The following is a 72089-nucleotide window of genomic DNA, read 5'->3' on the forward strand; positions in this document are numbered from 1 at the left end:
TTGTCCTAACACTTTTGTTTAACAAAAGCATATTTTCACATGAATTATGGAGTTATAGAATTTGTGATCCTGTATTCTTCATGACATGTGTGTTGTTGTTTTTTCTCAAAAGACTTGGAGCAACTTTGAGATTCTATGAAAAGCCACTGAGCATTATGTAATAACTTAAAGACATGTTGTTCTTCTGTGTCCATTAGGTCATTTAACATATCCACAGATGCTCATTAAATAACTGTTGGTGGGATGAACTGTTGTTTTATATCTCATTCATAAGAGAAATCTTGTTAAATGACATTCTGGAAGTTATTGCTAAAAAAAATTGAGAAGAAGAAGAAGATCTGTCTTATCAAGCAAATGCTTATTTGATGTCTAAATATTTTTCTATGTAATCTATGAAATAGAAAAAATTTTAAATATACATACAATATAAAAGATCTAACATTGTCTGCAGAGTATTTTCTAAAACTTTAATAACTCAAAAGTTGGAATGTGCTTTGCTAAATATTTTAACTTTTTACTAGATAAATTTTGCATGAAGAGAAGATAAAAAGTGAATTTTCACTATTTTCAAAAGATAGAACCTGAAAGTAATTTAATGATTACCCCGTCTTATGCCATGACACCACTGACTGCTTCATTTTGATCCTTATATTAAAAACTAAACATGTCTATGTATTTTTATTAGAATATTTTCAATTAATTAGACATTAGATTAAACTTAGATTGAAAATTAGTTTAATGTCAGTTTAATAATAAAGGTAAGGATACATTTGTTTCTTCTGATCTTTCTCAATGAATTACTACATGAAGTAGGTTACTACTTGAGATTGCTTATGTTTCACCTTTGTTATGCTCCTAATTCACCCCTTATGAATATTCTTACTTCATGTAATAAATTTTACATTTTGGTGAGGTCATTGATAATTTTTTCTAAGCTACTGTAACTTAAATTTTGTTAGACATAGTATTCATGCATGAACAAGTAAATATGCAAAATTTGTCCATAGATGTTACATATCTTCTTTGATAAGTATATCAATTTACTAGAGAGCATATATATAGATGGGGCAGAGTGAAGCCTGCCATAAGCCTGTTTATGCAGTTAAAACACAGATATATGAAACCGATGCAGCAAGAAACCCCCTTATATGGTAGCAAGAATGCATATCACGTATGAGGGGAGATATGCTTCCCCTCTCGCCTGGAACTTTGAAAGACAGCAAATCCTCTGCTACACTCTTCTAAATGCTAAGTGGGTGCTTCTCTTTGCAATGTTTCTTTAGCCACAGAGATTAGAGCAGTTCTTCTGAAGGAACTGGAAAGGAATCAGGGAACTGTCTGCCCTTGGTCCCTTGCATCTAGCTCACGCCTGCCCCGCGCTGCTGCAGACTTACCGTTTCATTAGCACACCAGAGTGAAAGCAACTGAGCCAAGGGCAGCTGTCATGCTTGCCCATCCAGGACCACTGAGCATGTGCTGACCTGACTCAATTTAAGATTCCAAACCATATGTTATACTCAAGTCTTGTAACCTCCCACTGCTGGATGTAATGAATACATGTTTAATTCAACATAGATCACAGAGTCCTCAGAAGGATGCAAAGTAGTGTAACTCCCAAGTCTGTATATTTTCCTTCTACAGTTTCCAAAGGCTGTTTGCATATTCCTAGGAATTCACTAGTTTCATTAGATTCCATTGCCACTTGGTGAATTGGTTGACGAAGCAGTGGTTAAATTGTTATTGTTTCTAGTAGATTTTGAAACTTGTCTACCTTATCAAAGGATTCATTTGTTAAACCAAATACTGGCTAGGATACCTCTTCTAAGAATTTTCATTTTATTCCTAAAACTTTTATTAAGTAAAATTTTTAAAAATTTTATCACAGCAGATGTTCAATAGATCTATGAGAACCATTGTAGCCAAATTTTAAATTTTGCCCATCAGTTATCTATCAATCTTAAACTTAAACCCAGATTATGTTATCTGCTTTATAACAAACTAGTGCCCCAGTGCATGGATTTGTGCACATTGAAAGGAAATTAATTAGAAGAAATATTTTCATATCACTATTCGTGTCTTGTTAATGAAAATAGGATTCTACTGAGTCTCCTATCTACCTACTCCAGGACTTCTGTGATGATCAAATGAGATGAGGCACCTGAAAACACTTCACAAACATTTGGTTAACTGTAAAATTTTTGCACCTGGCTATAAAGCAAGTCGGGTTTCTGGGCTGAAGAAACTCCAAGGAGGCTAGTTGCTAGGGAGAGGAAGCTGGGCATTGCTAGTGACGTCATTACCCGGCGCCCACATCCACCATTTTCAGGCTGGGCTGGGCTGTGGGCCGCATTTTTCGCTTTGGGGTCTTGGCAGCAGTTGGCTGTGATTTGGTGGGGTGTCGCTCCAGGGTGGTGGTGGGGCCTGTGTCCCTCCACCAGGTCCATGGTGCCATTTATTTTTAAATGGCAGTGTGCATCATGGCAGCTCCTGTGTTGAGCGTCTGCCCCCTGATGGTCAGTGTGCATCATAGCTACTGGTCAGACAGAGGGACACTTAGCCTTTTATATATATAGACTAGAGGCCCGGTGCACAAAAATTTGTGCACTGGAGGGGGGGGGGCCCTCAGCACAGCTTGCCCCCTATCACATACTGGGAGCCCTCAGGGGATGTCCTACTCCCTGCCCCCTGCTCTCCTTGGGGAGCGGGCCTAAGCCACAGTCTGGCCTCACTTTTAGGGAGGCGACCGGGCTGGTCAGGGGAAGGCACCAGCCCCATCACCCCGCTGCTGCAGCCACTGCCAGTCACTGCAGCCACCAAGGTGTTTTCATCAACACGGACTCCAGTCCCTTTACCGTGAAAAAATGACAACTTTCTTTAGGCAATTTCAAGATGTGTCTTTCATAGGATATGACATTTCTTTATTATATTTTTTATCCTCACCTGAGGATATGTGGAAGAGAAAGTGAAAGACAGAGAGTAACATCAAAGTGAGAGGAACACTTTGATTGGTTGCCTCCTGCATGAACCCTGACCTGGGCCCAGGCCAGGGAGGAGCCTGCAACCTAGGTACATGCCCTTAGTCAGAATTGAACCCAGACCCAGCAGTGGGCAGGTTGAGGCATTATCCACTGAGCAAAACCAGCTAGGACAGGATATGACATTTCTTAACCCTCCAGCAGCAGACCTTCCTTTTTTTCTCTAGGAGTGTGGTAAAAAACCCTAGATCACCTATTTGGATTCTTATTACCCAAGTTACTAAGAATATTACCAGTGGCATACAGGGAGCTAAGCCAATGAGCAATCAGAAAAGGTGTTTCCTCTGTAGTTCACACCAATTGCCGCCTTGGCCCCTGCCCAGACCTACCGCCTCTGGCCGAGTCATTAGACCTGGGCAGGGGACCTCCAGCTCCCTCAATCGTTGGCTCAGCCCCTGCTCCCCATGATCACTGGCTCTGCCCCTCTCCCCGCCATCGCCAGCTCCCTCCCTGCTCCCCACAATTGCTGGCTCTGCCCCTGCACAGGCCTAATGCCTCTGGCCAAGGCCTTAGGCCTGGGCAGGGGACCCCCAGCTCCCACCATCGCTGGCGCTGCCCCTGCTACTCGTGATTGCTGGCACCGCCCCTGCCCAGACCTAACACTTCTGGCCAAGGAGTTAGGCCTGGGCAGAGGACCCCCAGCTCCCTATGATCACCGACTCCGCCTCTGCTCATGATTGCTGGCTCCGCCCATGCCCAGGCCTAATGCCTCTGGCCAAGGCATTAGGCCTGGGCAGTGGACCCCCCAGCCCCCCATGATCTCCCGCTCGGCCCCTGCCTAGGCCTAATGCCTCTAACCAAGGCATTAGGCATGGACAGGGGACCCCCAGCTCCCCCTGATCACTGACTCCGCCCCTGCTCCCAGCGATGGCTGGTTCCACCCCTGCCCCAACCTAATGCCTCTGGCCAAGGTGTTAGGCCTGGGAAGGGGACCCCCAGCTTCCCATGATCGCTGACTCCGGCCCTGCTCCCCGCGATTGCCGGCTCCACACCTGCCCAGGCCTAATGCCTCTGACCAAGACATTAGGCCTGGGCAGAGGACCCCCAGCTCTCACCATCGCCTCTGCCCCTACCCAGACCTGACACCTCTGGCCAAGATGTTAGGCCTGGGCAGGGGACCCCCAGCTCCCTATGATCACCGACTCCGCCCCTGCTCGTGATGGCTGGCTCTGCCCCTGCCCCGGCCTAATGCCTCTGGCCAAGGCATTAGGCCTAGGAAGGGGACCCCCAGCCCCCTGCAATCTCCCGCTCTGCCCCTGCCTAGGCCTAATGCCTCTGACTTAGGCGTTAGTCCTGGGCAGGGGACCCCCAGCTCCCATTGCTGGCTCCACCCCTGCTTCCCATGATCACTGGATGGGGGCGGGCAAAGGAACCCGGTTCTCCGATCACAGGGTCGCCTTTGCCCTGGGGGCTGCCTTTTCCCTGCCCCCTGGCTCTTGGCTGCCTCCTCAGTTTCCAATCACTGGCAGCGGCAGGCGGCTTCTTCCATCCTTCCCCTTTCGCCTCCCAGCATTGCACCTACATATGCAAATTAATCGCCATCTTTGTTGGCGGTTAACCGCCATCTTAGTTGGCAGTTAATTTGCATATCTCCCTGATTAGCCAATGGGAAGGGTAGCAAAGTTACAGTTAATTACCATGTTTGTCTATTATTAGATAGGATTATCACTACCTGACAGTTTAATTAAAATGTTGACATTTTATTCATGATAAAGATGATCACTAAGTTAGATTTTTAAAAGTTACATTAAAATATTGTTTCCCTCGACTACTGAGTTTTGGTGTGCCCCCTACTCGCCTCGCCCTATTCCTAGCTCTTTAGTAAACAGCTCTTTCCAGTGTAGAAACAATCGATTTCTATTTAAATGGAAGCCTGATTGCTGTGAGGAAAGTGCTTGATTTAGGTTGCAGGTGGTGAAATCAGTATTTGATGAAATCTGTGTTTAAATGGGAATGAGCAGAGTAATTGGCACTTAATTAACATCAGTGATAAGATGAAGTAGGAAGCTTATCTCTGAGTGTATAGAATCTATGGATTTTTTTATGAATTTCACTACGGTGTGTTTGTTTCCAATCCAAGTACCCTTGAATAGAGCTTTATTATATATTTAATTTCCATTGACATATTGGATTATGAGTCATATTCAAATACTGGATTTATTCAAATTGATAATACATATTACTCAGATACATTTGATAAAAGCAGTGATTTATCTTTCATATTACAGCATTACTTATCTTGATTAGGTGCACTGTCTAAATTTCCAGAATAATATTGATAGTGGAAATAATGCCTTTATCATTTATTGTTAAGTATTATATAGCAGTTTTCTTAAAAACAGTTTATAATTACTGTTATTTTTAATTATGTAACAAAGTGTGCCAACATATTTGGTATTCACCATTCTTTTCTTTTTTTTTTAATCCTCACTCGAGGATATTTTTTCATTGACTTTTTAGGGAGAGTGGAAGAGAAAGGGAAAGACAAAGAGAAATATGGATATGAGAGAAACACATCAATTGTTTGCCTCCTGCGTGAGCCCTGACTGGGGCCCAGATACATGCCCTTGACCAGAATCAAACCCGGGACCTTTCGGTCCCGCAGGCTGACGTTCTATCCACTAAGCCAGTGGTCGGCAAACCGCGGCTCGCGAGCCACATGCAGCTCTTTGGCCCCTTGAGTGTGGCTCTTCCACAAAATACCACGTGCGGGCACGCACGTACAGTGCGAAGTTGACTTAAAACTTTAAGTAAATCCCTGAACGGTTTGGCTCAGTGGACAGAGCATTGGTCTGCAGACTCAAGGGTCCCAGGTTTGATTCCGGTCAAGGGCACATCCCCAGTGATTGTGGGCACATCCCCAGTGGGGAGTGTGCAGGAGGCAGCTGATCGATGTTTCTTTCTCATCGATGTGTCTAACTCTCTATTCCTCTCCCTTTCTCTCTATAAAAAATCAATAAAATATGTTTTAAAAAAAGCTTTAAGTTAAGTTTATTAAGTTAATTTTAGGGGATGTTGTGGAGTAAAAGAAGATGCAGTGTTGAGGATTGAGAAAGGTATGTTGAGATGGTTTGGACATATAGAGGATGAATGAAAGGAGATAGACAAAACAAGTATTCAAGACGAGTGTGGATGGGAGCGTTGGAAGGGGTCGACCTCAGCGAACGTACCTCAATCAGATTGAGGACGTTTTAGCGAAGGCCAGTTTAGGAGTACCCTAATTAAGTTAATAACAATGTACCTACTTATATAGTTTAAGTTTAAAAAATTTGGTTCTCAAAAGAAATTTCAATCGTTGTACTGTTGATATTTGGCTCTATTGACTAATGAGTTTGCTGAGCACTGCACTAAGCCAAACTGGCTAGGGTGGTGTTCACCATTCTTCCTTTATTTCATCAAGTTCAGTTCCTGTCTATTCTCTCCCTCCCTCTCACATGGTATTTATCTTAAGTTCCAAGGTATTGCTCTCCTAGGGTTTCAGGAATGTATGTTGTTCCTTCTCCTTTGCTACTAATTTGCTATTTTTATAGCAAACTCCATCTCCTCTTGCCCCTAACCTTCTACCCTACTCCAATCCTGTGGCTCCCAAGCCAGTTTTTAGTTCCTGAATGTTGAAAATGTCTACTCTTCTTGAAATCTAAATAATATATGTTGGTATTCAACATCCTTTCCTCACCAGTTCATGCATCCTTCCTTGCATGAAATACAGTCCCTATCTCAAGCCCACTAAATCCAGTGCCAAGAATGGACAGTTGCACTCTGATTTGGGGGTGCTTAAAATGTATTTAGCATATGAGAGCTCATATTTTAGAACATGTAATTTTATTACAGGAAGTGGATATTTTATTAAGATTTTCTGTTGTATTTGCTAAATTAGAGAATAGTCTGTAAATCAGACATATACATCTTACTCCACCGAGTCAGAATCCCAGGAGGTAAACAATCTCCAGGATATTGCTTTTATAGCACTCACCTCTGTAGCCAGTGGGGAAATAAATATACCTAGAAAAAGATGAATTGACAGCAGCATGAAGACATACAAAAATCTGCTAAATGTCCCAACATTACTGACCATAGTGGCACCTGATCTTTTTTTTTAAATTTATTGTTTAAAATATTACATATCTCTCCTTTTTTCCCCATAGCACCTGATCTTTGATTATCCTGAGTAGAAAATGATAAGATGCTGGAGATTTACCTGTAACAATCATCCTTCATACATATGTTAAACAATTTGCCATTTTAAAACTGTGAATCTATAGTAAATAATGAAGACGTTGGTGTGTGAACTATATGAGCAAGTCTGTATTTCTAATTTAATCCTTCATTTTCCAGGGAATTGTCCATTGTACTTAAGTTTCTTTTAAGCAAATGGTAATTTTGCTCACATGAGAAGTGAATCATGACACCAGAGTAGTTAATGTTGTCGTGACAAGAACAGAGAATTTTGAAAAAGTCATCAGCATGAAATTGATAGCTGTGTAATTGTTACCATTTTAGAACATACTATGGGTTTTTTAAATATTTTTGTGACCTTTAACTTGTTGAATATATTATTAATTAAAATGTTCCAAAATATTCTGTTTTCCCTACTAATTACTTTTGAGACAGTAAGAGTATATATAGTATAATAGGTTCTTATTTCTGTTCTGGCGAGATCTCGTCCACCACCAAGCACCTCTCCCTGCTCTCCCCTCTTAAAAGTGAAAACTTTTGGTTCTAGGAACCAGGGAGCAGCTAGGAAACATGTGACTGTCTTTTCCTCTGCCCCGCACATTCTCAGATCACAGTCACTGTTGTTTGACAGAAGGAGAAGTCATGTCAATGGTTTGATGCAGACAACATTCCCATCGCTATCACTAACTCTGCTTTCTCGACCTTTCAGGGTAAGGAACACACCAGTCCCCAGACTCCCAAGAACAACAGGAAAAGGTGAGAAGCTTTATTTTTCTTTATGATGGTTTTTCATAATTGACTTGGATTTTAACATGATGGGTGTTAAAGCTTCATCAAGGCAAGAGATTCTCTGTATCAAAGAACAACTGAAACATGAATATGCTACACATGTAGTGCTTCAATATCAAGATGGTTGCCAAGCAACCGAGAACCATCAATGACAGTTTTTACAAATCTCCAGGGACCAATGCTCTTCTCATGCCATAGTGACAGGATGGTTCCACTTTGTTCTTTTTATTTTGTGTGTGTTATGTAAGGCAGAAAGAGCAGGAGCAGATACTTCACATCAGGGAGTAGAATGTATGTTATGTGGGATAGAGTATAAGTCTTACATCTGGAAATAAAATTTTAATTAGTAAAGTAATTATTTCAAGGCTGAAATGAGCAACAAAATGTATACTTACCTCTGCTCTCATGTGCATCTTAGAAACAAAACTTTCCAAAATGAATAAGAATCGGACTAGCCATGCTATTGAACAAAATCTACAGAGTGAAAATTATTAGTGTGATTAAAATTGTTCAATTACAAGTCTCTGGTGGAGAATGATAGTGTCTTATGTTAGCAGTTGTGACAGAGGTCCTCTCAGGGAAAAGAGTGTTTGCTGGGAAGTATAATTTGATAACGGCTTTGGGTTACATTTGAGCATCAGTTCCTTTTGTTTCTTCTGTGGTTTGTGCCAGTGAGAGGAGACAGTTTTCTATGTAACTGAGGGCCCCATAGACACTGCTATAAGAAGTGAAGCTTCTTTAAGACCATTAACGATGCTTTGTGTAAAAACCCAAAATGCTTGGTGTGATTTTTTTTGTAGCTCTTATTGAAGTTGATTAAAAACTGAGATTCACATTGCACTAGTGGAGTTAAAGGCAAGGGAAGGACATCCCCCAAAATCAAGAAGCAGAGGAGGCAGAGCACCACACAGTTCTAGCATAATTGCAGGACAGCATAGAGGAAGCCTCTGATACAGGTCCCCAAGCACCTCCTTTTATAGAAAGATACACCTCAGTTTTAAAAAATGGACTTTATTCCTCTCATCTCCTTTTGCTCGGAACAATAGTGTGCTTACTCTGTTGTTTGGAGGATATTTCCTTATTTGAACTACTAAGAGATATTATCCTGAAGCTATTGGATTTTAATGTGTTAGCCTGAGAGTAGAATGTCAGACCCTTCGTTGTTCTTGACAGTTTTGGTGATGAGGATGGGATGCTGAGAGGAACATGGATTTCTGGAAAAGGAAAAATGTATATGCCCTCCAAACAAATACAATATCAGTTTCAATATGGAAATTGAACAAATGAAAGTCATATGAACTTAGTCTCTTGTTAACTAGACAGCTGGGCTTCTTTGTTCAATAGCTAAATATTTCTCTTTCAAAACCAAAACAAAAATCCAAGTGCTCAGAGCTGTCGTACAACAAAGGTCTTCAAACTCTCTGTTAGTTCATAATATAGCCAATTAGGTTGTCAAAATACCGGTGATGGATCAGTAGACATTCAGTAATTATAAAATAATGAAAAGAAGGCGTAGGCTTTCAGGTGATATTTATTCCAATGGCTGCTGTGCTGGCAGAGCTCAGGATCACCACCAGCCTGGCACCACTCGCTGTGGGTAGCTTTCCCATCACACGGAGCTGAGTGCCCTCCCAGTGCTCACATAGGCCGCTGTTTAAGAATTGATCACTCTGCTTTCGATGACTCTCCTAAAACAGTTAGCTTCCGAAAGCAGGAACTTCATGATATTACATTACATTTTGCCGCAGATTCATACAAAGCTTAGCACACAGTAAGTGACTCTTTTCTTTTTTTCTGTAGAAATAAGTAAATACATATATTAGAAAGAATGTATTCTAATCCACCTTGAAAAACCTCAGTTGCCAATGTGGTTGAACTACTGTTCCCTGACAGCCTATTAAATCGGTATTAGATGGGTTCCTATCTCTAGGCAAATATCTCATATATATGTTAATACAGAATAACAGCTGCATCCCAGAATATATTAACAGGAAGCTTGACTTTGTGAGAATCAGTGTAATAAAAGTTCAATTGGTTTGTCTGGGTTTGCCTCTATGAAAACACATACACACACACACACACACACAAAAAAAAAAAAAAACCAACTGTTTTTCTGTCAGTAAAAATGATGTTCAGCAAGTCTTTGCAGGCCACATGGCTGAGCCTTTTCTTGTTGCATTTTGAAGTAGGAAGCTTCCTCCTTGTCACCTTCCACTTGACATTTTACAGGAACTAGAAACACAAGTCAGGTAGGAAAACACTGTGACATATTGTTTTCCCCTCCAGCTGACCACCAGTAATCTTAAAAGTCAACAATGTCAGATTTCAATTTTGTTGTTCACTGAATTACCACACTGCAGATTGAAAAACCAATCTCTACTTTTGTTGTTCTAAATCTTTGCTATGTGATGATTAAAAGAAAAAAATAACACTTGACTTGCTTGACAGCTGATTTTATTTTACCTGTGCTAAATATAACACTTTACGCTTACTCATTCCGGCAGATGCAACAGTCACCTGCCTAACAAAATACTAGTATAGTACATATAAACTAAGAAGGAAATCAACTCTTGACTGGCCTTCAGCATTTATTCAGCATTTTGGGGGGCATTTGGGGGATAGGTGCCTACTATGTGAAATGAATTATATGAGCTATGGATTACTTACAAAAATGAATGCTACAAAAGTCTGTTCTTAAGGATTTCAATGGACCCCAGAATTGGGGAAATATTCCCTTTATTGTTGTTCATGGCAAAAGAATAAGTTCTTCCCCAAAACATGTTGATTTTTACTGTGGGAACTTATTTCTCTGTAGAACAAAATACTCAATGTCTTTCTTCACACATTAAATTTGCAAGCTTTATTTTAATCATATATTTGATCAAGTCTTTACTAATATCAATAGCAGTGACTTTGTAAATCATTATAAACATTTACACATTTTGCCCAATTAACTAAAATGCATAATTAGATTTGGATGTCATGCAATGCCTTTTTAATTCAATGAAGCAAAGATGATGAATTCTCTAGAGCGAGATTGTGGTGGCTTGCCCCACACCCAGAATTTTTGCCTTTAATTCATTATAGCCACCAGGTAGCAATAGGATCCTGATTAAGAGCCCTCAATGGAAACACCAAGGAAACCAAGACTCATTTATGAAAAACAGAATTCTTGTGTTGAAATTAGTATGTAATTGTAGGAGTAGCTAGATTAACAAAGTTGAGAACAAAACTACTAAACTGCTTCACAAAATATTTGGTATCAAAATAGAAAAATATTCTGAATATAAATATTCATTCATTTAGGTGATCAGCAAATATGTTGAACACTGGATAGGTTTTCAGGCACCCTCCTGAAAAGATGAGCTAGAGATGGTCCTGTTCTCCTAGAGCTCATGTTTCAGAGAGTGTGTGTAGGGGGGAGGGGCATTAATTTACATTTACTAAAATAATTCATAAGTGTATCCTGTTACAGCATAGCAGTGAGGGGCTCTAATCTCAGGGGGTGATATTTAATAGGAGACCTGAGTGAAGAGAAAGAGACAACCAGAAAAGGGTTATGGAAGACCATCCTACCAAAAACCTTTTATGGTTCAAGAAGCAACAGGCCTTGTACTCAAAAATAATTTAATATTTATTAAGAGATCTGCTTGTTTTCCAAAAATTGGATCATTTTTTCCATTAAGAGACAGCCCCTAACTAATCCTAGCCTGTAGAGAGTTTATTTACAAAGGTGACTAAAAGCAATCTTAATATTGATAATAGAGGGTATGAAAAGGATTTATTCAGCATTGGGTATGATGTTCCTGGTTGTCCTTGCATCTTGGAAATGTATAACTGGAGGACTATCCTGTCCCCAATCACTTCAATGTCCATGCGTGTCAACAGGGGATCCTGTCAGGAATGATGAGCCTCCCCTTTACTTAAAATAGTCAAATTTTTTCATATCTGCTACCCTGTTGCTCAACCAGACACATGACATGGGAACTACAGCAGTTACCACACACCAGCTTCTCTCTGAATTGTTTCCCTTTTCTCTTTGAGAGCACATGGCTGGTATGAAAAGGTGTTTCTCCAGCACTGGCATTAAGGAATCTCCATACTGAAACCCTATTTCTTTGCACTGCAACTATCAAGCATTTCTTAATAATGGGTATGGACCATGTTTTGTTGTGTTTTGTTTTGTTTTGTTTTTTTCACTAAAAAAAGCAGCATCAAGTGCTAAATGCTTCATGATTGATTAAATATAAACTTTGAAAAGCTATTTTACTACTAGATGACAGCACTGAAATAAGAACATTTAATCAGGATTGAAACTAAAACAAAAAATACAAAGGAAAGGAAAATGAAAGTACATGTTAATGTATGAAACAAAAGCTTTACAATCAACATGGGATAAATTGACAAAAAGGCTGTGACATGCACAACTTGTGCATTGCCTTGTTACCTGTGTGCATGTATGTTTCCATGGTTTCAGCATCCGCGAGAGTTAAAACATAAACATTTTTATGTCACTGCAGAGCACCCTGTGCCTTGGAGATATCAAAGAGGGAGTAATGTTATGTTTAAGAGCTATCCAACAGGGCATCTGAAGGCACAGGTGTGTGTCCTAGGTGTGCCATTTATCCCCGAGTTGGTTGTAGGCATTAACATCAGGGGAGGGGGAGTGTATACATATATATTTTCCCTAAACAATTTATATATGGGTCAAATCGAACATTTTTATTCCCAAGATCTTATAAAGAAAAAGTGTCCTAATGGAACCAACCACCCAAACTCTTAGTTTTCTACCCTTAGTTCTAGTTTCAGGTGTTAGACTCTAAGTACTTGGTACCATCTCCAGGACTGAGGCTTTGGTGGTTATTCAAAATGGAAAAATATAGTTTAATTGGTTCTAAGACAGACATAAGCAAGGTGTTCATGGCCACAAATGTCTCTCTGTGTCATCAAAGTTCCATCCACATACGCTGGCATCCCCTCCCCGACCCAGTCCAATTTTCAGAAGCACCTCATGGTTACATCTCCAAGTTGTTTTATAATAGAAACAGGTGTATAATTTCTCATTGACTTATTTACTCCCCAAATCCTCATTTCAGAAACATGACACTAATTAGGCTCAACAGTTTTCTTTAGCCTGAGGAGATGAAGTTTAATAAAACTGAGAACAAAACAATTTGCTACAACTTCTAAATAATTTGTATTGGGCTATACCCATTCCTTTTCTACCACAATTAAAATTCTGATTCAAACTCTAATATATTATTCCTTTATTATTTATTAGAGTAAGATAACAGAAACAACACTTTTAAAAGTTCCCAATGTATCATTTATGAGTTTGGGTTACAAGCAATTTAAAATTAATGTGGTCAACTTAAAAAGAAATACCAGCTGTGGGCAGCTGGTATTTATTGAAATAATAATAGCTACCTTACTAAATAGAGGAAGCTTCCCAGATGGGTCACAGAAAGACAAGGAATAAGGGAATGATTCTAGATTCACATTTGGCACAAAGGACAATTTCTCAAGAAAGATAGGTGATTTATTTCTTCAGGATGACACTACCCAAATGAGTTAGCTTTTGATTCTTGAATCATTCAGCTGATAATATATACATCTCAGAAAGATAATCTGATTGATATTTTTTCCAAAATTAATGCCAATGTAGAAAACAAGTATCCATAAAGAAAAATCCAGGTGTTCACCAAGATGAAAATGAAAGATCAACATTCTATCTGCTGCTCAGCCAGAATCAATGCCTTCACTCTTCCTTTCAAGCATCCCAATATGATCAAAACTTTTAAAATAGTTTTATCCTAAACATTAAGGATTAAACCTTAATGTCTAGTCATCACCATTTTATAAATATTTTAAATTTTAATTATGTGCATTTAAAAATTATGAGGTGAAAAAAAGAAAGCAATTTATGAATACTCAATTTAAGTAGAATGCAATACTAACAATAGTAGATGGGTTCAACAGGCATTATTGATGTCCAAGTATAAGAGGAGCAGGATTCAAGAATCTATGCCCCATTGTCAAAAGCAGTGAAGGCTGTGAGTTGATTACATACTTACAAGGGGGTTAGTCTGCCACAGGTCCCTGGATGCTGGCAGAAGGCATGAGAAAGAACGGATGGCACAATACTCACAGCGCTAGCAATCGCCAGAATATCAGCATTGCACTACATCTCCAACTTTCAATTCTGATATAGGGAAACAGTGCAGACCAGAAGATGCCTGCACACATAGTGAATCTTATTCCAGGACAAGAACCCTGAGCTGAGAGAACCCAAAGCTTTTATAATTAGAATCAGCATGCCTGACCTCCTGGGGAGAAATAGTATATTGATGGTACTGGACAGCAAAGAAGCTTGCTCTTTACTCCAGAGAGAGACACTATCTCCAGTTTTCAGGGCTGTTTGCTGCACAGGTATCCTTGTAAATTTAGTCCAGAACAAAGGGAGTCAACATCTCAGTTTTGCAAGATGGGCAAAAACATATGACACCTTAAGATCTCTTAACACCCATTCTCCCAAACTTTCCCAGTCTCGAAAGTGTGACCCTCTTCTCTATTCACAAGGTATAGCTGAGTTAAGTAAACCTGATACAGAGTTGCAATTTTCTGTTGATTGTCTAAGTCACCACTCATATCTGTCTCCCTGATATTCAGCAAAAATCTTGGCCCTTGCAAATATTTTAATAAGATAATTTAAAATGAGTGATAGATTAATATTTGGCCAAAAATGTATAAACATGCATTCTCCACAAGAAGAAAAAATATTTCTTAAAAAGTAAATCAAGATTATTAGTGAGAAATTTAAACCCTAAATTGTGCATATTCTCAATAGAAGTAATTTTAGTCGAAAGTCTTCAGTGATAAAAGACAGCCAATGCTTTCAATCTCTTTTGAGTACAAATATATCAGCAAAGCTGTGTTCAAAGATGCATAAGTCTTCAAAGGCAAAATTCAACTTCAAAGCCACATCCAATGTATGCACAGAGGATGTCTTTAAGAGATTTTTAAGTCTTGGGTGAGTTTCATGATATAAAATCCATCTGTTAAAGCTAATGAGTGAAAAAAGACAAAGTCTTAGAAGACCACATGTGCTTTGAAATGACACATGAGGGTATCATGATACAATACTAATATGGTACAAAATAAAACAATATTTGCAAAATTGGATTGGATAAATAATATTGAACAATTTGATGAGGATCAGGAACATCATTTCTTTCTTTCCTTTTTATTTTTTAAAATACCCCAACAGAAATAACAAGGCAACTCTAAGACAGTTTCTCTACTATAAGATTTATTAGTAGAGAATCTTAGTAGTGGTACCTGATTTGTTCAATCCATAGAAAGAACTAAGGATAGTGAGTTCTGAGCTATATTAAAGAAACAGTCAAAGAGTTCTTAACCCAACTTATGTCTTAATTTGTGATAAATTTCCTGAGAAGTGAAAAGGATATAACTGCAGGGGAAACCTTGCCCCACACACTTGTCCTTGGATCAGTAAGAAGCACTCAGGTCTGGACTCTGCCAATAGTTGATATCATGGCTCTTTCAGAGACTTTGCCAGTTGGTCCTCAGTCCACTAGACATATCCTTGCCTTGAACCTCAGAGCCTCAGATTTAGTAACTCCTACCATTCTCGTCTCTTCAATCCAAGGACTATCCCTCAAAGCATATCCAGCTGTGTCCCAGTATTCCTCTAGGCCAGTGGTTCTCAACCTTCTGGCCCTTTAAATACAGTTCCTCATGTTGTGACCCCCCAACCATAAAATTATTTTCATTGCTACTTCATAACTGTAATTTTGCTTCTATTATGAATCGTAATGTAAATATCTGATATGCAGGATGGTCTTAGGCGACCCCTGTGAAAGGGTCGTTCAACCCCCCCACTGCTCTAGGCTATCCCTCCTAGGGTACAGAGAACCAATATGCTGGTGTTTGAGGACGCTGTGCCTTAGAGCCAGGTATAAGAGTAAACTTCATTTTCTCTTTGCCCTTTCATTAGAGTGCAAGGGATCTGAATGGGTCTGCCAGGTCTTCTCTAGTGATTTGTTTTCAAGCTTCAGAGAATCTAATCCTGAGTATTGGCAGTGGGTGCACAATACAGCTTTGCTTTTTGTTCTGGTAAAAGTAAGTGTCATTTTATCACAGTTCTGTTGTCTACTGAGATTACCAGCAGCGTAACGATAAGAAGTACAATACAAAGATTGAAAATGACTAGTTGATGTAATATTATCCCCATTCCTTGTTGAGGGATTAAAGACTTGGCCTCGTCAGTTTCTTTCTGTAAGCCCTCCAGTGCAGTGGGAAGCTTTCATCCCACCCAGAGTCACTGTAATCATCACTGCTGTCATGCAGTCAGGTGCATCGGCCACCTTACTCACCAAGGCATTTGATTTAGTGGGAACTTAATCAAAATAAACATGATAACTGTGAACCACAATGCCAGCACACCCCACAAATTACAACACCTTACTTCCAGTTAGCAAGGATCATTGTGTTCATGTCCAAAGGCAAAACCTAATCAACCCCAGAATCCCATCCTTTAGGGTTGAATTTCTTGGAGAATTCCTGGCACTTGGTGTCATATCCATCAGCATCAAGTCAGAAAAACAGAATCTTACATCAGTTAGGTGCAATGGACTTCATATATGGGATTTTTGAACCGGTATTGGAGGCTTGGAAAGGCACAAAGGGAATCCTGATATTAAAAGAGACAGAGGAAGAAAGGAGCTGCAACATTTACAAATGAAGGAACCAGAGAGGAGAGGCTTGGGCTATGACAACCTGGGAGCTTTAGGGTGAGAGACCCAAGAGTATTAGAGCTCACACCTCTTGGGGGAGACACAGCCAAGATGCTTCTGGCATCTTGGAAGTTCAAAGAAGATACTAGGTGGAGCTGAGACTCAGACCTCTAAGGAGGGAAGTACATACACCTCTGGTGATGGCACCTCTGAGAGGAAACCATGAGGGCAATTCTTGTAGAGTGCGGGGAAACCTGGACACTGGAACTACTTGCTACTAATCAATGGGTGATCTTGGGCAGGGGGTGGGGGAGGGAGTTGCCAGGAAAATTATGCTGAGAGACAGTAAGCAAGACAGTAAGGGATGTGTCCCTTCCCTAACCCCTGCCTCCTGCGCCCCTCTAACATCCTCTGTCGGCACATCTGGCTGGCAACCAATATCATGTACAAACGTACAGAATCTAGAAAAGTAACTGTCTTAAAGTGGGCATCTTTTAAAGAGAAGATAATTTATAGTCCACATGGAAGAAGAAACATTCAATGGTGTATCCCATAACCAGTTTTTGCTCTTCATGATTGATACCAAAGAAATTTGACAATGTGAAACAGAGCAGAAAAAACCACTGTAGATTTTTTAAAATCATGTTATCAAGTTGTCACATGAGCCTCATGTATTTAAACCAGTGAAGAAGTAGGCAATGATAAAATCAGTTATAACTGACTTCATCTTTCCCAACGTTTATGCTTGTATTTTGACATCAAACATTATTTTTATGTATATTTTACTTTTTGTGAATAGATCTACATACATAAAGTGTATTATGCAAATGGACTAGTTACCACTTTCATATTCACAGCTCAGGAAATTTTGAAACGTTTCAATTAATTTGGAAATCTCTTCCACTATATCAGATTTGTTTACATTTTTTTCTTTAAATTACTCCTCAATAAAGAAGACAGTCATAAAGTTAAAAATAATTTTTTAACCAGAAAATACTGCCCTCCCCCCCCCCAGACTCTCTTCAATGAAATTCCATATATTACACAGAAAAATAACACTGGGGTGATGGCGAGAACTAAAATGCATTGCAATCATCTCAGACAGCAATACCAATAACATATTAAATGTTATTTCTGACAGAACCTAGACACAGAACCTAGACACAGAACCTACACAGAACCAAGAGACAGAAGAACTTCGCTAGAGACAGAACATGGCAAAAGATCCTGGACAGAAACTGGAGACAGAACCTAGAGACAGAACCTATCAAGAGAACATGGCAAAAGATCCTGGACAGAAACTGGCAACAGAAACCTAGAGACAGGACCTGGCTACAGAATCTGGTGACTGAACCTGGCTGGAGAACCTGAAGAACCTGGCTGAACCTGACTACAGAAATTGGCAAGAGAATCTGACTAGAACCTGGTGACTGAACCTGGCTGGAGAATCCAGACAAGACCTGGTTGGAGAACCTAGCAAGAGAACATGGACACAGAACCTGGCTGGAGATCCTAACCAGAACTTCGCTGGAGATCCTGGCCAGAACTTGGCTAGAGATCCTGGCTAAGCTGCTGTTTCAACTGAATGTTGCCTCCGAGTCTTTCCCTCTTCGCCGACTCCATCCACACCTTTGGGGAGCCCTGGATCTGCTGGGGTTGGACCCCAGCACCAATCCAAGAGCACGATTTCTGGAATGCACAATATTGACCCAGTTTAGGCATTGATGGATGTTACCATGACAGCGAAACTGACATAGACCAGACTTCCTTTTCTCTCCACGCTGAGGAAGTCTCCATTCAAGGAAGATTCATAGGCAGCCCCAGAGCAGGTCCATCCCGGATAAAGAGAAGAAAATGCCTGGGAGGGCATGTTGGTAGAATCATTCTGGTGTCATTGACACCTATTCATGGATTTTATTTCCCATCGTGTATATTACATTTAATTTGTTTTACTGGGGTATATATGTGTGAAGAGGAATTCCCAATACATAAAATTTGTTTTAGAGTCAGAGTATACCAAACAACAACTGACTATGAATTGGACAGTGCTAAGCAGAACTGAGAGTCAGCCAGCCACGGCTCCTGCCTACAGAAGATTGAAAGTTGACTGATTTCCATCCAGGAGCGTTTAAGGTCTTAGAAGGATTTGATCCCATAAATGAGAGTCACGGGCATGCGTATTATGGAAAAACAATTTCTACAGGGAAGGGCTGTGTAACTGCGTCATCTGGACCCTCCTTTTTTCTAAATGTAAATTTTCTGTATTTAACTAGGGAATAAAACTGGACTGTGACAATAAAAAAAAATGTTATTTCTGAGTCTTAGAATTTTTACTATTTTAAATTCTATGAGTTGTTCTCATATGCTTATTGAGGGAAGTGTCACATTGTAGTTACTGTGTAAAAAATGAGCTAAAATTCTAAAGAATTATGTTATATCACTTGGTCTGCTCCTATTGACCTTTTCTATCAGCAGGCATCAGCAAAAATCTGAGACAGAAAGCTGGGGAGAGTGTGAGGGAGAAACAAATGAACCATGTGTGTCAGTTAATATTATGTGAAAAGTACTGTCCTAAGAGTTTAAAAGAATACAAAAAATGTGAATGCATGCATAATGTATGCAACATTGTGAACCATAAACCATTATTTAATATGAGTAGCAATTAGTCAAGTTAATATGACATAATAGCCAAGATAAGAAAATAATCTAAATGTCCATCAATAAATGGATGATAAAGAAGATGTTATATAGCCCTGGCCTATGTGGATCAGTGGTTAGAGTGTAGGCCCACCCACCACCAAAAGGTGGAGAGTTCTATTCCCGATCAAGGGCATGTGCCTGGATTGCAGGTTCAATCCCCAACCCAGATCAGGGTGCACACGGGAGGCAACCAATGTATGTGTCAATCTCACACTGATATCTCTCTCTCTCTCTCTCTCCCCCTTCTTCCCTCCCTTCCACTCTCTCTAAAAAAAAAAAAAAATCAATGGAAAAATATCCTTGGGTGAGGATTAACAACAGCAAGCACACACACACAATGCAATAGTGTCCAGCCGTGAGAAAGAACAAAATACTGCCATTTGCAACAACATGGGTGGATCTTAGGGCATTACACTAAGAGGATTAAGTCAGACACAGAAAGACAAAAAGTGTCTGATCTCATTTATGTGATATCATAAGTCTTAAAAAAAAACAACCCCACTTAAAAACATCTTTTAATTTTAAAAACATTTAACTCATAGAAACAGAGTATAGAACGTGGTTGCCAGAAGCTGAGGGCTGGGGAAAATGAGGAGAAGTTGGTCAAAGAATACAAAAGTCCAAGAAGACGCATGCATTCTGGAAATCGAATGCATAGCATAATGATTATACAGAACAATGCTGTATGGTACTGTGCTTGCAGTTTGCTAGGAAAGTAGCTCTTCAGTGTTCTCACACACACACAAAATTGTCATTCTGTGGCCTGATGGATGTGTTAGCTAAACCTAAAGTGGTAATCATATCTCATTATATAAGTATACCAAATCAACACTTTGTACACCTTAAACATATACAATGTTATATAAAATGTTATATGTCAATGATAGCTCTCTAAAGATGGAAAATATGCATTATCTCATTTCATGTGCATGAATGCCTAAGTTTGGAGATTCTAGATAACAATTGCTACCATTTATAGCAAGTTCGTTCTTAAAAAAAATCAGGATAGCAAAGAATTTGTACATTCGTTATTTCCCCCCTCCTCATAGTTTTGGTTTTTTTTAAATCATTAGGGAAGTATATTATTTCACAAACTTAAATAATGTTTGTCTATTTTCCAGGCATAGATAAAAGGAAATTTCGGTATTTGGGGGGGACTCTGAAAAGGCATTTAAGTAAGAGGTCTATGGGGAAGGTTTTTTTCCCCTTCAAAATGCGCCTGCTCCTCAGCACTGGAAGCAAGTTTACAGCCAAGGACGCTCCACCGGGGGCTTTGAACAGGTGCCGGGAGCTAAGCTCCGTGGGCTTTCTGAGCTGTGAATCACCTCTGAGCACCAGGTCACAGATCTTCCCAATTGATTAGGGAGCATATTTCCTTTGTGTGAGGATTCTCGGCTGCCCCAGAGTGACAATTGTAGTGTATAAACTGAGAGTCTCTACCCATGGGATTTCCTATGAGGAATTATCCTGGACCCAAAACTGAGTTATTTCTTTGCACTCAGAGTAGTGACTGGATAATCTTACATAGGGACCCAAAATCCAATGAAGGACTTAGTGCTACACATAAACGATTTTAATAGAAATACCATCCTATATAACAAAGAGCTAATATGCTAATTAGACCAGAAGGCTGAATGACCTTCTGGAATGACCAGTGGGTGAGGGCGGTGGTGGGGCCGCAAGGCAGCCGGGGTGCAAGGCAGCCAGGGCCCCAAGGGCCGAGCCCCTTGCACGAATTTTGTGCATCAGGCCTCTAGTTATTTAATAATAAGAAAAATTCTTACTTCCTTTAGCTTATTTTGGTTTCTGTGATTTTGAACTGCAATATACACAATATACCAGACATTCTGGAGAGTCTGCTGTTGGAAGAGATTTAAGAAAAATAAAATGTGCATCTAATTTTCATAATAATAAGGAACCTATTAGAAACTAGGATGTAGAAAACTGTAAACATGTTATGCAGAACTGAAAATTTTTCTTGAAATGGGATTTGAATATAAGTAAACCAAATATAAGAGTTGCTTTAATAAAGGACACTACAGTCTTCTAAATTGTGAACCTACTGTATTTAATTATGATTGGTTTCACTTAGAGAAGTGTATGTTTCCCAGAATAGAATAGGCCTGCATGTGCACATGCACACACACACACACACACACACATGCACGCAATACCTAAAATCATCCCACTGTATATCTCTCCCTCACGTACACATATAGGCTTTTCTAAATTTTATTGATTTTTTACAGAGAGGAAGGGAGAGGGATAGAGAGTTAGAAACATCGATGAAAGAGAAACATCGATCAGCTGCCTCCTGCACACCCCTACTGGGGATGTGCCCACAACCAAAGTACATGCTCTTCACCGGAATCGAACCTGGGACCCTTCAGTCCGCAGGCCGATGCTCTATCCACTGAGCCAAACAGGTCAGGGCCACATACAGGCTTTTAAAATAACATATAAATACATATATACATACATACAAGAGATAATTCACAAAACTAATTGACTTTAATTGTTATGGTCCTATAAAAATTGTAATAAGCAAACACACCCATAGATGTCAGAGGAACAGGTACCTAAAAAAAATCAGCAATGTAAGGTCAGAGTTATAGTAGGGATGCACTTGTGAAAATGGAGGAACAGAGTGACAGAAGCCAGATGTCAAGGCAGTTTCTATTATAAAGGAAGAAACTGGCTACAATGGAGCAAGATTCAGCACTGAAACTTGTGGAGCACAGGGCACTCTGGTGTTATGACAACCTGGCTACTGCTATTTGAACCCTTCCCAGCCCTGCCTCCCCAGAAGTGTGTGTGCACCTTGGGAGGAAAAGGGGAGACAGACCTGAAAACACTGTCTCACTAAATTGACTGACACCTTCCACCTTCCAATACAAAAACACAAAAAAGAAGACTGAGTCTCCTCAGTTCACTGTAGCTCTGGTCAGTCTCAGCACTGAGAATGTCTTGGGAGGCATAATGGTCAGTGGGGATCTGAACCTATATTTTATATATTTTATTCTGAGACCTGTGGAATCAAAGAATAGCCTGGAATGGAGAATTAAGCAGCAGTCGGGAATAGCCTATTCTGTTTCCAAAGCTCATCTGGGACTCCCAGAAGGACTAATATGAAGAACCTTGAAAATTGCAGTTACGCAGTGCAATGTGTTTATTAGTTTTAATTGGACTGCATTAGTTCCTGGAGACTAGTAAAGCCTGAGTATTTATGAAGACATTTATAATAGTGCAGAAACCCATGAGTTCAGTCTAAAGTTTAATGACTTCCCCTCAGAAATTAACATCTCTGACTGACTTTGTGAAATCAGAAAGCATTCTGGCAACATAAATGGAGAATTCTTGAATGTGTTATCAGTGTCACTTTGGTGTGTATGTTTTAGCAGTTCGGTAGTCTACTTTTGTTAAGTCAAAAAAGAAGCAAGGTTAGGAAGTTATATCGAAACTAGAGGCCTGGTGCATGAATATTCATGCACTGGAGGGGGGGGTCCCTCAGCTCGGCCTGCCCCCTCTCACAGTCCGGGAGCCCTCAGGGGTGGGAAGTGACCGGGCAATTAGGGGAAGGAGACGCCCCCATCACACCTCTGCTGCTGCCACTGCCGGCAGCACAAGCCTCGGCTGGCCCTGGTTACCTGAGCCTCGGGCGGCCCTGGGCAGCTGGGAAGCCACCATCTGAGGCTTGCTTGTGCCTCAGGCCAGCCCTGGGCGGCTTGGGGGGCTGAGGGGACTAGGGGACTCCAGAGGCAGGTGCATGGCAAGGCTGGGCCCGCCCCCAGGTGGGGCTGAGGGAACTGGGCACTGCCATCTTTTGGCTGTGGGCGCTGCCACCTTTGAGGGCGTGGCAGTCAATTAGCATATTCCCTTCTTATTGGCTGTGGGTGCCACCATCTTTGAGGGTAGGGGCAATCAATTAGCATATTCCCTCCTTATTGGCTGTGGGTGCTGCCATCTTTGCAATGGCATGAGGGTCAATTAGCATATTCCCTCTTTATTAGATAGGATTTATGCAAATGATAGGTGGGATCTTCCAGGGACAGTTAGTTGTCTTACTCAAGACTCTGTTAATGGGCTTATAAATGAATGATCCTTTGTATTTTGAGAAAAATGCCACTTAATTCCTAGAACTTTCAAATGAATAAATTATGAAATTTTATCATTTTAATTAGCAAAAATATGAATATGGTCATAAGAACATAATATGGGCATTTAAAAAGTCTCTAATAAATCAGCCATGTTTTTCCTTTCTTCTTTTCTAAGACCTCAAAAGTAACAAATTATAGAAACTTTTGAACAAGTGTTTATAGTTTATAAGGAGATTGAAAAAGTTTGTGGAAAGATGTTAACTAAACAAAAACACAACTTTCATACAAATGTTCACACACACACACGCATGCACACACACACACACAGACACTCATTCCTTTCCATCTGTGCATTTTGGTCAGGAAAGAGGACTAAGAATAAAACTTTCAAGAACAAATTTAAATAGAAGAAAGATTTTTTAATTTTTTTGGTAAGATAAATTTCCTTTAAAAATACTAAATATGTAACCAGGGACATGTTGATGCTTTGCTCTTTTCCTTCCTACCAAATAATAATAAAATAACAACAACAACAACAACAACAACAATAATAATAATTCCATTTTAGGGAAAATAATTGACTTTTTTGAAGAGTGATGTGTCAATCAAGCAGGCTCTGCGTCACAGCCATTTTTCTGCTAGGAGATTGGCAGGTAATTAGAAGTCAAGGGAACAATTATCCAGGTAAGCTGACTTACCAAGTAAAATCTTGACTTTGACTAAACTTTTTATTGACTTCAGAGAGGAAGGGAGAGGGAGATAGAGATAGAAACATAAATGATGAGAGAGAATCATTGACTGGCTGCCTCTTACCCACCCACAACTGGGGATTAAGCCTACAACCCAGGCATGTCCCCTGTCAGGGAATTGAACCATGACCTCCTGGTTAATAGATCAGTCCTCAACCACTGAGCCACACCAACCTGGCTGACATTGCACTAAACTTTTAAAATGTGTTTTTGTGGAGAAAAATGAAGTTATCCCAAGAGCCCACCAAGAGTCAGAATGTAACTGGGGGAAAAAGTTTTAATTACTTCTTTTCAAATTTGATAGCTTAGATACATACTTAAATAGCAGGTGTTATTTAAAAGTATGCTATAGTTTTCTCCTGTTATAGCTTGGTGATCATTATTTTTATATGTGGAAAAAAAGCAATTATAATAAAAGAAAATGTAGTTATCCTTGTGGGGGATTTCATGGTTACTGGTTTCACATGAATATATCTCTAGATAGTGTTAAATTGTTAAAATAAAACGATGCTAACAAGCTATAATATTCTCCCACATGTTTTATAAAAGGGAAAGAACTTTAGAGGAACAGAACGGTCACCATTTCAATGGTGTTACTTACACATTCATGGCCATCAATGCATGTTAAAAGCTGAATTGTGACATTTACTGTAGGGCTTCATTGGAATATGAGCAGTTAAGCTATAACGGCTTAGAAACAACCATCGTGATTCCCTATGAAACAGAGGTTAAAGAAATGTAAAAGAAACTGTGTCTCGTTTTCTCCTATGGAAAATGCCTTTAAAAATCTTTAATATGGCCTGGCCAGCATGCATCAGTGGTTGAGTGTCGACCTATGAACCAGGAGGTCATGGTTTAATTCCCAGTCAGGGCACATGACATAGTTGTAGGCTCAATCCCCAGTGTGGGGTGTAGAGGAGGCATCTGATCAATGATTTTCTCTCTCCCTTCCCCTTCCTCTCTGAAATCAGTAAAAAAATGTATTTTAAAAAATCTCTGGTATGGTTTGCAATTTATTTTGTCCTTTAATTAAACACAATATTTTAAAATTTGGAGTATGTCCCATGGTCAGAAATCTGACTCATCTGGGATCCAGTAGCATGCCAGGAGCTATTTTTTTTTCTCAAAAGATGTGCAATTGTCTATTGCAGATGGCATGTTCTGAATCAAAAAACTCTTGTGGTCAATGCTATGATTGTTCCATTAGGTCTTATCACATATGGCATCTCTTCCCATCACTGGTGGCATTAATAACACAGAGACCATCATACAGTCCAAGGTGTCTAGACCTGCTGTGGAGCACTTCTGGGTCTCTGCTCCACCGAATGCCAGCCGCCTGTCCTGTCACCCACCGTGTGGTTTGAGGCAAACTTCTCAGTGGGAACCGTGCTGTCTCTAGAACTTGAAGAAGCCTATCAAATAGTGTACTTTCTGGAGTGTGTCCTTTCATCCTTTATTGTGGGAGATTCAAGACACAATGATTTGTCTTTCACTCTGCTTGGTTCAAATGGTCAGGTTAACCACCTTTTTTTTTTTTAAACAGAAGTTGTGGGTTCATACTGCTTTTATAGACTTCTTGACACATTCCCTTCTGAAATTAAAATACCAAAATAATAAAAGTATATTTAAAATAAAGTTTAAAAACCTATACTAAATTCTCTATAAAATTATAATACACATTTCTGCCTCTAATTAGATTGCTCTGTTTCACCACTTCAACCTTCCTGAAGTCAGTGTATAACTGATAAAGTTAATGTGTATTAGTTCTCATTGACGTGATAGAAAAAGCGAAGAGAATTTTGAAGATGACCAAAATACTTTCTATAGGAAACTGAGTTTATACTCCCAAACCTGAGGGATATTAAAATATTTGTACTTTAAGGTTAGACAATTAAAAAATGAGATATATAATCTGCAATCAATAAGATTTTGTATTAAATTGTGATGATACATTCTGCAAAAAAACCTAGAAGACATTGTTTCAAATTGTATCTTCTGTAAGTTAGGGTAAACTTGATTCCATTATATAGATTCTAAAAATTATCACCAAGACAAAATATTTGGATAATCTTGAGTAAATTCAATAATATATTAAATTCATTGATTGTTAATGCAAATTCTAACATTTTAATTTAAAAAATGCACTGAAAAAGACCAAGACTTTAGCAAGTCCGGTCAATGGGGCTTATGCCACAATTAAACAGAAATGTTTCGAGAGTTATTTCATTTTACAAAATGAATTGTTCCATATTGCAGTTAAGAAAAATGATTAGAGCTTTTTGATTCAGTTGGCAAAAAGATGTTGAAAGTGTTTCAAATTTATTCAACTGCTTTCTGGAACCTCATAGCTACTTCCTATAATTGCCCACTAGATTTTCATAGCAACATCAGAAAACAGTAACAACTTTCATGTTAAATCATCCAGACTTCTTTAGTTCTAACCCTGTTGAATTTCCTATTGAACTTCAAAATTTTTACTGATCACTCAATATCAATAATAATGTTGCTGCCTTCTTTTTAAGATAAAATTACTCTTGTATTTCAGCAGACTTGTTACCTCCTCTCCTCTTCTTTCTTCTCTTCTTCTTTCTTCTAAAATGCCCATGGATATATATTATGGTGATAATTAATTAATGGAAATCCTTGTTTCATGAGACACTGTCATTGTTCATTCTCTTTCTTTCAACATTCTATAATCTTTATATATAAGAGCCTGTGATCGTTAAGACGGAACAACCAGAACGACTGGTTGACCAGTCGCTATGACATGCACTGACCTCCAGGGGGCAGACGCTCAACACAGGAGCTGCCCCCTGGTGGTCAGTGTGCTCCCACAGGAGGAGCGTCACTCAGCCAGAAGCCAGGCTCATGACTGGTGAGCACAGCTGCAGCGGCAGGAGTCTATCCAAACTCCGTGGCAGCACTACCTAGTGGTGGCAGCAGGCACAGTGGGCTGGGATAAGCGTGAGCGGCATGGCCCCCGGCCCCAGTTTGGGCTCCTCCCTGGCCACTTGCTGCTTGGCGCACTGCTACGTCCCCTGAGGGGTCCTGGATTGTGAGAAGGATGTCAACTGCTGGTTTAGGCCCGATCCCTGCAGGGAATGGGCCTAAACTGGCAGTCCAACATTCCCTAAGGGGTCCCAAATTGCAAGAGGGCACAGGCCAGGCTGAGCGACACCCTCCCTGGCCCCCCAGTGCACAAATTTTGTGCACTAGGCTTCTGGTATACAATAAGTACAAATACAGCTATACTGTGCATATGCTAACTCCCAGTTCAGAATCAATTATACTTCACATATATATGCTTATTAATCATTTTTTATTATCTCTATGATATGTATTTTTTATAAAAATATGCACTGTGATTAAACAGTTCCTGAAAGTTTATTTTGGATGAGCAAGACTACTAAATTTAAAAGTTGGAATGACATTGTACTCACAGATAAAGCTTTTGATTATAATATTTTTATAATGTTTAATATATTTAATATTTATAATATAATAAATTATAATATTTATAATTATTTTGAAGACAAACCTAACAAAATTAGTTCTCAATGACCTTCAGAGGCCACTAACCTTATACTGCAATAGACATATAACACATGCAAAAAGATCATGACATCTTTTTAAATCATATGTCCTACTGGCCAGAAAGTAATGGATCCAAAATTCTTCACAATTTTTGGAGGCGGTTGGAAATATTTAATGTTGCTATATAAATTAGAAGCAAAATAAATTAGAAGCAACATATTAGAAAGAGAAATTCCTATTGCAGGCTGGTCAGTGACATTGGCACAAAGTGATACCTGGCGTGGGAAGAAGTAAAAATCTATAAAAGGAAAAAACATGGACTCCACAGATTGAACATCCAAGGCCACAGGGTGGAGAGGCAATATCCCATGCCTTCCCATCACTTGGGGATCATTGTGGTTACTGAACAATCCATAATTAATGCTTAAAGAATGCCCTTGAGTCAATAAAAAGGCTAAATTATGTTCTGTATTCTCCACTGACATATACAGCTCACTGAGGTCCATTCCTTAAAAATGACTACAAAGAATAGCAGAATCCAAAGAGTCATGTTCAGACATCAGGAAACTCATTCCAAGTGTCTTATCGTGTGCTAGGTAAATGAGCTGAAACTGTATTTTTAAATAATTAAATAATAGTGGATTTAAAAATAAAATAAAATAAAATAAAAGTTGGAATGACCTGAATTATTCAGGACTATGGAAACTTATAGATCCTTAAGGCTTTAATATTTTTTTTTGGAATTTATTTGGGAAGACACACTATGTAAGTTAAAGCAATTAAACATGGAGGCCATTAGAATGGCATGGCTCTGAGGCATTGGTAGCCGAGGGAAGCAAACCAAAGCCTAAGACAGAGCCCAGCCACTCAAACCCAAGAAAGTGAAAATGAAGAACAACCAATCACAAACAGCCAACTAAGCTTTCCCAAATAAAACAACTGCTTAAGCTACAGCCAATCAAATAATTTCCTTGTTTTGCTTCAGCCTCTTTTCAATAAAAAAAAAAAAAGTGCCCCATGAGCTCCAGTTGGTGGAGGACTCCTAACCACTTCAGGTTTAGTACTGCGTGATTCAATGTTTATGAAAAACAACAACAAACTTGTAACATGTTCATGTACCTCAATTTACCTTCTAACATATACTTATGAATCAGTTTAAAATTAAAATATATCCTAGGGTTAAAAGCAAAGTGATATAGATTATATGTGGCATTGTTTTACTATTTTCCCAGAGGTCCAGTTAGGATACTAAGTGGTTAAGTTAGGATACCAAGAAGGTACAAATTGAATTGGACATATTGGGCAACAAATGGAGAGGTGTTAAGACCAGGACAAAAGGACCACGTGTTATAAGTCAGACTGGGTCAACATATCACAGAGGGGAGAACCAGGGGACCTCACCCCAGGCATGGTTAGCTGCTCTTTGAACACAGCTAGATTAAACAGATCCTGCCAAAATGAAATCATTAGGGGAATTTTAAGCACAATAATGTATGAAAAAGACATTTCCATCCTTATTTCACACTAACTCATTTCATAACAGCAAACTTTTGCTTCCCAAAGAATTCATTTGATTTTTTCTTTGCTTTTGTGAAGATTTTACTTTTATAATTACAAAGGGACCTGTTACTAAATTTGTCATTCCTCTTTCACCTAAATTCCATTACTAATCTACCTAATGTATTATTAATTAAGAGTATTAGCACAACAATTTGCAACATAACAACAAATTGGAAAACATTCATAAACTCAGAGAGTGAGCTTTAGTTTTCCAAAAAATCATAAAAATATACCACACATAGTATTAAGCTTCTTACTAAGTGGTAAGTTAAAATACAAATTGTCTTTTAAGTCAGTTAAAAATATTTTTTAAAGTTCCTTGTGTGGTCTTTTAGTATGACAATGGCTATTACTAGCAAAAATAGTCCTATCTGTGTTATGGGTTGGCGTAGGTAAACACATTAAATTTTTTCAAGAATTTACATTGACTATTATTAGAAAACATAAAGTTTCAATGTGTTGAACTACTGGGGCTGACCGGCAGATCCTGAGTGACGGATGAATGATTACACTGACCCATATTTCTGTGAAAGAGAGGGCTAAGGGACTGCTTGGCTTGAGAAACTAAACAGCCCTGTTCACCTGCTTCCTTAGGCTTTTATTGTGACAACAGCTTGAACTAAAATTAACTCTTAGATACTGTCAGCAGGGTAAGCATCCTTGAGAAAACACATGCATCTGCAGTGTCCTTTAAGCAAGGACATCTAAAGATTAAAGATTCCAGTAAAACACCCAGGGGCTCAGACTCGTTTGGAAAAGTCAAGGCAGGGGTTGCCGCCTTCAGCCAGCTCCCCCTTGAGGCCCCTGACCATTCGGAGATTCCTCCTTAGAAACTTTACAACCAAGTCCCGTGCTTCCCCACATCGAACAATTCCCTCATCTCCTCTGATATTATTATGCTGCATCCTCTCTTAGATTCTGTAGAGTAACAGCAATGGTACACAAAATATTCTGTGTACTTGTATGTGAATATACTTGAGTATTTAATTTTTCTGTTGTTTATATAGTAACATAAATCACATTTGTGAGAGCCATTTGTAAATAGTTGTCTTAATTTTACTAATTTTTGTTCACATCTATACACAGAATCTCATAAACATAATTTTGTTAATTTCAGGACTAAGTAAATATTTATTATAATGTATAAGTTTCTCATTAGGCAGTGAATGTATTTTCACCTAAATGGTTGTTGTTGTTTTTTGCTTATTAACTGGTAACTTAAAAGAAAAGAAAGGAATGTTATTATAGTTATTTATATTCTGACAAAACCAATTTTTTATTCATTATATTAGCAACATAAAAAGTAAACTTCTCAAAATGTGCTTGGTATTAAAAGGGCTGTGTCAAAATATCATGTGCCCATAGGAAGTATTAAGAGTTAAGGTGGATCAGAACCAAATAGTATATGTCCTTGGAGTGTAATATAATTAATTATATAGGACAGGAATAATTACAGGGATTTTGTCAGGGGACTAGTATAGTGGAAATGGTGTTTTGGGAAGATTAATTTAATCCATAGCCAAAATAGTTTAGAGGTTGGAGAGTATAAAGAAAAGTCAGTTAATAACCTACTATCATTATACAGGATTAAAATAAAAATTCAGATAGCCATGGAATTGGGATGAGATCTTTCAAAGAGAAAAAATATAGGATTAGATGAAATAATCATACATTGGAGATGAAAAAGAGCAAGAGATATTAAAAATAAAATTCAACTTTGTTTTTTCCATATTAAAAACAATTCTAATTCAGTCAACTTGGGGCTGGTGCAGTTGGCCAGCGTCCCTGCCAGAGACCTCGGTTCCCATCTGCTTGCAGCGGGGAGGGGGGCGCAAGAGGGAAGGGCGGTTGAACAAGGAGCACTGGGACAAGTTATTGAGAAAGGAAAATAATTACACGAGCTTTTATTCAGATTTCCCCCTGGTTCATTAGAACAGGTCCCATGAGCACTGATTACTGATGACCATGCTGACCATATCAGCACCTTCCCTTGATTCTTGGCCTCTGTCAGGTGGGACAAGACCCAGCAGGCCACTGAGATTTTGGGTACTTATCCCTCTGACTCTCCAGGTGGACCACTATCTGGCAGTGATGAATTCTGCCCACACACTTCCATGGGGGTAGGGAGTGGTCACGCTGCCTTCCTTGCCCCTATTGGCTTCTTTCGTTGGTTTCCCTTAACCCAGCCTACGTGATTACAAATAGTTCCTCAATTCTTCTATTATTCCTGCGGAAACCCAGAATAATATAGGAGAAAACAAATAATTTTTATTAAAAACTAATTTCTGAATAAAATTGGGGGGAGGGGATATGTCCATAGATATTGTGTAGGAAACTAGCAAATAAAAATTGAGTTGGTTAATATAAACTAAATACTTGGATATGCAAAAAATATCTGACCTAAGAAACATTTTAAACAGCCAATAAGTTATTATTATGTGAAGGTGAATGACAGGTGTTTATGATTTTTAAGGATTGAGATATAAAAGGGGTCAGAAAATACACCATCCATGAGTTCATCTTTTAAAAAACACTTAAAGGTATATCCCCATCAAATGGACATATTACAGGCTTTAAAATCAGTTAAAATGGGTGTAATTGAAAATAACTCCAGAAAAACATGATTTCTAAGCTGAGTAAAATGTCAAAATTTTTCTGGAAAAAATATTATTCATATAATATTGCAAAACAGTAATCAATATTTCAAGTTCAAAATTATAACAACAAGATGGAGAAATTAAAGGAAGTTTGCTTTTAAAGAATTTTTACAAGTATTTATTATATCACTTATTACAGTTTCATTCTTGTATTGATAATTATTAAATTAAAAAAAACATTTGAAAAGTAAAAGATAACCACAAGTAAAATTTAAAACAAAATATATACCCTTCAAGACACTGAAGAAAACAGTAAACAAAAAACACGTAATGTAGAGAAAGTGTGTATATCAAAGGGAAAAAAAAGGGAAACAAAAATAAATTGCAGGTGACAGAACTGAGCCAAATATTTTTATAACACTTGTAAATAACATAAAACCTTCTATTCAAACAACATACAAATAAGAAACTCTGACTGTGATGGAGTCAAAGAAAAAACTATGGATCAGTGGTTCTCAACCTGTGGGTCGCAACCCCTTTGGAGGTAGAACCACCCTTTCACAGGGTCGCCTAAGACCATCGGAAAACACATATATTTTTTGTGATTAATCACTATGCTTTAATTATGTTCAATGTGTAACAATGAAAATAATCCTGCATATCAGATATTTACATCACGATTCATAACAGTAGCAAAATTACAGTTATGAAGTAGCAATGAAAATAATTTTATGGTTGGGGGTCACCACACCATGAGGAACTGTATTAAAGGATCGCGGCATTAGGAAGGTTGAGAATCACTGCCATAGATCATACAACTTCCAAAAGACATGCTTTATATAGAGTGACACTAAATAGCATAGGTAACATCACAGGCAAATTTTACAAATGCAAACAAAATTCAAGACAAAAATCATGATGTGGTCCACAATTATTCATTTCCTATAAGTACAAAGAACTTTTATAATATAATCAAATTTATACAGAAACTCTTTGTGATAAATGAAACTGAAAGAAATATGTAAATACTAAACTGCTTAAAATATAAAGAAGGCATTACCATTAATTCAGAAGCTATAGAAAATCAGTGGATTTCTGTCATGTAAACTAACATGTAAAATAGTATAATTATCATCATAATTTTATACAATGTCTGTAACATATAACAACAAATGTGTTAACAACATGCATTTTTGAACTTTCATAATGAGACTAAAATGAAAATACTTGCATTAAATGACCTCTAGTTCTCTTAGAGTTTTGTTTTTATTTGTTGTTGTTGTTTTTTTTATTTGTTTTCTGCTGTGTTCCAAAACTTATTGGTAAGTTACTCCCTGGATACATGAATATTTTTCTTTTATCTTTTTTTTTTATTTTGAACCTGCATCATGTCTTTCAGGTCACTAGAGTAACATCTTAAAAATTATTGCTTCAGTGGTTTCTCATAGAATGTACTTTTCAGTCTCACTTCCTATATTATATTCTGGGCAACTGCCAGAAAATTACAAGACACTTTTCTTGTAGTAGTTTGTCATTTTAGGCATCCAGTCTTGGCAGAAAATTCAAAGATCGAATGAGAAAAAGGTCAAATCTCCTAACATTGAGGAATTTATACAACTCCAAGTACAAGTTAACTCCAAAGCGCTCCTAAGAGACCAAACACAACAGTTATGTCTTGATATACAGGTTGTTGATGAAATAAATTTGTCCTTTCAAGTAGAGTTTAATTTTTAATTAGCCAGCCAGATTTTGTTGACCTAAACTGTCCATTAAATAAGATGCATTAGAAGAACTATTAAAAAATTCTAACAAAAATTTCTTTATTAAAATGTACATTTCCATTAGCTGCAAAAATTCCCTCACCACTTACTTCCTGGGCAAAATTGCTTATTTCTTAGCTTTACAATATTGGGATGAAAATATGCTATAGCAGTGCATCTAAGTGTGACAATTTCTGTAACCCACTATAATGGTGTACTCTCCTATAATAAAATCCTATAAACATCAAATTTTTTGTAGTTAAATTATATGTAATTTTGGCATTGAAAATATATTACATCATAATGTTAATTTTCTCTTTTGACTTTCTCCTCTGTTTGCATTTAATTCTAAGACATTGAAAAATACATTTAAAAATACATTTTTATTGATTTTAGAGAGGAAAGGGGAGGGAGAAATAGAAACATCAATGATGAGAGAGAATCATTGACTGGCTGCCTCCTACACACCCCCTACTGGGGATTGAGCCCACAAATAGGGCAAGTATCCTTGACCCGAATCAAACCTGGGACCCTTCAGTTCACACGCTGATGCTCTATCCATTGAGCCAAACCAACTAGGGTGAAAAGTACATTTTAAGACTCAATCCATGAAGAAATGATTGATAAGCTAGTCTTTAAAATTAAAGACTCTCCAAAAGACCATGTCAAGAAAATGAGAAGACAAGCCACAGACTGGTAGAAAATATTAAAAAAAACAACACACAAACATCAGATAAAGCATTGTTACACAAAATACAGAAAGAACTATTAAATGCAACAATAAGAAAATAAACAACTTGATTTAAAATTGGGGGGAGCCCAGCCAGCATGGCTCGGTGGTTGAGCATCGACCCATGAAACAGGAGGTCATGGTTTGAATCTCAGGCAGAGCACATGCCCAGTGGAGGGCATTCATGAGGCAGCCGATTAATTATTCTCTCTCATTATTGATGTTCCTATCTCTATCTCTCTCTCCCTTCCTCTCTGAAATCAATAAAAATATACTTAAAAATAAAATTGGGGGAGAAAAGGACAGATGTAATACTTTCAACAATAAAAATAAATTAACAAAAAATAAAGTAAAATTTGGCCAAAGACCTTAATAAACAACTCACCAAAGATATACAGAGGCCACATGAATACATGAAAAAATGTTCCAAATCATATGTCATCAGAGAAATGCAAATCAAAACATCGCTATTAGAATGGCCAAAATCTAAAACACGGACAACACCAAAAGGTGACAAGGATGTAGAGCAACAGGAATTCGTATTCATTGCTAATGGGAGTGCAAAATGGTAAAGCCACTCTGGCAGTTTTTTTTTACAAAAGAAAGCATGATGTTACCATATACTAGGACAATTATATTCCTTGGTATTTACTCAAAGGAATTGAAAATGTATGTCTGCACCGAAAGCTGCACATAGATGTTTTTAGCAGCTTTATTCATAATTGCCATAGCTTGAAAGCAATCAAAATGTGCTTCAGTAGGTAAATGGATAAATAAATTGTGGTGTATCCAGACAATAGAATATTATTCAGTGCTGAAAAGGAATAAGCTATCAAGCTATAAAATACATATTAATGGGTGAAAGAAAATATGAAAAGGCTACATATCATATGATTGCAACTATATGACATTCTGGAAAAGGCAAAACTGTGGAGACAGTAAAAAGATCAGTGGTTGTTAGGAAATGGGAGGGGAAAGACTGAAGAATAGGTAGAGCACTGAGGATTTTTAGGGCAGTGAAACTACTCTGTATGATGCCATGATGATGGATACATGTCATTATACACTTGTCCAAACTCATAGATTATACAACACCAACACTAAGGTGAAATATGGACTTTGGTTAATAATGGTTTGTCAAAGTAGGTGTATCAATGGCAATAAACGTAACACTGTGGTGTGGGATGTTGATCATGATGGATGCTGTGCATGTCTGGGGCAGGCATACATGGGAAATCTTTGTGCCTTCCTCATAATTTTGTTTTTAACCTAATATTAGTTTACCAAATTATGCTATAATGCATAACTATTGTGTAAAATAGGATATATTTCTAAAGAATATCCTTCATGTAATTAACATACATATAGAGATTTTTCTTTTAATCATCATGAAGAACAATGCAGAGTTAGAGGTGTGAATGAGAGAAAACCTAATGCACTATTTTTTTTTTTTTTTTTACTGTTTAAAGATTTAGAATGTCTGTTTAAAGTGATTTGGTCTTTCCTGGGTTCCAAATAGGTTTCCTCTCAAATGTGTTAAGAAGTTGCCACTTTCCTGTCACCCTCTATTGTTGGTTGGAGCGTTGGCTGTTACCTCTGAGGGAATACCACTCTTGCCCAGGTCTTGGCTCCTGTCCTTAGCTGTGGTGCTCTCTGAGGCCAGGGCCAGCCTCCAGGTTTATTTTCATGGGTTTTCTGGCTCCTGATCCAGGGTAGAACTTGGCTCCTAGGAAAGCCGCACATCTATGGTGGGCGGCCTTAAACACCTGATATAAACTGAAAGGAATGGGAAAGGAGGTAAAAGAGATAAAATTCCAATATTCTAGCAATTCAGAAGGGCCCAGGAAAGCAAAATAGAAATCAATAGTATTATAATATCTAACAAATATTGAGTATTTACATTGCACACATTCCTCTAAGAATTTAATATGTTAACTCTTTTAATCCCCAGGATAACCCTATGAAGTAGAGGCTATGAAAGTGAATTACCACCACATATCACACACAAAATTCAATCAGTGATGGAGCTTTAAATATGAAAATAAAACTTTCAAAGACAATATCAGAGAATAGGTTAGTGACATACTTTTTACACAAAACACAGAAAGTACAAAAAAAGCATTATACATTCAACTGCACAGAATTTAAAATTTCAATATTCATTAAATGTTACCATAAAGAATATGACAACACGAGACAAAGTTATTTGTGAACTAGAAATTGACACAATACTTACATACAAAATATATAAAGAACTTTCATGTTCAAGAATATTAAGACAAACAACAAAAATTTCCCAGAATTTAAGGAGGTTCTTGACAAAAGCGTAAACTCAAATAACCCATAAAGAATGAAAGAAAGCTGCTTAACTCACCAGGAAAGTCCAAATTAAACATACAGTGAATACCCTTCGGCTTGGCAAATATGAAAAAGTCTGGTGATACCAAGTATTGTGAGGAAATGGAACAAAGCATACTCTTGTTTATTGCTGGTGAGAATCTAAACTCCTTCAAGCACTTTAGGTAAACAGTTTTATATTAGTTGGTACTAGAAGCCCGGTGCACAAAATCCATGCATGGGGGTGGGGGGTGTCCCTCAGTCCAGCCTGTACCCTCTCCAATCTGGGACACCTAAACAGGCAGTCAGACATCCCTCTCACAATCCAGGACTACTGGCTCCCAACTGCTCACCTGCCAGCCTGCCTGATTGCCCCAACCGCTTCTGCCTGCCAGCTTGATCACCTCCTAACCACTCCCCTGCCAGCCTGATCGATGACTAACAGCTCCCCTGCCAGCCCGATTGCCCCTAATTGCCCTCCTTTGCCAGCCTGGTCACCCCCAACTGCCCTCCCCTGCAGGCCATCTTGTATGTTGGAGTGATGGTCAATTTTCATATTACCTCTTCATTATATAGGATAGTTGAATATATTTGAAAATCCTACAGTCCAGATATTACAAACCTATATATATGTTCCCTAAAAAAACTACAGAGTGCATAGGAAGACATGTTAAATATTACTACTACTACTAATAATAATATAAAAAAAACACAAAACCACAAATAATACTTGTTCAAGGCTTGTATAGGCAGAATCTACTTTTAAGTGCACCATAAAAGTCATTTTGTCTTCGAATTATTCTATGAATTGGAATGAACATACTTCCTATTATTAGTAAGCACGCACACGTAAGTAGAAAAATGCAAAAATAAATTAATAGGGAAAATGTAACACAGGTCAATGTAATGGTTATGAATTCAATGATGAGTGTGTGTATTTATTGGAGTGGTGGTGTAATGCGGTTTCTAACATGCTGCCATATTCTATTCTACTTTTCATTCTAAATAGTAGCTACATACACTTGCTAGCTTCTGGTGTTACATATATGTAACAAAAAGTTTAGTTTTTGAACTTTATAGGTGGGGAGAATATGAATGTTGTAGATACCAACATATACCAATACATATCAGAGGTTTTCTTTCTATATTTTGTTTGAATATTATCCAGTGTCAGCATCGACTACAAAAGATACAAACTCTTATTTGGGCTGCAAATAACTGGGACAGATACATTTACTTATTTCTCTATTCCAGGTTCCAGGGATAAATGGAGACATCTTTGGCTGCAAGGCAGTTGTACATCATATAGGTTAGTATTAAGGCTAAGAAGCACGTATAATTCGTTTCAGCAGCACAAAGGGGAGAGCAGACAGCCTAGCCTAAAGAAAACCAGAAACTGGGAGTGCTTCATGCAGAAAATTGCAGTTACTTCCAGACTTGGAGGAAAATTAGGAAATCTCCAGGTGGCAAAAAAGGGGAAAACACTCACCTTGTTAACAAAGTTAGAGAAGAAAAAGCAAACAAGCAAGCAAGCAACCTGAAGAGCCCAGGTATGACTTACAGATAGGACCTGTACCTCACTGCCATAGCAGAATTTACTTTTTTTGTTTAAATCAGAATTTCACTGTTCCTTATGAAATCAGTTGCCATAAGAGAACTCTGCATCTATCATGATTAAACTACCTCTGATGATAGACTAATACTTTATTTGATTAACAGCCTTTAAATCATAGCTACTTCTTGATTATGTGAGGACTGTGTTATTAAATCTATTTGCAATTACCTGACACTCTGGTATATTGTGTCTAGTGTTTGCTAAGAGAGATTTTTAGTTCCTTCTCTAAGTTGAAAAGCATCTGTCTGATCTTGACCATTACCAAGTTATTGAAGAGATTTGCCTGCCTACTTGTTAAGTTACTACCTCCTGAGGAGTCTTTATGAAGCCATTAATTATATCATTAAAAAGTTGTATTCAATTTTTATTCCATCAGCCGATAGTTCTTCCTGTCATTTTGCTAATAGTAATCCCTGAACAACAAGCAATCATCAGTTATCTAGATATTCAGGAGAAACTGAACATAAGAACATACCTGTTACATTGAACAACATTAGTAACAGCAGCTGCTGGAACAAACACCCCCAGATCAGTGGCTTCCTAGCTCACGTCACAGACAAATGTGGTCAGGGTCTCGCCCCCAGTGGCTTTTCTTCCTTGGCTCTGCCATCTTGAAGTCCTTCCCTTCTACTTACAAGGAAAAAAGAGAAAGAGAGAACATGAAAATTGTACAGGCCATTATTTCTCTGCATATTCCACAGTCCAAAACCCAGTCACTGTGCTCACACAGATCAATCATATTCAAAGGGACAGGAGGTCCTGGGACCTTTGATTTATAGCCAAGTCAGACAGAAGTAGTGGGTAACTTGGGAACCTACTTCTTGTGGTTGGCATTTACAGTGGGAGGGTGTGGTCTTGTGGACTTGAGCATGTGGGATCTGAACTATTTCCCGTTAGATGGTGGCAGAATCTAGTTGATTTGTAGGACACCTAGTCGGTGCCATGGAGAATCGCTTGGTGTGCAGAAAAGCCCCCACACTTTGGTGACCTGAGTATCAGAAGGGAAGTGTTCTCCATTATGGAACAGGAGACATATAGGGAAGAAAGATGTAGGTGGGGAGACCTGGGTTATTTCACTTACATAGAAAGGTGGAACATTGAGTCTTCCCTTTTTACTAAAAGTCCCCAAAAAGGAACAGTGGACACAAAATATTTCCCCTGCATCTTAAACCTCCCCATTCCTCCAGTCTGTGCTGCTCTCCTGTTGACCTGGGAAACTCTGAGCTGCCATTCTCCTCCCCAGGTGTCCCTCACAACCACAGAAGAGCCAAAAGTACTCTCCTGAGGACAGGTCCTCTTTTAATTTTTAATGCCCATTGGTGAATATGCTTGATTCATTGCCTTGTCTCTAATGGACAGTTTCTCCCTTCCTCCTGTTGTATTTGACATGCCATGACTACACTAGAGGCCTGTGTACAAAAATTTGTGCACTTGGGGGGGGTCCCTCAGCCCAGCCAGTGCCCTCTCGCAGTCTGGGACCCCTCAGGGGATGACCACCTGATGGCTTAGGCCCGCTCCCCAGGGGATTGGGCCTAAGCTGGCAGTCATAAAACCTTTGGCAGCCCAGGAGCCCTCGGGGGATGTCCACTTGCCACCGGGGAGCAGGCCTAAGCTGCAGTCGGACATCCTTAGTGCTGCTGAGGAGGCGGAAGAGGCTTCCACCACCACCTCTGTACTGGCAGCCATCAGCCTGGCTTGTGGCTGAGCAGAGCTCCCCCTGTGGGAGCGCACTGACCACCAGGGGGCAGCCCCTGCAATGAGCATCTGCCCCCTGGTGGTCAGTGTGTGTCATGTGACCAGTCATTCCCAGTCCTTCTGCTGTTAGAGTCAATTTGCATATTACCCTTTTTAAAAAAAAAAAATATATATATATGTGTGTGTATGTATATATATATATGTGTATATATATATATATATATATATATATATATATATATATATATATTATTGATTTTTTACAGAGAGGAAGGGAGAGGGATAGAGAGTTAGAAACATCAATGAGAGAGAAACATTGATCAGCTGCCTCCTGCACACTCCCTACTGGGGATGTGCCCACAACCAAGGTACATGCCCTTGACTGGAATCGAACCTGGAACCCTTCAGTCCGCAGGCCGATGCTCTATCCACTGAGCCAAACCGGTTAGGTGCCGGGAGCCGGTCCATCCTTGCTGTTTCAAGGGACCTGGCATATATGGCATACGGTTCTTAATATGTTTGCTCACCTTCTTGGCGCTGTGTTTTAACCAAAGTCACCTCTCCGAGAAAGGTTGAATCCCCAGGTAGGGATTTTCCCCTGAAGTTAGGGAGGGAATAAAACCCCTCAACGAAGTGCCAGGCGGGTAATTAATCCCTTTAACTACGAACAATCATGCTTAAACTACATAATCTTTTCTCCCTGGAATGGAGATAAGAAATGCCCTAACCTTTGTAATAGAGATTGATAGGATTGAATCAACTGGTATAAATACAGTTGTAACAAGACAGAAACTCTCAGAACTTAGAACAGAATCAAGAAGACAGAACCTACACGGAGCCTGGAGACAGAAGAACTTCGCTGGAGATCCGGGCTAGAGATCCTGGCTAGGCTGCTGATCAACTGAATGCTGTCTCTGTGTCATTCCTTCTTCGCCGACTCCGTCTACGCCTTTGGGGACCCCTGAACCCGCTGGGGCTGGACCACGGCAGTTAGGGCTACCCTTTTATTATATAGGATTACGCCTTCTCTTGGTGCCATGCTGTCCTTCCCTGTAACATGATTTCCTTCAGCAACTTTGTCTGCTTCACCCTGATCTTGTGCCTCTGCCATGTTGCTACCCTAATGGTGGAAGGTGACTAATGTGTTTCTCAGAGCCTACCTGGGTCCATAGTCCTTACTGGGTTAGATAATAGAGGAGATGCCACTAAACTCTGCCTGCTGGTACACCGATGCTTAGTTCTGATCTAGTGGAGAACCATTTTATCTACTTAACTTTTCATAGTCTCAAAATGAAAACTGAGGTCCATTATTTATATTTTGAGACAATGAAGCTTATATTCATAAAAGTTAGGTGACTAAATCAAGATGACATAACTAAATAAGTGAAAAGTTACATATCTGGCTTCCTGGTTCAATTCCTATTCTCTCTCTCTCTCTCTCTCTCTCTCTCTCTCTCTCTCTCTCTCTCTCCTCTTCCTCCCCCCATTCCCTCTTAATATATATAAACTGGCCCTAACTATTTCCAATGAGATAAAACTCTTTAGTGTAGATGTACATGCACAGATTTACACTGAGTGGCCAGATTATTATGACCACCTGATGTTTTTAGGCAAATTAGCTATAATTTCACACTGAAGTTGCTAGAGGGCCAGATCATTATAAATGTCTAAATAGCACAACATACCTAAGTATCGTTGCTGATCAAGTTCATCCTATCATGTTGATGGCGTATTCCAATGGAGATGGCTTTTTCCAACAAGACAATGCACCATGCCACGGTGCTCATATTGTGCAGTAGTGGTTTCAAGAACATGAGGGAGACTTTACCTTGCTTAGGTGGCCCCCTCAATCCAATTGAGCATTTGTGGGACAAAGTTAAAAGAGCCACCAGGAAGCTGGTTCCACAAAAATCAAATCTCACAGAACTGGACAGTGCTATTCATCAGGCATGGTGTCAGATTCCTCGCATCACCTTTCAACATCTCGTGGAGTCAATGCCAAGAAGAATCGCCGCAGTATTGAAGGCAAAAGGTGGCCCAATGAAGTATTGATGGGGTGGTCATAATAATCTGGCCTGTCATAATAATCTGGCCACTCAGTGTATATTCCTTTGATTGAAAATTTAATTGTCTTATATTCTCAAGAATATACCTTTATTAAAAATCTATTATGCTTGATTTTATTTCATTTGCTTAACCATAAATGTGGAAAAATTAAGATTTAACCTGGAAAATTAATAATTGATGTTTCAAGAGAAATATAGTAATCATTGCAGGAGTTACTTGATAGAAATTAAGGAAAATAGTGATATATTTATTTCATTGTACAAAGACTATCAAATTAACAAATGGTTACATACTGGATATATGATTATGTATGTGACTAGTCATGCCAAAGAGTATTCTTAATTCTAAATAAACAAGCAAATAAATTTTTAGCTCAGGTTCAACATTTTCAGAAAACATAAGACAATACAAACCCTAACCAGCCAAAATTTAACTTATTGCCACCAATAAATAACAGTCACTTACTGAGCTAGTGAAAAATATAAAAAATGATTTCAAGAACTACATAAATTCAATGCGTAAGACACAGAATTTTAACATAAGCAAACACTGATTATATTGGTGATTTGAAATCCTCATTACAGATGGCTTCATCAAACATCAAAACTGCTTAAGCTGGTTCAAATTACTACTGTGATTCCCTTTCTCTTCAAAATGTCTCTTCAAACAGCAGAGGAAAGCAGATGTTGAATGAGAGGAGGGGTGTGAAGGAGTGTTCCCTTCTTGTGCTTTGAGTGGTTTTATTTTACTGTTGTTGGTACCAGGTAAAAGGAAATTCAGAGGTCCAAAGGAAATCACTGATGAGGGGATTAAGATGGGAACAAGCGCCTCTAAAGCACTTTTACATAAGTATTCTTGGCATAAAAGACTGTGTCAGTCAAAACTGTCCTGCTACATGGCCTCCATTATCCTGGAGAAAAATTGCCATGCTTTGGAAGACTTGCCTTAAAGAGAAAAAAGAAATCAAAACACAACTAAAAAGAAAATAAAAATATGTTGTGGTACCTAAGTGTGTATTTGATTGAATACTATCTACATTAAATTTGCATTCATAAATAGGGAAGATCAAGAAAAGAAATATTTGTTTATGAGCGAGAGAAATTGGGTTGGATGTTAGAAAGTGACTTGGTCCTTGATTAAAGACTAAGTCTTAAAAATATGTAAATACTCTGTATTGGAAATTGATAATATTAAACTTAATTTAACATATGCTATATTTTTACTTTCTAAGTAAAGTACAGTGGTCTTGTTCCATAATTTCCCCAAATGTGTGCACAGAAAACATGTCATTTTTCTAAGAGGACTAGTATTGGCAAAATTATGTTTTGAAAAAATTGGTATAGTAATTGCTTTATTGAACTGCACAGAACAAGTAAATGCGTATATTGAAAAGATAATATACATGTGGACTTTACTAAAATAAATTATAAATGCGCATATTTTCAAACATATGGAAACACACACATACTATTTAATGTGTCCTTTGTATCTGCCATTTTTAGAATAAAACAGTGCAGTAGATACTAGTATTCTTATTTTACAAATAGGGAAACTATGGCCCAGAATGGCGAAGTAACTTGTCCCAAGTCATACTGCAAATAAACAACCCAAGCATTAAAATTGAGATTGCCCAGCTCTTTCCTCTACACAGTGCTGCTCCAACATCACCCACACTGACATGAACTGCATTACTCCTTCATGCTAACCACAGCCTTTCTTTTTGTACTTGGAGCCATTATAGGTTTGTAACTCCCACTTTATCCACATAGCCTCTCATTAGAGTAAATCTTTTGTACCTTTTCCAAAATCTGTGCCTAGCATATAGCGTTTCCATAAATATTCCCATGGTGGTTATTAAAAGAACAGAGCCCCATGTGGTAGTGGATAGGTCTTAGCTTTGCACCAGATCAGCTTGGGCTTCCTTCCCTGCCTATCACTCACTGGCTCTGTGACATGGCGTACGTCGTTTAGAATTTCTGAGGCACTCTTTTAGTTTTAGAAAACAGAATAAAAATATATACCTCCCTCAACTTATAAAGCTTAGATCATCTAATGTACGCAAAACCACATGCACATCAATGTGTCATGAGCATGATTTAAGTGTGGGGACCACAGAGCCAGGAAAAGGCCTGAGGTATGCAGAACCCATTAGGTACATTAAAATATCTATGAGAATTTTTGTCTGGCTGGACCTAAATAACATTTTATTGATACACAATCCAATACAATCATAATAAAGAGATTAAGAAGCAACTTAGCTGCAATGCGTATGTACATGTGTGTACATATGTGTGTGTTTGTAGGTGATTGCATGTGTGTGTTGCACTGATAGGAGGTTATAGATTTTCTCCAACCCATACAGGAAAAAAGAACTGGGAAAAATAAGGTGGTGTGTGGTAGAAACAAGGATGGAAATTATAATGTGTTTTATATGCTTTAGAAGTACACAACTATAACTGAAATCTCCTGTTCACAGATGTTTGTCATGGAGCTCGGTTTGTCATCAATGTTGAAAGTCAAATATCCTGGGTGTAAGTTTCTCTCAGGTTCAACATTCTAGCCTCAGTTTTTGAACTGATAACTGCCTTTAACTTGCTACATATGATAACATGATTTCCTGGCCATTTCTTTAATCCTGGAAAGGTTAATTATTAAATATAAAGAAGTTTAAATAAATAAACAAATGGATTTTATTATTTAACTAGAGGCCTGATGCATGAAATTCTTGCAAGAGTAGGCCTTCGCAGCCCTGGCTGCCTCAGCCCTCACAGCCCCAGCTTCATCTGGAAGGTGTTCTGGAATATCATCCAGACAGTTGTTCTGATGTTTGGCCATTCGGTTGATTTGCATATTATGCTTTTATTTTGATAGATGGTAGAAATAGGCATACAATTTTAATCATTGGAATGACATGCATACATTTAGCATTGAGAAGCCTATAATGTTTGATGAAGTCATTCTAGATATTCTGAAAGATCAGTCGAGATTTCAATCCAGCTGAATACTATCACAGCATCATGACAACAATTTGGAGAATACTGACACGGTTTAAAGAACTCCTGACTCACTGTGCTGAAATGGTTTATTTATTAGGTGTACAAGATTTGTTTAAATTTTGGGAAAGTTTTGCTTTTTTTGTGTCAGCATTTGAATATTTAAAAATATAATTAAATAAACATATTATGTGTGAAGATACAATTTAAAGTACCTGAAGAAATATAATTACTAAGTTATCAATAATATGAGTAGAATAATGAGATTTTGAGATGAATTTAAAGCTAAGCTGAAGCATTCTTATGATTGTCACTTTAATGAAACAGTGGTAATTTATCTCTCAAATAACTACAGTCTTTCTGTACATTAAAGTTTCTCTGAGAGAAAAATCACATTGTTGAAAAGCCACTTAGATAAATATTAGTTACTTTTCATTTCTTTCCTATCTCACTATCCAGATTTCACTGTTTCATAGTAAAATTGTTTCATATTATTCTGTAACTGGATACATAAGTGGTCTGTATCTGCAAAACTCCCTGAACCATAAAAATAACATAGCATTTTAAAATTAGTTTCCAAGGGGGCTGTGTCTAACATGATTATGTTTATGGCCCTAATATCTAATTTAATTAACTTATATAAAATGACATTAACAATTATTTTCTTGACTGAGCCATGGTGGGAACTGGCATTTCTAAAGCTAGCTGACTTTGGGTTCAGTTTGGCACACAAAAGAGAATTTTGAGCTTTCTGGCACACTGGGGTGAGAGGAGACAGGCAGATATTTTTCTATAAAGAGACAGCAGGCTGGAGGCCAACAAAAGGATCCCATATTAAAATTTAACATTGCCTGCACCATGCTACAATTTCCCTGAAATACACCCCAAGTGTTAGGAAAAGATTGTATCGCATCATGATCTTTTATTAATGGTGCATTAGAGAATTGAGAGAAGATTCTGTCCAAGTTTAGGACAAATGAAGCAGAGAGAAAATATCAGGCTGCAGGCGTGCAGATAAGATTAGCAACTGGTATCAAGAGAACACGGGCGAGGTGACAAATCACAACCGAAAACAGATAAGAATCCCAGTGGGATCCTGAGGAAATCCTGGAAAATTTACCCGAAGTTCTGGAAGGTCACCGAGATCATAGATCTTATAGGACATCAGTAGTCAAATGACATATCTGTGCTTGAAAGAATAAGTGACTCCAGAAAGTTGGCTCTCATAAGAACATCTCATTATAGGAGCATCCTGATGCGAGCCCAGACAGCAACTAGCTTGACAAAGTGGACTATTTAAATATTAGGAACATATATCTTAAAGATAGTTCTGGCATATTAAACAGAGAGCCAGAGTTCACCATCAGAGTCCTGGGCTCAAGCCCTGGATTTTCCCAATTACATGGCATGAAACAAGTCGCTGAGCCTATATGTCATTTACTATGAACATATCCTATAAAATAAAAGGCTAATGTGCAAATCGACCAAACAGCAGAACTACCAGACACTATGACACACACTGACCACCAGGGGGCAGATGTTCAAAGCAGGAACTGCCCCCTGGTGGTCAGTGCACTCCCACAGGGGGAGCACCGCTCAGCCAGAGGCCGGGCTCACGGCTGGCAAGCACAGCAGTGGTGGCAGGAGCCTCTCCCGCCACTGTGGCAGCGCTAAGGACGTCAGTCGGACATCTCCTGAGGGCTCCTGGACTGCGAGAGGGCACAGGCTGGGCTGAGGAACACACCCCACCACCACCAGTGCACAAATTTCATGCACCAGGCCTCTAGTAGTATCATAACTTAGGACAGACCTGCTGTTGCTCTAACAGGTTTACATAGTCAACTAACTGGCCTTAACAATAACCTCATGGGTCCATTAATATAACCCTTTTACATCTCCAGGAAATCGAGGGACAGCGATATTCAGAAACTGGCCTGGAATCCTGCAACTGTAGCAGCGGAATATGAACTCAGGAAGTTTGGCTCCAGCCAAATGGAAATGACTCCCTGCTTTTCTTGGGAAGATTCATTTATTCTTGACCTCCACAACCCTTGGCTGAGTTCCTGAAACATTCACAGTGATATATTTTATAAAAGTCATAGCCCCATCCTTAATCTCAAAGAGCATGTCATCCCAGCAGAGAAAGGTCTCCTAACCGAGGCCTTGTTCATAGATGCCAGACTTCACTGCGAACATATTTTATAATTGATAGATTCTGGTGTAAAGGAAAACAAGTATTACTAACAGATTTGTAAATATTCAGATAATTTTTCATTGTTCTTCTCATTATTTTACATAGGTTAGACCAACATCCTATTTATTTAAAAAATATGTAAAACAGCTTTCATCAGAAATAGCTTTGACACTCAAAGCTATTGAGCAGCGGTGGGTGGATGATTTGGAAAATGACTTCTTACAGGTCATTTACTGATATATGCCCTGCTTATTTCCTGTATTTCAAGATAATTAACATACTATGGATTCTTACCAAATTTTCTCGAAATTTGTATTTTCAATCCAACATAAAGGCTAATTTGTTTTTATCCACAACTGGTTTTGATATGTGGAGTGAACTGGCGGATCTGTATCCCTATTGAAATGACCGGTGTGTTGGGTGGCAGAGGGTACTTTGCTCACTTCTGTACTCTGGCTTCTCCCTCGGGGTGGAAGTCACCCCCCAGGGAACGGGCAGTAGCCCACCCGCTAGGTTCCCAGGAGTAAATGCTTCCTGTCTCCATGCCCAGAGGCCTATAAGGTCAGGTTCCCATGTGAGGTTTCAGCACTATTTGAGATTGGATGGGGCATTGTCTATATCTGGTCATAAGTATTAGGAGGCTACCTTGTCACATTCCTCCAACCTACGCATTCTTGTTAATAAAGGTGTCACTTCAGGTTCCAGCTGTCGATTCCTCTATGGCCACACTCTCTCTTTCTCTCAGAACTCAGCAGAGAAGTAGAAGTATAATGTATTTCCCTCCTTAAATAAAGTTGCTTCCATGTAGAGTCACTTCAGAATTCTCACGATACTTTATAAGCACATGTAATATGTAACTGTCATATATATATATATATGTATGTGTGTAAAATACAAAATTGTGATATGGAATCATTCCTAATCATTTCTAGTTGTGCCACCTACCAGAACAAAATGATGGAAGGCCCCCTATGATCTAATCTAATAACCCATCAGCAATGTCAATGATTATATCAAAGTCTTACAGACATGATGAAATGCATGATGACATGGACAATGGTGCCCATGTAAGACTCCAGAGCCTGTAATAAATATGTTAGGCTACATGGTAAAGGAGAACTAAGGATTCAGATAGAATTAATGTTGCTAATTAGCAGACTTGGAGATGGGGGATTATTCTGGATTATCTGGGTGGGTTCAATGAATCCCAAGGATCCTCAATAGTGGAAGAGGCTTGCCCAGCCAGTGTGGCTCAGTGGTTGAGCATCCACCTATGATCCAGGAGGTCATGGTTGGATTCCTGGGTTTCAGGAATAAAATATATTTATGTATATAAATATATTTACATATAAATTATATATAAATATATTTTATATATTTATAAGGAAGGAGACTTGGAGAGATCACAGTGTGAGAGGGACATGGCTCAGCTTTGAGGATAAAAATGGGGATGTGAGCGAAAGAACATGGGTGCCTCTAGAGAAGCTTGAAAATGCAAGGAAACAAAATTCTCTCCTTGAGACTCCAGGAAAAAATGCAGATCTACCCAACACCTATATCTTAGCCCAGTGAGACCCATTTCAGACTTCTGCCCCCTAATTAAAAGAAAATACATTTGTTTTGTTTGAAGCCACCAAGTTAATGGAAATTTGTTACAGCAGCAGTAAGAACCATATATGTGTAAATGTACATCCTCACTCTCTTCTCTCTCTTTCTCTCTCTCTCCATATATACAGTGAAAATTCTTTGAAAGCACAGAAAAGGGAATACCTCATTTTGCTTGATTGATTACTGAATATTGGCCAGAACTTTTCTATCATTTTAGGCAGGATTTTGTTAAGATTTTTACAATTATAAGCCTCACAGTTCATCACATGTTAAAAGCTTTATATTCAAGTGGTAACAATTTGTAGATGGGCAATTTGTATAACTCAGGTATGTTCTGGGCTTTTCCATGAGATGATTTTATATGTAAACTACATGAAACCAAAAGCAAGTTGGGCACATCTTAAAAAAATGTTTAAATAAGCATTATGGTTTACAAACTCCTCCAAGAACTGCCAAAAGAAGCAAGAAACATGAACACTCTTTAATACCAGATGTGAAGCAGTTTCTTCTAACATGAAGTAAAATACATTAGTGACTCAGCACTGTGACAGCCAGCACCCTGGAGATTATCTCTCTGACCTGCAGAGACAGACTGAGGGAATTAATGAGGTTTGGGTGAGAGTCAACCTAAATGTCTCCACAGAAAATACTGGCATAATATTTCCTAGCAGATAGTCACATTTTCAAATCTGGTAATATAATAAGAGATACTAATTTTTCTTTTGATTATCCCAATAAAGCATTGTCAACTGATCAGGGCACCAGATACAGTTTGCCCTGTACCAAATGTTTGAATTTTAAAAATCATCTTAGAGAAACCAAGATGGCGGCATAGGTTAACGCTGGAGATTGCTGCCCTCGAACAACCACTTCAGAGATATAACTAAAGGACAGAACGGACATCATCCAGAACCACAGGAAGGCTGGCTGAGTGGAAATTCTACAACTAGGAGGAAAGAGAATATCATACCCAGACTCAGAGGAGGCGCAGTGCTGAAGTGAAATACTCAGGTGCGGAGTGCGCGCGGAGCGGGCTGGCAGCGGAGGGCGCGGTTGTTGTTTTCAATCAGGAGGGAGTTTCAGACTCTGAGCTCCAGATCCGGGCGAGTCTCTGGGGACCAAGACTCAAACCGGAGAAGCGGGACTGTCTGGCTTCGGTGGCTCCGAGGTTTGCAGCCATTGCTGGGACTCTGAGAGGCAGAGCCCCTGGGGAAGGAACTGAGGGCAGCCATAACTGCTCACTCCGCCCACCCTGTAGATCCCGGGGGACCCGCCCTGCCCAAGCCCTGCACAGAACCATTTGCCGGATAGCCTCAGGCAAACGCTAGATTAGCACCGCCCTAGAGATCCAGCACAGAAGCCCTCCCACTGCAGACACAGCGGACTCTCATAGCCAGTTAACCTGGAGGTCAAATCACCCCTGGTATTGCCGACAACAATCAAGGCTTAACTACAACAAGACTGCGCACAAAGACCACTAGGGGGGTGCACCAAGAAAGCATAAAAAATGCGGAGACAAAGAAACAGGACAAAACTGTCAATGGAGGATATTGAGTTCAGAACCACACTTTTAAGGTCTCTTAAGAACTGTCTAGAAGCTGCCGATAAACTTAGTAAGGCCCTCGAAAAGACTGGTGAGACCGCCGATAAATGTAGTGAGATCCTCAAGAAATCTAATGAGACCCTCGATGTTGTGATAAAGCACCAACTAGAAATTAAGCATACACTGACTGAAATAAAGAATATTATACAGACACCCAACAGCAGATCAGAGGAGCGCAAGAATCAAGTCAAAGATTCGAAATGCAAAGAAGCAAAAAACACCCAACCGGAAAAGCAAAATGAAAAAAGAATCCGAAAATACAAAGATAGTGTAAGGAGCCTCTGGGACAGCTTCAAGCGCACCAACATCAGAATTATAGGGGTGCCAGAAGATGAGAGAGAGCAAGATATTGAAAACCTATTTAAAGAAATAATGACAGAAAACTTCCCCCACCTGGTGAAAGAAATAGACCTACAGGTCCAGGAAGCGCAGAGAACCCCAAACAAAAGGAATCCAAAGAGGACCACACCAAGACACATCATAATTAAAATGCCAAGAGCAAAAGACAAAGAGAGAATCTTAAAAGCAGCAAGAGAAAGAAACTCAGTTACCTACAAGGGAATACCCATACGACTGTCAGCTGATTTCTCAACAGAAACTTTGCAGGCCAGAAGGGAATGGCAAGAAATATTCAAAGTGATGAATACCAAGAACCTACAACCAAGATTACTTTATCCAGCAAAGCTATCATTCAGAACGGAAGGTCAGATAAAGAGCTTCACCGATAAGGAAAAGCTAAAGGAGTTCATCACCACCAAACCAGTATTATATGAAATGCTGAACGGTATCCTTTAAGAAGAGGAAGAAGAAAAAAAAGGTAAAGATACAAATTATGAACAACAAATATGCATCTATCAACAAGTGAATCTAAGAATCAAGTGAATAAATAATCTGGTGATCATAATAGAATCAGGGACATAGAAAGGGAATGGACTGACTATTCTTGGTGGGGAAAGGGGTGTGGGAGATACGGGAAGAGACTGGACAAAAATCGTGCACCTATGGATGAGGACAGTGGGTGGGGAGTGAGGGCGGAGGGTGGGGCGGGAGCTGGGAGGAGGGGAGTTATGGGGGGGAAAAAAGAGGAACAAATGTAATAATCTGAACAATAAAGATTTAATTAAAAAAAATAAAAATCATCTTAGTACCTTCATACCTGGAATCACACACACACACGTGCACACACTCTCACATAAATAAATCTTGATTTTGCATATTTGTGAAAAATTATCACCAAATACAATTTTTTTAAAATATATTTTATTGATTTTTCACAGAGAGGAAGGGAGAGAGATAGAGAGTTAGAAACATCGACGAGAGAGAAACATCGATCAGCTGCCTCCTGCACATGTCCCACTGGGGATGTGCCCACAACCCAGGTACATGCCCTTGACCGGAATCGAACCTGGGACCTTTCAGTCCGCAGGCCAACGCTCTATCCACCGAGCCAAACCGGTTTTGGCATCCAAATACAATTTTAATGCAATAGTTTGAATTTTAGTTTCCCATCAAATATCAATACCAGAAAAACACACACATAAAATACATTTATTTTATTAAAGTATAACTTAAATATAAATAGATTTACAAAGTTAATGGTTGGAACTCACTACTGATGAAGGACTGAAGATACATTTTAAAAACACAAAAGCGCTCATTTTATGTTAGATAAATGTGCATTCTGTAAGGTTATTGAATTTACTTTAAATTCTTTTATTTTAGTCTAGTCAGCATACCTCTCTGAGACTCGACTGTGAGTGTAATGAAATCAAAACACTGAGGTCAAGGTGGACATTAACCTCTATGAGTGGCATTGTCATATGTCCAATCTAAATTTGATAAATCAACAAGCAAAACCCAAGTTCATCCATCACATTAAAAAACCTTATTGATATACATGGAATTGATTCAAAATGAGCATGTAGGAGTTAGTATGGGGATTAACATTTCACTCATAAACTTTGATTAAAGTTGAACAACTAAAAAGCTACAACTGGAACAATATTTTTATACTAATTACCCCTATGCACAATGTCAGTGAATAATGTGAATAGTTTTTGCAATACTTTTTTCCTATTGTATGTTTTATCTGATTATTGAAATGTGATTGTATTGTCTATGGAGTTTAAAAATAAGATTGCTCCACTTTCATTTTTCTCTTATAGTTCATTTTTCTGGTAATTTTATTATTTACATTTTATTTTATTTTATTGTACAAAAGCATATATCACTGACAATTGGAAATTAAAAAGCAAAACTACCCCTTTCCACAGATGGTTTGAGAAATACTGCCACAAAATCCAACTCATATTAAAGAAAAAGGAAAGTAGCCAAGGGAAGATGAAGTTTTTCACATAAAAATCAAGTTGTATTTTAGCTAAAGGCCTAAAGAATGTTAACCAATATCAAACTGCAAAGTGGAATAGTCTTTGCTGAAGTCTTATAGTGTGCTGGCTCTTAGCCCTATTAAAAACTTAATCACCGCCTGGCCAGTGTTGCTCAGTGGTTGACCCAGGAACAAAGAGGTCACAGTTTGATCAGGGCACATGCCTGAGTTTCAGGCTCAATCCCCAGTAAAGAGGTGCAGTAGGCAGCCAATTGATGTTACTCTCTTATTGATGTTTCTACCTCTCTATCCCTCTCCCTTCCTCTCTCTCTAAAAATATCAATAAAAACATATTTCTTATAAAAACACATAATAGCCAGGAGGAAGACAAAGATTATGCTTTAAGATTTGTAGATAGCATCACCTGGGAGTAATAACTAAAGCACCAGAAACAAAACCAAGAGGAAAAAAATGATTTTGACCATTGGGTCTGATGTGTAGAAACCCAGATAAAAATTTGTAGAAATCAACAGAAGTCTGGTACTTTTTAAAACTCAGTGTTATAGTTTCAGAAAAGAAGAAACCCGTTCCTTTAAAGCAGGGGTGGGGAACTTTTTTCCTGCCAAGGGCCATTTGGATATTTATAACATCGTTTGAGGGCCATAAAAAATTATCAACTTGCAAATTAGCCTGCTATATTTGGTCAAATATTTAATTAATTCACTACTAATGCCTTGGCAGGGCCAGACCAAATGATTTCTTGGGCCTTATACAGCCCGCAGGCCGGACGTTCCCCACCCCTGCTTTGAACAAATTGAACATATATGCACATTGTCACTAGCAGGATGAGGTTCCCAAAAATTATAACACAGAGCAACACTCTTTTTTTTTTGCAAAATAGGAGGTTAAAATCGGTAACAGGGTAATGCTGGCCTCATAAAATGAGTTTGGGAGTATTCCCTCATCTTCTACTTTTTTGGAAGAGTTTGAGAAGGATTAGTGTTAATTTTTCTTTAAATGTTTATTAGAATTCCCCAGTGAAACCATCTGGTTCTGGGCTTTTCTTTGGGAGGTTGTTGGTTACTGATTCAATTCTCTTACTCATTATTGGTCTGTTCAGATGTTATATTTCTGCATGATTCAGTCTTAGGAGGTTGTATGTTTTTACAAATATATCTGTTTCTTGTAGATTGTCCAATCTGTAGGTGTATAACTGTTCCTACTAATCTCTTACAATGCTTTGCATTTCTATGGTATCAATTATAATTTCTCCTCTTTCATTTCTGCTTTTATTTATTGGAATCTGTTTTTTCTTGGTAAGTCTAGCCAAAGGGTCACAGATTTCGTTGCTCTTTTCAAAGAATGAACTTTTAGTTTTGTCAATATTTTCTGTTGTTTTTCTGTTTTCTATGTTATTATTTTTGCACTAATCTTTATTTTTACTTCCTCCTGAAAGTTTGGGCTTAATTTATTTCTCTTTTCCTAGTTCTTTGAGATGTAACGGTAGGTTGTTTATTTGAGATCCTTCTTTTTTATGAATGTTGTCATTTAGCTATAAGCTTTCCTTTTAGAACTGCTTTTGGTGCATCCCATGAGGTTTTAAATGTTTATGTGTTCCATTTTCATGTGTATCAAGATAGTTAGTGTTATATCCCTCTTGTTTTTTTCTTTCATCAATTGTTATTTCAGAAGTGTGTTCTTTCATTTCCCCCCCGATTTGTGAACTTTCAATTTCCTCCTGCTATTGATTTCTAGCTGTCTGTTTGGATCAGCAGATGGGCAGAGCCACTGGCTGTGAGCAGGAATGCAGTCGGCCCAGACCAGAGCACTGGTTGCTGTGCTCCTCTATCTGGTCCCCACTTGTCAAGCCTCACAGGTTCTTCCAGTGATCCCCAGGAGGCAAAACCCAACTTGGCTTCCTAGGAAGCATCCCACAATGCTGGGAAAACTAGAAATCCACTTTGGGTTTTCCACTGGAGAATCCATAGACCCAGGGGTCCTCTGGGTGTGGCAATGTGCCAGGCGTAGGGACCAGTAATGCAGTCAGAGTGTACCTACCCTTCTTTCCTTTCTTGTGCTGTCCTCCCAAGTCTCTGGAACTGATGGAGGAGCGGGTGTTTGAAGCACATCCTGCATTCTGGGATTTTCATAATAGTGTCCCGTCTATGGATTGTTGCTACTTGTTCTTCCTGCGAGAGAGACGGAACTCAGGGACTGTTTTTGAGGATTGATTTGTGATGCCCTGTAGTTGAGGCTCAAGACACAAACCTGGGTGGCAGGCTTTTATGCGAAGTGGCTTGCTGCCTTGTGGGCTAAAATCGCCCAACATGAGAAGGTGCTCAAGTCCAAGGCTGGTGGCAGCTCTTTTGGCTAAACTAGAGCAGGAGCCAGAGCCAGGACACCTGGTTCTGGTGTCACAGCTGCCACCAAAGGCCACCATATTCTCTCATCAACTTTTAGTACAAAACCACTTTCATTCAATTAAGAAAACACATGAATGCTTTTGCTGCAAGTTGCAAATTTCAATCTGGTTATCACAGCCTCATATTCATAGCTGAAGAGTGAGTTACATACTACAAAGTCTTATAAAATAATATTTCATTGACTATAAGTGATTCCATAAGCACCAATAGCAAGGAGCTTAGGTTAATTTTTATGGAAATATTTGGGCAAAATATTATTTGGTCAATAATAATCTGTGCTCAGGAAGGGATGCATACATTTTCAATTATTTGATTTTGGAGTGACTTTTACATGAACATGAATGATTTAAAAAGAAATAGGAAACAAAAGTGGCAAAGTCAGTGATGAGACGTAGGATTCATCCTATTCTGCATTGTGTCCCTTCCTGCACTGAAAGTGAGACAGTACTTTCAAGGATGTTTCTCTGACAGGAGTCTGTTTGAATAGGTCACATCTCCATGCCCATGGTCCCGAGGCTGTGAATAGTTATCATTAGCATATCAAAAACCTTCCAAAGTGTTTGGAAGATTTTGTTTCTTTTATCTGCAGGTTTTCTCTGGAAGAAGCTAGTAAGGAGTGTATCCTGGGATATGAGTTTTATTTCAAGGTTATTGAAGTATCACAGAAGCGCAGTCAAGTGGAAATCTGGTGAATAATATCCAGAGGGCACTGCTAGCGAGATACTGAGAGAGTCTCAGGAAACTTGAGAAATGATGATAAACATTTTAAATTCAGTTTATCGTGGGGATAGAACATATATTTTGACAGACAAACCAACACTTTGGTCCAAGTTCAATGATAAATTGTAGATTTGTAACCTTCCAATTCACAATGACTACCTATCATTTTGCAGTAATAAGCTAGCACGTTCAAGAGATATTTTGAAACAGATAAAATAAAATTTATATTCAAGGCCATTTAGGATATTCATGTGTTTTGGTTTACTAGTAAGCATCGGGGTAACTTTCAGGACATTTTCACATACTGAATTTATCATTCATAATGTACCAGTAGGGATGATCACTTATGTTACTGTTAGAAGATAAACTGAGAGATATTAAGGATTTTGAGTTCACTTGAGCAAAAAATCGATATGAATTGGGCAGCATTCAATCTAGCAGATAGAAGGAAGCTCTGGGATGCTGTACAAAATAAAAGGCTTTTATAGCAGAAGAGAACAGGACAAGGACGTTATACTCGGCAAAAGTAAAAAGCAGGTTGGTTATTGCGAGGTCACTTTCCTTGAGGGATGGCAGGGGTCTATAAGGCAGACGACCTAACTATTGCTGATCAGGTGATTCCTGATTGACTGTTTCTAATTCCGTTTCTGGGAGAGCAGAAACTGTAATTAAGATTCAGTTTGGTAATATGGGGTTTAGCACACGTGACTATTTTGGGCCTGTTGTCTTGTTTTGAACATTACCGAGGTATTATTTTCTGCAGAGCCGTACTAGGGATTCCTAAAGATTCATTCCAACTCTGAAATTGTTTCTTTCTCCTTGAATACTGCTCATTATTTACTATTGTCTAAATTGAAAACTCCTAACCAGATAAAGCCACTTTAAGGTATACTAACTGAAAAGAACACACTTTACTAAAAAATACCAATGAATAAGTGAACGTACATGTTTTCATCACCCAGATTAAGAAGGTAAATATTATTTTATCTTGGAATTTCTGATGCGCCTCTAAGCAAGTTGGTCTTAGTCAGTGTCTAAAACTTAGCTATAAGCACACACATTTTTACTCCTTGAAGAACAAGACCACCATCATGGCCACACTAATGTTAGAAAATCAGAGCAGGGAAAACCACAGAAAAGGAAACCATAGAAAAGCAGGATGAAATTCTGCAGATAAAGTCTGGTCAAATTTCTGGCAGCTCCAGGAAGTAGGATAGCGTGCAGCAGACTCCAGGCACTGTAAAGAAGGAAAGACACATTTCATCTGCTGATGACAACAGGAAAGCAGAGTTTGAAGTTTGGTTACATCAAGTCAACCTTCTAAAACACAAGGGTAAATAAACATCCCTATTAACTTAATTCTGGGAGAATAGGAGGAAACTTACATTTGAAGAATTAATGGACAAAATTTTCCTCAATTTGGTAAAAAGCATACGTTTACAGACTTAAGAACTTCATCAATCTTAAGCAGAAAAAATACAAAGAAAACAACCTGTAGATACATCACAACCAAACTGTTGACAATTAAGCTTAAAGAGAACATCTCCAAAGTAGAGATTTAAAAACAAAACAAAAAACACCAACACTTTCAAAGTAAATGTCAGCAGTGATATGAATACCTGATGACTTTTCATCAAAAATGATAGAATCCAGAAGATATTATAATAACATTTCAAAAGGCAAGAATATTTTCAACCTAGATTTTTATGTCCAGTAAAATTAAAGCAAAATAAAAATATTATCCAATGACAGAGTGAGAGAGAGAGAGAGAAAATGCTTTGTCAGTACAGCTATACTATAAGAAATTTTAAGCAAGTCCTCTAGACGGAAGAGAAATTAGTAATAATATACATATTATGAGCTAACTTTACCTAATTGACAATTTCACCTAACAGTATTAACATATTAAGTCTTTCCAAATTCACAAAGTACATTTATCAAGATAGATCATATTTTAGGCATAAACGAGTCCCTAGTGAATCCTCTCCAACCACAATGAAATTAAATAATAAATTCAATAAGAGGCTAGAGAGGAAAATTCTAAATATTTGAAAACTTAACACACACTTCTAAACATCCTATGGTCAAATAGGGACTAATAAGAAAAGGGTAAAAACTATCTAAGAGCCTAAAAGCCCTTTGGCCTAGCCATGTATGGGTCTGTTGCAATGGACCCCTCTTAAAAGCAGCTCACATGGTGCACTCAGAAGTAAACAAGCTACACCTGAGGAGAATTCACTGCCATCATTCATTGTCATTGCCATCCATTCTATATGGGAAGCGAGGACAGTAGGAGAATCCTATCCTAAAAACAGAATGTGGAATAGTAAGTCCAGAGGGACAGCGGTTGAAAACTGTAATTCTGATATACTACGTCCTCTTTTCTTCACAACCCAGCTCATTGTCTAATTTGGTTCTGGTGCTTACTTTGCTTACTTTTGGCCATTGGATGGGCTAAGAGGATTAGATTGGGTTGTTTTCTGGCCATTTTAATTTTCTAGATGTTTCCTGGAATAATCTGGATCACTTTCCTTATTACTTGTTCACTTTAGCCATAATTGTCATTTCATAAGTGGTCATTGAAAGAAGGGAGAAAGAAATTAAATGTGTTCCTACCTCTATCCTATCTAATAATAGACAAACACGCTAATTAACCATACCTCCACTACACTTCCCATTGGCTAATCAGAGTGATATGCAAATTAACTGACAACCAAGATGGTGGCCGGCAGCCACGCTGCTGAAGTGAACATGAGGCTTGGTTGCCCCAGCGATGGAGGAAGCCAAGGTTCCCCGCGGACTGTCTCTGAGCTCCGGATGCAACAATGTTGCAATTATAGAAGCTAAACAAACCCCAGGTACCTGCTTTCAGCCAGCCGGCATCCATCAGAGCTGGAGCCGCAACAAAGTTTCAATTACAGAAGTTAAATAAATCCCAGAATAAAAAAAAAGAAAAAAAGGAGAGACTGGGAGCTTCAGTTACAGGCTTGGCCTGCCTGAAAACAGACCTCAGCCCCTCACCCAGGCTGGCCAGGCACCCAAGCGGGACCCCCACCCTGATCTGGGACACCATTCAGGGCAAACCAGCCGGCCCCCACCCATGCACCAGGCCTCTATCCTATATAGTAAAAGGGTAATATGCAAACTGACCCTAACAGCAGAAAGACTGGGAATGACTGGTCACTATGACACACACTGACCACCAGGGGGCAGATGCTCAATGCAGGAGTTGCCCTCTGGTGGTCCGTGCGTTCCCACATGGAGGAGCTCTGCTCAGCCACAAGCCAGGCTGATGGCTGCCAGTACAGCATTGGTGGTGGGAGCCTCTCCTGCCTCCTCAGCAGAGCTAAGGATGTCTGACTGCAGCTTAGGTCTGCTCACTGCTGGCAAGTGGACATCCCCCGAGGGCTGCCGGGCTGCCAGAGGAATGTCTGATTGCCATCTTAGGCCCAATCCTCTGGGGAGCAGGCTTCAGAGAGCAGATGGTCATCCCCCAAGGGGTCCCAGACTGTGAGAGGGCACAGGCTGGGCTGAGGGACCCTCCCCCCCGAGTGCACAAATTTTTGTGCACCGGGCCTCTAGTAATTTATAAAAAGAAAACTCTCAAAATAAGTCTAATTATCAAACCTCTAAATAATTTCTTCTAAAATTTATGTTTTAGATTAATTGAATAGATCAAGCCTGCAACCTAGGCATGTGCCCTGACCAGGAATATGGAATCGAACAGTGACCTCCTGGTTCATAGGTCGACACTCAACCACTAAGCCATGCCAGCTGGGCTAGAAGTTTTTTGTCTTGATACTATAATTCATGCCATAATGAACATACTTACATGTACATCTTCCTACATTTTTCTTTTTTGTTTTCCTAGTGGGTAAGATGTTTGAAATAGAAATTCTGGGCCAAAGGAAATCTTTGGTGGTGAAAAACAGGATTTTAAAAATATCTGGTAAATATCCAAATTGCTTTTAATAAAGAATAGAGTACACTTATATTAGCAAAGCTATAGCCATTTATTTACTTTTTGCTATATTTACTAATATGTTTTCTTTTTTGTTGGTTTGTAGACTAAGATACAATACTGATTTTCTGTTTGTTTGAATTTATATGATTAATAATGAGATTGATAGTGTTTATATTTTTTGATCAATTGTATTGACTTTTGAATTGTTCTTTATATAGAAGCTACTTTCTACTCCCTAATGTGTAGACAAACAAAAAAAAGAAACAAAAGATACAATGTTAACATAACCTAAGGTTAATATATGTGGGTGCCTATTGGCTTAAGATATACTAGTATGCTGGACACAGTGAGCTCAGCACATTTGTGAAAGTTAAGTGACGCATAACCCCTCCCTCTTCTTCAACATTTGAAAGTAGAGAGGCCTTGAAAGTTGGTTCAGCATGACCCTGCAAGCAATATGTGTGCAAAAAGGATGAGGCCCTGGCCGGTTTGGATCAGTGGAGAGAGCATTGGCCTGCGGACTGAAGGGTTCCAGGTCCAATTCCCGGTCAGGGCACGATCCCCAGTGGGGGGCCTGCAGGAGGCAGCCTCTCAATGATTCTCTCTCATCATTGATGTTTCTATCTCACTTTCCCTTCCCTTCCCTTCCTTTCCCTTCTTCTCTGAAATCAATAAAAATAAATCTTAAAAAAAAAAGGATGAGAAAATACCTGAAATAAAATTGCCTTGAGAGGGAGTTTCAGGCTGCTAATTCAGATTCAGCAGAAGTAACTAATAGGTTTTTCAGGGGGTGGGGATGGGTGGTTTGTGCTTAATATGTACCTAATATAGATCACTTTTCTAGACATAATAACAATGGTCTAGGTTGTGCTTTTGAGAATAAAATTAAGGGGGGAAAAAAGGATGGCCTAAAATGAACTGGCTCTTTGTGTATGGGTCACCAATGTGACCTGCACAGAAATAGTATAAGCATGGGATTCTAGCCCCTGTAGACAAGTGTCATTTGTTGAGTTCGGCAGGACTAGTCATCTGTAGTGACACTTTATACCAGTGAGAAGCACATTTTGGCCACATCAGATTATCGCTCTTTTCTTCAGTTTATGTTTGGAAGTTGTCCTAAAAGCTTTTGATTTAGTCCCAGGGAATTTTAGACTTCTTATTTTCTTTCCTGGATTTCTTTGTCCCCCCAATTTATTAGTAGAGGTAGGACAGACTTTAGGGAGAAATAATTTGGAGTTTAAGGAATGAAATAAAAGGAAAGTAACAGCATTTGTACTTTGAATTGGTTTTCAAGGTGGCGTAGGCGTCCTTTGGCTTCTTTTTCAGTTTCTAGATAATTGTCATTCCCACTCACAAAAAGTAACCAGCACTGACACTGGCCACTGGACTATGCCATTCCTTCATCATCCGCCTGTGTGCAGTCCTTCTCCACTTCACTTACTCTTAAGGGTTTCATCTCCTGGTTCACTGCTTTCCTCCACTTCTGCCATTATCATTTGTAACCTCAATATCCATCCAATGTCCTAGTTTGCTTGCAACAATTCCAGAATTAATATATAGTTTAAATAATTATTTTCAATGCTCTTTTAACCTCACAATTATACTAGATATATCTTTTGATCACATCACATATGGGTGATCCTTCCAATAACCAGATGTCTTCATTGAATCACTTCCTGTATCAGGTGTTATCCAGTGACCCTCAATCTATGCTCCGTTCATGTGTGTGTGTGTGTGGGGGGGGGGGACGGTGGTCCTGAGACATTTTCACAGGGTTTGTGAAACTATGTATATTGTATTGCAAAAAAATTTATTTTAACACTCTCCCTGCCCCTGCCGCCCCCCAATTCTCAGATTTTCCAGAAGCTAAGCACCTTATGTGATCCAGAAGCAGATATGAAAGTCCAGATGTAGTCTAACAGCCAAACATTTAGGATCATTTGTAAAAATGTAAAACGGTGACACTCTTTCACAACTGTTTTGCTTTTAAAAAATACAGTCATTTTTAACAGATAATAATGCTATGGCATATCATGCTATCATGGCTTTATTGGTGTCATTTTAAAAATAAACTTATAGATGAATATTTAAAAATCCTCAGTTCTGAGGTAGAATATGTTAAATATTGGCTTCATGCATATAAAGCAAAATGGTTTGTGAGCACTCAATAATTTTTAAGAGTACAAACTGTTCCCAAAAGAGTTTTAGAGTTGCTGCCCTATATTTATTAGCAATAATTTCAATGCCTCAATGATCTCAAATCCATGGGTTATATTCTTTGAGCATTGCTTCCTTCCCATATTCTTGCCAGGGAGGATGTCCACTCCAACAGTCTTTGGTGCCACTAGAATCTAAATCCTTTACAACAGTGTCTCCTGGGTTTCTCATGAGCCTCTTTTCTCTCTGTACTGAGTACCTGCAAACAACTCTCCTCACACTCTTTTCTTCTGTCATCTCACAATCAAACAACAACCATCTGGTCAACCCAGCTTCCCATTTCTTTCACACCCATATGGACACAGCTGAACAAAGCAGCGATGAACCAGGGGGTGGGAAGATGGAAAATAAGAGGGGCAGCAGAATGCCTTTTGAGCAAATTTAGGTCAATAAATGTGGAAAATTTAAAAAGAAGAACAAATCCTTTAAAAACATAACTTGCCAAAAATAGGCTTCAAATTAAATAGGCGAGCTAAATAAAATAAGCCTATCACCATCAAATTGTACACATAGTCAAAATGTTCACACATAGAAAACACAACAGTCAGCTGGTTTAAAAATGAGTTGTAACAAACATTCTAGTATTAGATCACTCCAATCTTACACAAACACTTCTACAGAATAGAAAAATAGAACATCTTCAACTTATTTTATGTGAAAGAAATGTTTTTTTTTCCTGTTTTTTTTTAATTAAATCTTTATTGTTCAGATTATTACATTTGTTCCTTTTTTTCCCCCCCATAACTCCCCTCCTCCCAGTTCCCGCCCCACCCTCCGCCCTCACTCCCCACCCACTGTCCTCATCCATAGGTGCACGATTTTTGTCCAGTCTCTTCCCACATCTCCCACACCCCTTTCCCCCCCAAGAATAGTCAGTCCATTCCCTTTCTATGTCCCTGATTCTATTATAATCAACAGTTCATTCTGTTCATCAGATTATTTATTCACTTGATTCTTAGATTCACTTGTTCATAGATGCATATTTGTTGTTCATAATTTGTATCTTTACCTTTTTCTTCCTCTTCCTCTTCTTAAAGGATACCTTTCAGCATTTCATATAATCCTGGTTTGGTGGTGATGAACTCCTTTAGCTTTTCCTTATCTGTGAAGCTCTTTATCTGACCTTCAATTCTGAATGATAGCTTTGCTGGATAAAGTAATCTTGGTTGTAGCTTCTTGGTATTCATCACTTTGAATATTTCTTGCCACTCCCTTCTGGCCTGCAACGTTTCTGTTGAGAAATCAGCTGACAGTCGTATGGGTATTCCCTTGTAGGTAACTGAGTTACTTTCTCTTGCTGTTTTTAAGATTCTCTCATTATCTTTTGCTCTTGGCATTTTAATTATGATGTGTCTTGGTGTGGTCCTCTTTGGATTCCTTTTGTTTGGGGTTCTCCACGCTTCTTGGACCTGTAAGTCCATTTCTTTCACCAGGTGGGGGAAGTTTTCTGTCATTATTTCTTCAAATAGGTTTTCAATATCTTGCTCTCTCTCATCTTCTGGCACCCCTATAATTCTGATGTTGGTACGCTTGAAGCTGTCCCAGAGGCTCCTTACACTATCCTCGCATTTTTGGATTCTTTTTTCATTTTGCTTTTCCCGTTGGATGTTTTTTGCTTCCTCGCAATTCAAATCATTGACTTGATTCTTGCGCTCCTCTGGTCTGCTGTCGGGCGTCTGTTTAATATTCGTTATTTCAGACCGTGTGTGCTTAATTTCTAGTTGGTTCCCCAATATAAGATCGAGGGTCTTATTAGTTTTCGTGTAGATCTCATTAAGTTTATCGGCAGCTTCTAAACAGTTCTTGAGAGACCTTAAAAGTGTGGTTCTGAACTCTATTTCTTCCATTGACAATTTTGTCCTGTTTCTTTGTCTCTGCATTTTGTTATGCTTCTTTGGTGCACCCCCTAGTGGTCTTTGTTCGCAGTCTTATAGATAAATCTTGATTGTTGTAGCTAATTCCAGGGAGGGTTTGACCTCCAGGCCAAGTGGCTATGAGAATCAGCTGTGTCAGCAGTGAGAGAACTTCTGTCCTCTAGGGAGCTGCTAATCTAGCCTTTGCCTGAGGCTATCTGGTAAATGCCTCTGTGCAGGGCTTGGGCGGGGCGGGTCACACAGGATCAACAGGGTGGGCCGGAGAGAGCAGTTATGGCGGCTCTCAGTCCTGTCCCCAGGGGCTCTGCCTCTCTGAGTCCCAGCACCCGCTGCAAAGCTCGGAGAGAAAGCTGCACTCGCTCTGACCGAAGCCAGACAGTCCCGCTTCTCCCGTTTGAGTCTGGGTCCCTAAAGACTCGCCTGTATCTGGAGCTCAGAGTCTGCGACTCCCTCCCGATTGAAAACAACAACCACGCCCTCCGCCGCCAGCCCGCTCCGCGCACTCCGCACCTCAGAATTTGACTTCAGCACTGCGCCTCCTCTGAGTGTCTGTATGCGTTTCTCTTTCCTCCTAGTTGTAGGACTTCCACTCAGCCAGCGTTCCTGTGGTTCTGGGTGATGTCCATTCCGTGTTTTAGTTTCACTTTTGAAGTAGTTGTTCAAAGCGGCAAACTCCGGCGTTAACCTATGCCGCCATCTTGGTTCTCCCCGGAAGTCCACCTATGTGAAAGAAATGTTGACTTCAAAATTAGATCAGTACAGTATGAGAAAATGACAAAGGTTGATGTAAACATCTTCAATTGATTATTAACAAACTCAATCCAGCTACATACACAAATATAATGAATCACTCTCAGGCTGATTTTATCATAGCCAACCAAGTTTGATTTAATCTCAAAATAAAATATTTTTTTCATATAATACAGATATTTTCACACTAACAGATATAGGCAAATAAACATACAACTATCACAATAAATGCATCAGAAGCACTGAATAAATCCTACTATACATTGATGTTAAGAAGTCATTTACCAAAGCAGGACTAGAAAGGAGTACCACATCCAGATAAGGTGAGTCTATGAAATACACACCGCATCCATTGCTCAGTGGTGATATCTGGAAGCACTGCATTCTCATAGGAACAGTACAAGAACACTCACTATCACCAAACCCTTTCAGAATTTTACAGGAGGTCCTAACAAATGCAGTAAGAACATTAAAAAGTTACGAGTAAGAGGAAGGAAATCTCATAATTCTCATAAATTACAATTGCAAAACCATTTATTTCAAAAGAATTTACAAGTCAATTATTAAATTAGTAAGAAGAATTAATAAGGTCCCTGATATAATACAAATACACAAAAATCAATTCTTTTTCTATATATAATTGAACATATAATTAACAAATGTCACCTACTGTAATAACAATATAAAGTGCTCAGAGACATCTATCAAAGGATTAATAAGTATTATATAGGAGAGACATACCATGCTCATGAACAGAGATTAATTAATGTAAAGAGGTCAATTCTCTCAAAGTTGATTTAATGCATTTACAATGAACATGTACCTTGTTTGTAAGCTTTGAGAAACTGTGCAAACTATGCACATGGAAGAATAAAGGCTTAAGAAAATCTAAGACAAAATGAGGAAAAAGAAAATAAAAAGCCTTGCCTTGCCATATTTCAAGGCTAACAAAATGACTATAGTAATTAAGACAGTGTGGTATTGTCAGTGGCTTTATCAAATTTGCTAGTGGAATAGAGTAGAGAGCTCAGAAATAGACTCATACAAAATAGACAACCTGGTATGTTGTAGTGATAGCATTGAAAGGTAGTGGGAAAGAAAGGGGTTTCAATCTTTTCAGTCTAGGATAACAGGTTTATTCATAAGGAAAAAAAAATTCAGAATCATCACAACAATTAACATAAAGCAGATTAAATCCTGAAATATTAAAAGACAAAAATCTATGGCAGATAAGCTCTAAAATGACCCCCATTGTTACACCTGGTATTCATGATCTTATATAATCCCTTCGGTGTGAGGACCTGTGACTTGCTTCTAACCAACGCTGATTGGGTGTCACTTCCAATTGAGCTACATTGTTATAGTAGTTGGTAGTTCCTCTACTGATTCGCTCCCATCCCGGCTTGCATGAAGTAAACTGTCATACGGAGAAGCCCATGTGGTCATGACTAAGGGTGGTCTTCAGCCAAAAGCTAGAAAAGAACTAAGGCTTTTAGTCCAAGAACCCACGAGGAACTGGATCTTGCCAATAGCCAAGGAGCTGGGAAGCAGATGCTTCTCCAGGTGAGTGTCGGACGAGTTTCCAGTGCCAGCCAGCAGCCTGATGGCAGCCTTGCGAGAGGCTGAACACACAGTTCCTACCCACAGGAACTCTGACATAATCACTGTGTTGTTTTAAGCCATCAAGTTTGTGGTAATTTTGTTATACAGCAATAGACGTCCAATAAAAGTAGTAAAAGGTTTAGAGGAAAAGAGAGGAGGGTATTTATAGTGCCAAGACTCCGGAAAAGATTCAATAAGACAAAAAACTATAAATAATAAAAGAAAACACTGACATATTTGCTTACATTCAAATCAAAGACACCTGTGTAGCGAAATAGATTACACAAATCATAGTACAAACATCATGAAAATAGAAGCAAAGAAGTTATTCATAGCACATATGACAAAGTCTATTATTAATATATGACAAACTTCAATGCATTAATAAGAAAAAATGAACTCGAAAAATGGATAAAAGACACGAACATGGACTTCATTTTACAAACTACAGATGGAAAACAATAAGGGTGACTATACATGTGCATGTGCTCATGCTCAGGTGCATATAGGCTATATGTCATTAATAGTCAGAAAGTGCAAATGAAAACAAAAATGTGATACCCAGACAGGAAAGTATTAAAAACTCTGAAACTGTCAAGTACAAGAGAACATTGGGAACAACAGAAACTTTCCTATGATGGCTGGAGTGTCAATTGGTACAGACAATCTGAGAAATAATACCTTGGCATTGTCTAGAATAGCCAAGGGTGAGCTTTCAGCCCTGGATACATATACTAGGGAGGAGGCTGGGGTGGGAGTGGGTGGGAAGGTTCCGGGTACAAACAAAAGACAGAACATTCTTATATATAGAACATAATGGAACACTACCATGTTGAAAATAAGTGGCCACCTACAAAATCAAGATGCATTAGACAAAATTTTGGGCAAAGCAAAGCAAGTTGCACAATAATATATGCAATATGTTACTGTTTACAAAAAGTTGCAAAACATGAAAAAATCTACAATACGTTCATAAGGAGAGATGTGTGTAGTGGAGCTATAAAGACAATCCAGGGAATGGTAAACAGAACATGCAGGATAAACATTCACCTCTGGGGTAGTTGGTGGAAACAAAATGTGATCATGGAAAGTCAGAATTAACTGTGCATTTTCTCAGAGTAGATGACATGTATACTTGTGTTCATTTTAATATCTTTCAGATCTTTGATGCCTGGCACCAGATTATAGAATGTTGAGTATATGAATTCTGATGCTAAGTCCCACCTCTGGCCACAGAAACTGATCAATATCACAGAGGAACCTATTTTGCATATCCATAATGCCCACGGTTTGATACACAAGTGCAGCACAGCTGGCATACTCCAGGATCAACACAATAGTGTTTTCTAATTCACATACAGTGAACCATAGCAGGGTGTGGACAGCAATATCTAAAAAAACCCCAACCATAGCAAAGGAATCCCTGTCTTTAAAGACTATGAGCCCCACTCTCACAGGTCTGTGGCATTTGGTCCCAATGCAGAGGTGTACTTTTCATTGGGAGGCTGAGTTTCTGGCTGGAGGCTCTGGGATTTGCTCCTGGGTCCTCACCTACAGCCATGGAAGACAGAAAGCATCCAAATGTACAAAGCACCAAGCAGAGGATAAGGTACTTTTAGTCCAACCCAAATTATATGTGTGAATGACATGTGAATTACCAGGAAAACATTATTGTATATAGATTAATTTTTGAGATAATCCTTTGGTATGTATGGCATTAAAGTGAATAAGATGAAATGCACTGAGTTATTCTTCCTGTCATTACCAGCAATAACCAGCATGAACTCCGCAGACCATGTGCTCTTCAGGACATTGGTATTCAGTGACGGGCCGAATTTCTTTGTAGTAAATGTGCTGGGGAAGTTGAGTGAGAGGCAATAGGAAGAGGGCAAGTGTCAGTGCTTCTGTTCTATTTGCATGTCTCTTTGGAAATCAATGGCAGGTGTCATTGCCAACTATAGAGTCAAAACCTAAATAAGAATAGGTGGTGATCTCTATCCAAATTTACCAAAAACTCCCTCTTTAAACTACTCTTCCCTCATAACTGCAGTTTCAGAAACAAATAAACCGTGTCAACTACAGGACAGATAAGACTTTCTGATGCCTTTCATCCAGTGGTCATCTCTACCTTCCTGCCTCTCTTCCCCTTGGTAAATTCTGAAGTCTCTAGAGATTGCCAATTCCCTACAGAGTAGGGTCATAGTCAACCAATTTTTGTGTTCTTCCCTCATGCTAATCAATACCTGGACATAGCCAAAAAAAAAGTATGGTAAACAATGAATTAATTGTAAATTCACTCAACATTATTTCACAAAGCATATTCCCCATAGAGATAATATGGATTTCAAATTTATCTGTAAATAAGTACCATAGAGAGTTCTTGTGAAGATTGTAATGAGATACATGAAAACTTATGGTTCAATTTGTAGCACATATTGAGATTAATTCATGATAGATGCTACATCCCTTTAAAAAAAAGTCTTCCCTGTGCCAACCTCATGCACCACTGACTTAGAATGTCTCAAGCAACCTGCAAGAACCTCTTTTTAGAGAGATCATACTGGAAGATCTTACCAGTGGCAGGAGGGACAGATGGAGAGCACAAATACATAGTATAGGGATGTTCTTGCCATTTAGTAAGTTGGGAAGATGAATGCAGAAGACAGTGCAAGTCAGAGACAGAACTTGGAATTAAATTAGAAGAGTAGAAGCAAGGCTTGCCCACCACTGAATGTTGCAAGTTTAGTGGCTGAAAGTGTAGGACTATATGTCAATATTCAACTGCATTTCCCATTGTCTGCCTTCTCAGCTCCATACAGAATCCTAACAGTTACCCAAGACCTAAAGAAGAGGGCTATTACAAATTATCCCAACCATGGCCAACTTGCTTATAGCTTTTTATTTAGTAAGAGAGGAGTCTTGTTATACATGTAGTCCCAATGAACTAGTTTATGATCAAACATAGCAATTTTTTAAATCATTGTTAATATTTACTCATAGAAAATTGAATGTGATATTCTTTATATATCAGGACTGTCTGGGATCTATGATGACGCACCCCAAACTCTACTGACAAATGACATAAATTACAAGTGGCCAAAAGAGGGTAGCACATCCACAGAAGAAACAAAACATACGTGTGTGTGGAGTAGTTCTTGTTTGAATATATTCACTGCGGGTGATGTGACCAGTCCTCTTCCATGCCTAGGAATTTGACATAACCATCCCATTCTTGCCAGTAGTAATACTTCTTCCTGTCTAAATAAAAATGTCAATCAAATGTCCAATATATGGGGTCTAGGCCTTATATATATGCATCCTTGTGTCATCTGCTTAAAACTTGTGCCTCTCCAGGTTTATATAAATTAAACTGCATTCATAGATTTATCTTATTTTTTTCTCCTGAACAGATTCTCCCATTTCCTATCCTTCCTGGAATTTTTATTACAGTAAATTCAACTCTGGGTAGAGCACATTCCATCCAAAATGAGTAATTAACATTATTCCACTTTGGAAAAACAGATTATCACTATATTTACTTATGTTACTTGTGCCAGCAAAACACATTCTTTCCAAGTTTCAAGACTTAAATGCTCTTATTTTAATAAAGGCTTTTATCTCAACTGGACTGAAGTTTGGGGAAGTTAATGAAGGGATCAAATTTACAGAGGACATTTTGTTTCTTTTGGAAGTGTCACAATAGTGATCATTGCTGCTTTATTTTTAAGATGATAAGAGTAAGTGTAGAATCTGGTCAAATTTTTTCCTAGGTAACATCCTAAGAGTGTAGGACCTGGGTGTTTGGGGAGGGTCAGTCACCTTAGGTATTGAGATGACAAGGCAGGGGTCCCCAAGCATGAACATATCATGTATGTTCAATGCCTCTCCACATAGAATATTCCTCACAGGAGCATCTGCAAATAGGTCTTCTCTTTCAGCAAACTTTCCCTTGGGGCAGGAGGGGGTGAGTACAGGGACAGGAAAATTCACCTTGACATTGCTGGGGGAGGAGGAGGTGCAAGTTAGGATACACTGTGAGCTCATTTTATTAACCATGTCACTTTCATTAGCTATCAATAACATGTTCCCTTATTCATTCACAGAACTACTCTTTCATTTTCCCCTTCTTTCCTCCACGTACTGAATGAATGGCTCTCTTCTGCCCATGGGCACATTTCTATAAAATTTTAAAAGAAAGACAGTGGTATAGCTTCCATTTTCTTATTTGTTACCTACGCATGTCTAATTCTTACCTTGATCAGACCTGATATTACTGCCAACCCAAAGCCTTTTTATTGGATCTCATTTGAGATCCCACATCCTGGGAACCGAAAGCAAACACTGAGACTCTGACCAATTATGAAAATATTGTTAACATCTGTGTAGCAATTTTACATGCTTGTTGATAACCCTCAAATAGGAAGGTTATTGTCTTCCTTGGCAATAACAGTGTAGATTCAGGTCTTTAGCTGCCCTCTCAACCTATGTTAATATGACTTTCATTCATTTTGACATTGTAGAGAAAAAGTCATGGGAGTCCGGGAAGAAAATCGAGTATATAAGCAGAGTAGGAGTGGCCTGCATTCATTCACACTATATGGGCGGAAATGACAGCCAAGTGAGGTTTCGCTGGAATGGAACATATCCACAGCTTTATCACTCTGCAGGCACATTCTGTCACAATAACAAAGTACTGAGAAAGAACCACTTTTATCTAGGTCAGAATAACAGACGCCCAAGTGTTAGAGAGCTTGGGGGAAACGACAGTTTGCAACATCAGGAAGAAGACTGCAATCTGTACAGAGATTTCATCAAGTCTCCACACTGCCTAATAGTTTTCATCCAGTACATTGTAATTACTCCACTGGCTTCTACTGGCACAGCATTTGGATTCCAGCGTCTACCAAAAGAAAATGAACCGCATTCAATGACGACGACATTTCTAATAAGATGCAGATGGTAAAGGAAACAGATGCCTCTGACATCATCTCCCATTTGCCCACACTGGCAGTCTGTAAACTCATTCAAAGGATGCGAGACAAGTCAGGCAGTTTTCCAACTCTGCTTCTAGTCTAAAAAAAAAAATGCAGCCCGTGGTGCCTCAGCTTCCTTTGAGTCATACAGTGATAATTCCACAAAAAGAAGTTTCATTCTAAGTCTGTGTTAGGCTTTAATGCAAAATTAATCATCGGGGGGGGGGGGAATCCTGGAAAATACAGGGAGTTTAGCCATCAGTAACTGCGACTGATTCTGCATGACAGTGACAAAAGGGACAGGATGGGAGTGGTGTGATGCTAGCAGCTGTGGCTTCAAGGAGGCAATACAAAGAAAGGAGTTTTACACAGGCAAGCAGGTCCAAAATACTCCACCAGCCCTTGGCACCCGGATTATGCAAAGACTGATTCCATTACTTCAAAGGAGAAAACGTTAAGGAGGCTGTTTAGGTCAGTTTCTGATCTGCAAAAAACCATATTCCTTCTGTATGTCCATCTGTATTTTATAGAAGGAACCCTATAGTTCAGACAGAAGTTTCCACCATTTCCCCAGTGATATCACTAAACATTATACACAGTAAAGGATTTATTTTCTAGTGCAGGATAAACATGTTAGAAGACCTT

At 38.8% G+C, this 72089-nt stretch overlaps 1 protein-coding gene and 1 long non-coding RNA gene across 3 annotated transcripts in view; both read right to left on the minus strand.

Annotated features, from left to right (window-relative positions):
• Positions 1–7149: 7149 nt before the first annotated feature.
• Positions 7150–46675, minus strand: LOC132239676 (uncharacterized). 2 transcript variants are annotated; one of them, XR_009454110.1, is made up of 3 exons: positions 41816–46673; positions 38911–39062; positions 7150–9794 (listed from the first exon to the last, which is right to left on the minus strand). It is a non-coding gene; the product is annotated as an uncharacterized LOC132239676 (long non-coding RNA). The 2 variants fall into 2 exon arrangements; XR_009454111.1 differs by lacking the exon at positions 7150–9794 and adding an exon at positions 32392–36259 and having other exon boundaries at positions 41816–46675.
• An 18306-nt stretch (positions 46676–64981) lies between these two features.
• The window catches only part of DSEL (dermatan sulfate epimerase like), a 13578-nt gene continuing 6470 nt past the window's right edge, over positions 64982–72089 (minus strand). The window contains exon 3 of the mRNA XM_059706330.1: positions 64982–68022. The gene's annotated coding sequence lies outside the window, so the exon portion shown is untranslated. The remainder of the gene's footprint in view (positions 68023–72089) is intronic.

The sequence above is a fragment of the Myotis daubentonii genome, chromosome 8, assembly GCF_963259705.1.
Source record: "Myotis daubentonii chromosome 8, mMyoDau2.1, whole genome shotgun sequence".
NCBI classification, from domain to species: domain Eukaryota; kingdom Metazoa; phylum Chordata; class Mammalia; order Chiroptera; family Vespertilionidae; genus Myotis; species Myotis daubentonii.